We start from the raw sequence: 71,384 nt of genomic DNA on the forward strand, positions 1-71,384 counted from the left end.
TCTTACGCTATACCTAAAAGAGCTAGAAAAAGAAGAACAAAGCCCAAAGACAGTAGAAAGAAAGAAACAATAAAAATCAGAGCAGAACTAAATGAAGTTAAATGAGATTAAAATTAAATTTAAATGAGATTTAAAAACAATAGCAAGGATCAATGAAACTAAGAGCTGGTTCTTTGAAAAGATAAACAAAATTGACAAACCCTTAGCCAGACTCACTAAGAAAAAAAGAGAGAAGAATCAAATAAGTAAAATCAGAAATGAAAGAGGAGAAATTACAGTGGACACCACAGAAATACAAAGAATTACAAGAGAATACTATAAAAAACTATATGCCAACAAACTGGATAACCTAGAAGAAACGGATAAATTCTTGGAATCATACAACCTCCCAAAATGAATCAAGAAGAAATTGGGCCGGCCCCGTGGCTTAGCGGTTAAGTGCGCGCACTCTGCTGCTGGCGGCCCGGGGTTCAGATCCCGGGTGTGCACCGATGCACCACTTCTCCGGCCATGCTGAGGCCACATCCCACGAACAGCAACTAGAAGGATGTGCAACTATGACATACAACTATCTACTGGGGCTTTGGGGGAAAAAATAAAATAAAATTAAGAAGAAATAGAGAATCTGAATAGACCAATCACAAGTAAAGAGATTGAAACAGTAATCAAAAACTTCCCAAAAAACAAAAGCCCAGGATCAGATGGCTTCTCTGGAGAATTCTACCAAACATTCAAAGAAGATTTAATACCTATCCTCCTCAAACTCTTATGAAAAATTGAAGAGGACAGGATGCTTCCTAACTCATTTTACGAGGCTGACATCACCCTGATACCAAAACCAGACAAGGACAACACAAAGAAGGAAAATTACAGGCCAGTATCACTGATGAACACAGTTGCAAAAATCCTCAACAAAATATTAGCGAATCGAATACAAAAATACATTAAAAGGATCTTACACTATGATCAAGTAGGATTTATTCCAAGGATGCAGGGATGGTTCAACATTCACAAATCATTCAGCGTGATACACCACATTAACAAAATGAAAAATAAAAATCACATGATCATCTCAATAGACACAGAGAAAGCATTCGACAAGATCCAACGTCCATTTATGATAAAAAATCTCAATAAAATAAGTCTAGAAGGAAAGTACCTCAACATAATAAAGGCCATATATGGCAAACCCACAGCCAACATCATACTCCACAGTGAAAAACTGAAAACTCTTTCTCTGAGAACAGGAACAAGACAAGGATGCCCACTCTCGCCACTCTTATTCAACATAGTCCTGGAAGTTTTAGCCAGACCAATTAGGCAAGAAAAAAAAATAAAAAGGATCCGAATTGGATCACTATTTGCAGATGACATGATTCTCTATATAGAAAACAAACTGTAAAGAATCCACCAAAAAACTGTAAGAAATAATTGACAAATACAGCAAAGTTGCAGAGTACAAAATCAACATACAAAAATCAGTTGCATGTCTATATGTTAATAATGCACTAGCAGAAAGAGAAGTCAAGAATACAGTCCCATTTACAATCGCAACAAAAAGAATAAAATACCTAGGAATAAACTTAACCAAGGAGGTGAAAGACCTATATATTGAAAACCATAAGACATTATTGAAAGAAGTTGAAGAAGACATAAAGAAATGGAAAGATATTCCATGCTCATGGATTGGAAGAATAAATATAGTGAAAATGTCCATATTACTAAAGCAATGTATAGATTCAATGCAATCCTAATTAGAATCCCAATGACATTCTTCATGGAAATAGAACAAAGAATCCTAAAATTTATGTGGAACAACAAAAGACTCCGGAATAGCCAAAGCAACCCTGAGAAAAAAGAACAAAGTTGGAGGGATCACACTCCCTGAATTCAAAACATACTACAAAGCTATAGTAATCAAAACAGCATGGTACTGGCAGAAAAACAGACACACAGATCAACAGAACAGAACTGAGAGCCCAGAAATAAACCCACACATTTATAGACAGCTAATCTTTGACAAAGGAGCCAAGAACATACAATGGAGTAGGAAAATCTCTTCAATAAAGGGTGTTGGGAAAACTGGATAGCCACATGCAAAAGAATGAAAGTAGACATTATCTTACACCATACACAAAAATTAACTCAAAATGGATTAAAGACTTGAATGTAAGACTTGATACCATAAAACTTCTAGAAGAAAACAGCCAGAACACTCTTTGACATCAGTCTTAGCAGTATCTTTTCAAATACCATGTCTACTCAAGCAAGGGAAACAAAAGAAAAAATAAACAAATGAGACTGCGTCAGACTAAAGAGCTACTGCGAGGCAAAGGAACCAAGAACAAAAGGAAAAGACAACCCACCAACTGGGAGAAAATACTTGCAAATCATGTATTTGACAAGGGGTTAATTTCCAAAATATGTAAAGAACTCACACAACTCAACAACAAAATAATGAACACCCGATCAAAAAATGGGCAGAGGATCTGAACAGATATTTTCTCAAAGAAGATATACAGTTGGCCAACAGGTACATGAAAAGATGTTCAACATCACTAATTATTAGGAAAATGCAAATCAAAACTACAATGAGATATCACCTCACACCTATCAGAATGGCTACAATTAAGCAGACAAGAAATAACAAGTGTTGGAGAGGATGTGGAGAAAAGGGAATCCTCATACACAGCTGGTGGGAATGCAAACTGGTGCAGCCACTATGGAAAACAGTATAGAGATTTCTCAAAAAATTAAAAATAGAAATACCATATGATCCAGCTATTCCACTACTGAGTATTTACCCAAAGAACATAAAATCTATAATTCAAAAAGATATATGCACTCCTATGTTCATCACAGAATTATTCACGATAGCCAAGATGAGGAAGCAACCCAAGTGCTTCATCCATCAACGGATGAATGGATAAAGAAGATGTGGTGCATATACATACAACGGAATACTACTCAACCATAAAAAAGACAAAATCATGCCATTTGCAACAATATGGATAGACCTTGAGGGTCTTATGCTAAGCCAAATAAATCAGACAGAGAAAGACAAATACCATATGATTTCACTCATATGTGGAAGATAAATAAACACATAGATAGGGAGAACAGATTGGTGGTTACCAGAGGGGAAGGGGGTGGGGGGAGGGCAAAAGGGGTAAAGGAGACATATGTTTGGGGGCGGATGGAAACTAGACTTTTGGTGGTGAACATGATGCAGTCTATACAGAAACTGATATATAATAATGTACACCTGAACTTTACACAATGTTATAAGCCAATATGACATCAATAAAAAATTTTTTAAAAAACAATTGTGCTTGGGGCTTTGGGTTGGTTATCTCTTGAGATGACACAACAACCCCATTTCACAGAAGGTGACAGATCTGAACGGCAGTCCCTCCCCCGCTCTACGAAATTACCTCCCTCATGGAGTCATTCCTCTCAGGCACAGGCACACAGTAAAAACACTCAAAAATCTCCATCATGGAAGAACAAACCACTGTCCGTAGTTTCATTCATCCAATCATTTGAAAACATGCCCAATTCTGATTAAATAAGATGGTCCACCCATACAACGGAACACTATGCAGCTACAAAAAGTGAGGCATTTCTTTATGTATTGACATGGAAAGATCTTCAAGAAACATCCTTAAGCAAAAAGACAAACAGACCAAAGTAAAGGGCAGGGGAGAATGTATGTGTAGCTGGCTTCCACTTGGATGCCTGATAGACACCTTAGCTTCAACATATATCCAAAGTGGAGCATAGGCTCTTTCCTAAACCTGCTCCTCCCACAGCCCTCCTGATTCCCAGCCATCCTTCCAGATACTAAGAACAAAAACCTTGGACCAGCCTGGCCTCCTCATTCTCCCACACATCACATCCTGTCCATCAGCAAATCCCCTTGGTTCTACCTTCAAAATGTATCCCAACTCTGATGATTTTCAAGCACAAGTGTATTTAGTTTCCTGGGGCTGCTGTAACAAATTGTCACAAACTTGGGGCTAAAACAACACAAATTTATCCTTTCAGGGTTCTGGAGACTAGAAGTATGAAATCAAGGTGTAGGCAGGGCTGTGTTCCCTCTGAAGGCTCTAGGAGAGAATTTCTTTGCCTCTTCCAGCTTCTGGTGGCACCTGACTTCCCTGGCCTGTGTGTCAGCGTCACTCCAATCTCTGCCTCCATCTTCCCGTGTGTATCCTTCTGTGTCTTCTCTTTACAGGGTTGTCAGTCATTGGGTTTAGGGCCCACCCTAAATCCAGGATGATTTCATCTCAAGATCCTTAACTAAGTACATCTGCAGAGACTCTGTCCAAATAAGGTCACATTCTGAGGTTCCAGGTAGACACAAATTTTGGACGCTATTCAACCCATTATACCCTATTGTAACTGCAGGACCAGTTCAAACTGGCCCCACCATATCAATAACAGAATGTCAAACTTATCTTGTGGGGGCGGCAAGCCAAAACTGCATGTCATATAGCTGGAGCATGCACAGAGGAGAAACTTCTGGCCTGAAGCAACACCCAGAACCAAAGTTTCCCTGCCCACAGAACCGAAGGACCAGGACGCGACCGGAACTCAAAATCTGGAACTTTTCAGAAGTGAGGAGTCTGTTAAAGCCGCTTTTCATACCTTGCCATAAATGGCCTTGTTTAAAGTCCTTCCAATCAAAACCATCCTGCCAGTCCATCTGCACACCAGCCCGCCCTCCCCAATCCCTTGAATTTTACTCAAAACCTTGGATCAAGGAGACAGATTTGAGCCCTGCCTCCTGTGTCCTTGCTGGCTATCTTGAAATAAAGCTTTTTTCTTTTCTCAAAAGCCAGTGCCATAGTATTGGCTTCTATGTATGTCAGGCAGCGAGCCCTTGCTCGGTAACAATGTCGCCATCATTTCTTGTAAACCATTAAAGGCGTCACCCCACTCGGAGCAAAAGGCATAGTCCTCACAGAGGGCATGAAAACCCATAGCCCTCCCCAGTCGCTGCACTCCAGCCTCAGTCTTCTTAGCTGTTCCTTCAATATTTCAGGCATGATCCCCACTCTGGGCCTCTGCACTTGCTGTGTCCTCTTCCTAGACCTCTGGTTCCCCCACAGCCTGATCCCTCACTGTCTCCGTGTCATACTCCCCCAACCACAGAAATGCTCATGTCCTGTCCCTTTTCAATTTTTTTCCAAAGCACTGCTCACCATTGAATACTCAAGGTATTTTACACATCTATTGTGTTCACCGTCTGGGTTCCCTACCAGCATGTACCACCCGAGGGCAGATTTCTTTCTGATGTGTCCCCAGCATCTAGAACAGTGCCTGGCACACACAGACACACCATTGAGTTCAAAGACATGTTGAATGAATAAATTAGGCTAAGAAATAAACTAGAGGGAATCCACAACCTGAAGCCTCACCATTAAAGATAATTGGGGAGAAAGTGAGTATGGTCCATCAACATTTGGTATGTTTTAAAAATATATATTCATTGTAATAATGAGATTTTTTTCCATCAGATTAGCAAAAATTCAGAATATTATACTCCAGTTCGGCAAACAACTGGAGACTCAGCCCTTGTATCATGCTGGTGGGCACGTTTCTTGGTCCATTCTCTCCGGGGGCCAATACGGCAGAGGGCTCCTCCAAGCCTTAGAGATGTGCACACTCTCTTGGGCCAGGAATTGTACTTCCAAGGGCCCTAACTTTCTCTTCACTTTGTCCCTTGGCCGCACAATGACTCCTCCTGGTTGGGTCTTGCTTTTGTCAGCTGTAAACAGGAGGTTGGAAAAACCAGTGCCCTGGGGGGTTCCACTTCCATTTCCCAGAGTCAGAGGAAGGCAGTTGGGACCCCATCTCAGCCAGTGGCATTAACCCCATCTCAGTTAATGACAGAATCTCCCTGGGGGGTTATTTGGAAGATTGAAATGAAATAATGGATGTAAAATATTTGGCCTAGGCCTTAGTGCATAATAAGTGCTCAATAAACGATATCTGTTAGTATTTTAATCCTTTTAAATAGCTATTTAAAGGACATAAAGGTAATTTACCATTTAAACAATTCTTTTCTTCCACATCAGTGGTTTAGCCGATGGCCTCTAAGGTTCCTTCTAGTGCTAACAGTCAATAAAGTTCTAATGAGTCCTACCTTCTCTGATCACATAAGCTTGAGAAATTTTGATTCTGAGCTAGAGAATGCCAGCCCTTGCCAGCATGCCCGTTCCTCCGATCCTCTGTCCTAGTGCATCAGGGTCAAGCTTCAGGACCAATGTGGGGCCCCTCCTAGGCCAGGATATCCGCCTTGGAGCTCCAAGATAGGCCACCCCTAGGAAGGGCCTGCCACAGGGGCCTTGCTGCAGTGACTCGGGGCCCAGATGGAAGGAGCTGAGGGCAGCTTCCACGGGGTTTTCCTTCCCTGTGACTGACTCATGGGTCTTACTTGCACAAAGCTTGTATATTGAGTCTTCCTCGTCTCCGTCAGTTTTGCTGAGGCCCAATCCTGGGAGTTTTACATGACCCCTCCCAACTCTTCACCCCATGCCCAAGCTCCATCCGACTCATCAGCAAGTTCTGCCAGCTCTGCCTTCAAACTGTTTCCCAGACTGTTCTAGCTCTGCTTGTCTCAGCCTCCACCAGCCGGCGAGCCGCCCCATGTCTGCCTCGGCGCCTGCATTGTCCCCTACCCGGGCTCCTGGCTTCCACTCCTACCCACTGTGGTCCCTTCTCCATGTAAAGTGGTTTTTTAACTGTAAATCCAATCACATCTCTCCCTGCTTGTGACCCTCCAGTGGCTTCCCATGGCACCAGGAGAAGCAGCCCAACTCCTTCCCAAGGCCTGTAAGGCCCACAGACCTGGCTTGGCTCTCTGGCTCTCTCTCTCTCCCCAGCCTCGTCTCCTCCAGTCACTCTGGTCCTTCTGCCAGGAGAGCTGTGACCCTGCTTCTGCATTGCTGGCTCCTTTTCATCCATCAGCCCAAATGTCACCTCCTCAGTGGGACTCCCCGAACACCCCATGTAAAGCGCTGCCCCACCGCCCCCACCAGGCCTGTGCATGTAGACTGCAGGGTGTGGATGGGGATGCGCGATGACGGCAACACGGCGGGATCTACCAAAGTCGACGATGCGATTCCCCTTCTAGTAAATACCCGTGTGAAACAACCTGTGAGCAAGCGTGCTCACCACGGCCTTGTTTATAACAGCAGGAGACTGGAAACATCCTAAACCATCAGGAAAAGATGAATTATCTGTACATCACACACAAAAGGACACCTTGCAAAACGAGGCAGCTCTATACAAACTGGTAAGGCACCATCAACGTGAGAAATGAAGTGAAAAGAGGGAGGTGCCAGACTGTATGTGCAAAATGCCACCATTTGGGTTAAAAGAGAAATACATGTAATGTGTGTATGTGCCTAAAATATCTCTTTATGCACACCTAATTGGTAATGAGATTTGTCTCTAGCCACGGAACTGGGTGGCTGGGAGACAGGAGTGGGAGGGAACATGCTCGTCTCTATGTAGCACTGTGCCGTTCGCATTTCCTACTGTGGGCCCCAGTTTACACAAAATAATAATAATGATAATAGATGCCCATGGTCCTGATGTGGCCTTGCTTGTTTATTGCATGTCTCCTCGTTCCAGTGCCTTCTGAGAGCAGGGATCTTGTCTCTGAAGGAGGCACCTTAAGCTGAGTAGTCACAATTTCATGGGTGGCAGAAACACCACCCCAGCACAGGTCAAAAATGAAAATGGAAAAGTATTTCCCCAGCTGCTGCTGAATGCTGGGAACATCACCCTGTAAAGCTTTTCTGTTGCAAAATCTACCAGGGCAGCCACGTTTCCCCTGGCCCCCTGCTGTTTCCGCACACAGAGCGCACCAAGTGGGTAGTTGTATGTGCACATGCTTGTTGGACTGATGTCTGGCTCCCCTAATAGACTGTGGCTCCACAAGGCAGGGCCCCGGGAGCCTTAGCTCACTGGTCTATATCCAGGGGCTAGCACGGTGGGTGGAGGGAAGGACGCATGGGTGGATGGATGGATAGATGGAAGGATGGGTGGATGAATGGAAGGATGGATGGGAGAATGACTTAATTGGCTTGATAGAGATTCACTTCAGCAAGTCCTGATTTTTCAGTATAAATTGATTTATTCATTCATTCAGTGGATGTTTATCGAACATCTACTAAGAGCCAGATTCCCAGCTGCATACTGGGGTAGAGCTATGAACAGACCACAGTGACTTCCTCCACGGCAGGAAGCAGGAGGAGGTGGATGCAACGCTACACAGCCGGCTACCACACAGTGTGACAAGAGAGAACTGAGAGGACACCTAGGCCAGCCTGGGCTTGGAAAGGGTCCAGGAGGAGGTGATGCCCAAGGCGAAACTAGGGCTGAGAACAGGTGAGCAGGTGAGGAGGTGGAGGGAAGGCTTCCAGGTAGAAAGAGGAGCCATGGCAAGAGCCGCAGTGATGGCAAAAGGAGACCTGAACTGAGTCGGCGCCGAGCTGGAGACCGCACAGGGCCGCAAGCTTGTTGGCAGGAGCCCCCACCCAACCCGCCCACTGCTCTGCAAAGAGTGCAAGAGGCCCTGCCCAGCGAGGGGAGGACACCAGCAGGGGCCTCTTGCCTTCCCCTCTCTCCTCTTCCTTCCTTCCTTCCTTTCCTGCTCACCCTCCTCTCTCCTTTCTTCTCTCCTTTTCTTCTTTGTTCTCTCTGGCCAGAGGTTGCTCCGTTCCACCTAGTTCCAAAGAGCTGAAAACTAACTTCCATTGCGGCTTTCTGTGGGCTAGGCACTGGGTCAAGCACTTGGCAAGAGGGAGAGCATTTATCCCTCAGAGTATTTCTATCTTCTATTTCTAGCCCCTTCCTTAAAGCCCAGGAAGCTGGGCCAGGCCCAGCGGCCTAGTGGTTAAGTTCAGCGCACTCTGCTTCAGCGGCCCGAGTTTGGCTCCTGGGCACAGGCCTACACCGCTCTGTTAGCGGCCATGCTGTGCTGGTGGCACACACACTAAAAAAAATAGAAGATTGCCACTGATGTTGGCTCAGGGCGAATCTTCCTCAGCAAAAAAAAAGAAAAAAAACAGCAAGCTGAGGCTCAGAGAGTCCTTCCCAGGAATCTCCCTTGGCCGGCCCGCCTCCAGGACTGGCTTCCTGAGAACAGGACTCTGGAGCCAAGCTCCAGTCTGGGCCCTCCTGTTTACCAAGTGAGGGACCTTGTGCAGGCAACTCTGAGCCTCGGTTTCCCCATCTGTAAAATGGGGGCTATAATACCTACCTCCTGTAGTTATTGGGAGGAGTAAATTAATTTAATATGAAAAGTGTCTAAAACAATGCCTGGAACATACCAAGCGCTCAGTAGTGTGAGTTCTTACCATTTTGGGACCATTAGCACCGAGTCATAGCACCGCCCCTGGGAGCAGTCAGACCGTCTCTGGAAGCTGGCTCTGCTGCTTCCTAGCTGGGTGAGCTTCTGCGACTGTTTGTCTGAGCCTCCAGTGCCTCTGTAAAATGGGCTAAAATAGGGTTATTGGGGAATTAAATAACATAACGCAGGTGTGTATTTGATACCGAACCAAGTGGGCTCACCTCCTGGTGAGTTACATAAGACTCTACACCAGTGGAAGTTGTCTCACAAAGTAAAGTGTATTTGCAGCAAATAGGAGGCCACAAGGAATCATTTCCAAAGTCACGGCATCCCTCAACAAAGAGGGAAGCAGGAACTTTTATTTGGTTGAGGAATGAATATTCAAAAGGGAGAGGCAGGTATTCACTTACACAGGCTTGGTTGGAGAACATGCTTCCACATAATGAGGCCTAAGCTCCTCCTGGAGAGATCTTTGCATTAAACCTAAGGCAAAGGTAATTGGCACAGCTCTTGTGGGGAGGCGTGGTCAGTTTCAGGATGGCTGGTGGTTACATCTTCCTTGAGGGCCCAGCTTGCTCACTGGTGGTTACATCTCCTTAACATACAAAAAGAAAAGAAACAACTTGGGAAAACAGTTAATTGCTTCCAAACCCACCTTTGTTTCTCGAGGCCCCTAGTCGGTGACATTTTCTCTTCTTCTGTAGGTTCTTTGTTTTACAGTAAGCATTTTCTACTTTTCTAGTGTTTTTACTAAATCTAGTGTTTTTCTAGGTATGAGAGCAGGTTTTGTTTGTTTTGACCACATGCAAGTTAAAACACTCAAACTGGACAAAATGACTAGAAGATGGTCTCCCTGCCAGCCCAGCCCTGGGCCCCATCTCCGTGCCTGCCCCTGCCCGGAGCAGCCTCTCCGCGGGCTCTCGTCCGCCCTCCCTCCCAGCGATAGTCTAAGTGTGCACGGGCGTGTAACGCATATTACTTTTGTCAGCAATAGAACAGAAATTGTTTGTGACACTTTAATTCATTCTGTCATCAGCTAGGACTAGTTAGCAACAATGGATGGGGAAAACAACAATTAAAAAGAAATGGCTGAGAAAATTCTGTCTTTCTGAAGATTTTCTTAAACGGTTGGTGCCTTCCACCCCTGAATTTTTTCTGTTCTGTAAGAAAAGAATATTAATGGATGTCAGCGGTGGAACAGCATCTCTGCTCGCAGAAAATCAGTATTCCCGGGCCAGAGAGAAATAGAAACAGTAGGCAAGGAAGCCCCCTGCCTGGGGGGGCGGGGGGGGGAGCGGACTGGGAAGGGCGGCCTCCCATCTTCCTTCCTCTATCCCCAGAAAATGGCTTCAGGTCAGAAACCACAGCACCAAATCTAAAGTTAGGAAACACTTAGGGGGAGGGAGGGGCAGATCTTTCCTCTCTTGGGATCTTTGCACAGGCTTCCTTTATTCATTTATTTATCCACTTAACAGTTATTCACTTACATAAACCTTATGTCAGTTCTTTATTTATGAAAGTGATGCATATTTGTTTTTAAAAATCTTCACCTATAGAGAATCATATCAGGTGAAAAGTGAGATGACAACCCACCGCACAGAAGTAAATTCTGTTAACGGTTTGAGTGATGCTTCCAGATTTTTCCTATGTTTATAGCAGTATTTCTCAACCCCTGGACTACTGACAGCTGGGGTTGGGTCATTCTCTGTTTCAGGGAGCTGTCCTGTGTATTGTAGGATGTTTAGCATCGACCCACTAGATGCCAGTAGCAAACCCCATTCCCCTCAGTTGTGACAACAAGAAGGTTGTGGAGAGACATTGCCCAGTGTCCTCTGGGGGGAAATCGCACCCCCTTCCCAAGCCCTCAGGCCCAAACATGATTCCCTACAGGCTTATGAGAAAGCAACCACTGGGGCAAGCTTGGATGAAACTGAGCCTCACTCTGGGCCATCCCCGCCCACCCTCTGAGGGAGATGGAGGAGAGAGAGGGGGAGGGGCGGGAGGAGAGGCCTGGGGACTGGGACCAGAATAAGGACCAGGTAACTTGTTATTGTCATCTCCACCATCTTGAAAGAAATTCATCTGTCCCCACCCCGTCCTCCAACAAAGTGTTTGTTCATTCAACTGGCTTAAATCTGCAGACCCTTCCTCTGCCATCCCCAGGACCCAGGAGAACTGCTAAATTCCAGAAGCTACTACGTATAATTTACAGTTGCTTGAAAAGTGCTCAAGTTGCTCTCGTGTAGCGGGGCTTCAAGCCCCGTCGGCTTCACCCGGAAAACACGTCGGCCTCTCAGCTCTCTGCCTCCCCTCCGCCACCCAGCCTGCCTCTTGGGGCTCCTGGAATGACTCACAGAGCGCCCTCACTGGCTTCCCTGCCTCCACGCAGCCCCGCCAGTCTAGTCCTCTTACAACACAGGAATCGTCTGCTTAAAAGCTAAGTTAGATTTCCTCTCTCCTTTGCTTCAAATCAAATTGCAATTGAAATAAAATCCAGATCCCTTACCACGGCCGACGAACCCCATGAGTTGACCCTGGCTTCCCCATCACGTCCCCTGGGCCTCCCCAACCTCTCACTCCACGCTGCCACTCCAGCCTTCTCTCCAGCCCCAAGCTCCTTTCCAGCCAGGGCCTCTGTGGTGGGCCCACTCCCACCCTTCAAGGCTCAGCTGAAATGTCCCCTCTTTCAGGAAGCTTTCCCTGACCACCCTAGCTAAGGGACTGCCGGCCATCTCTTCCGCTGCCTCCTCTATCCCCAGTCCGCGTTTTATTTGCATTGTGGCATTTAGCATTCTGGAAACTTCCCTCCTTACTTATGTGTAGGGTCCCCCACTGAGCAGTAAACTCTGAGGGGCTTCATCTGTCTTGTCTGCTGCTTGTCTACTGCTCCACTGCCCAGCCTGGAAGACTGGCTGACTTGAAACAGGCCTTTGTTTATTGATGAAATGAACTAATGAATGCTTAGGAGAAAAATCCGGTATTTGAAAACCTCAGCACCTATAGGATCCCCCACCAAACTGCATCAATTTGGTCTTGTAAAAGGTTATGTAACTTCTAAGAGTTTTCTGTAAGATAATGGGTTCCAACCATGTCACCGTTTGTTTGAGGGGGAGTGTACTCTGCAGGCTGGAATCGACCTCAGTACATCAGAAACTGTAGCCACTGGTAGAGAGGATGCTGGTGACGCCACCTAACCCTAACACCTAACCAGGGGAGAGGCCAGCAGCGGTGCCCAAGGTGTTGGCAGCTGGATACGAGCTAGGCCAGCTCCCAGCCCAAACCTCCGTTGCAGGTTTCCTGGGCCAAGTAGGGTACAGGAGCTCTCCTAATACCTTGCAAATCCTTCTGCCAAAAGAGGGGTTCATAATACCAACAGCTGCTGTTTACCAAGCACTAACCAGGCACCAGGTAGGATGCTGTACCCTGTGGTCCACCATCATCTCATGGGTCTTCCCAACATCCTCATGGGAGGATCACTAAGATCCCTAGTTTAGAAATGAGGTAAAGGAGGCTCAGAGAAGTAAAGAAACTTGCCTAAGGCCACACAGCCAGGAAGTGGCTGAGTCCGACCCCAAACAGGCCTATTTGCCTCAGGAGCGGAGCTTCAGCCTGTCTCAAACCCAGACTAGGTTCTTTGATTCCTAAGTGAAAGTTGCTTCTCATCAACCCCAGTGTGGCTGGGAGTGAGAGCAGGAAGAAGCTGACTCCCAGTACCCAAGAGTGATGTCAAAATCCCCAACATAACAAGATGGGTTTCAGACCCCAAACAAAGGAAGTGGATAGAAAGAGGCACTGCCAACTTGATCCTGATACACAACTTCCCCAAGGGGAACTCACCACCCACGTGTGCTGGCGGAGCAAGAGAGCGGAGGATGAAATCCCTTCTGGTGGGTGGGCTCTGGATGCCCATGTGGCCCTGAGCAATGAGGCTCCAGAGAAGGGCTGTTTGCAGGGCCCACCCCAGAGACCCCACTCCAGCCCAGCTCAGCCCCACTCAACACAGGTATTTATTGAGCAAACACCCCGTGCTGGGCGTTGAGCTAGTTAGCGCCAGTGAGACTCTGGAGAGCAAGATGGACATGGCGCCTGCCCTCATGGGCTTAGACTCTACTGGAGAAGCCAGATGACTGAACCATGAAGTGTCCCAAGGGCTTTGTGGTCACCAGGTGCGGTAGGAGTCTAAGAGCAGGAGCATGTCACCTGGAGAAGATGCTGGGGATGCAGAGCAAGTCACATCCCCTCTCCAGAAGAGAGGTGACTCGATAACATTCTAGAGCAAGGAGATCCTGGCAGGCAGCGTTTCTGACTCAGTTCACCGTCAAGATCACCAAGACGAGTCTGTTTTTAATAAACGACAGCTTCTTAGACCCTAGACCCCGAGTTTCTGACTCAGTCCATCAAAAGCAATGCAAGTTCATCTACATTCAATCCATGAGGCCTCTGATGACCTGCCAGGTTTACCAGCCACTGCTCTCACGGGTCAGTGTTGGGATACTCAGAAGCACCCAGTTAAATTAAACAGGTAGAAGGGAGAAGTGAAATGGGCCTTGAGAGTTTAGGATTTCTTTGGACAGAGATGTTGGGGTGACTTCTGCCCGATAAGCTGAAAGATCAGGTCATTGGCTAATGCAGTTGCCACCAAGAAATAGCACCTCGCATCAGCATAGTTGTTAGGAGCCAGCAGAGAATCCTATTTAACAGAGAGGAGCCTCCACGCAGTTGGATGGACCTGACCCCGTGGTTAGACCAGGGAGGTGAATTTCTCATTCTTTGTGCCGAGATGACACCCACGTTTAGAAAGGAACCCACAGAAAGATCAGTGAGAAGAAAATAACGAAGGAAAAAGTACTTACCTGTTGTGTACGAGTTCCCTGGGGCTGCCATAACAAAGTACCACAAACTAGCCAACTTAAAACAGAAATTTATTGTCTCACAGTTCTGGAGGCTAGAATTCTAAAATCAAAGTGTCAGCAGGGCCGGGCTCCCGCTGAAATCTGCAGGGGAGAATCCTTCCCTGCCTCTTCCAGCTTCTCGTGATAGCCAGCAAGCCTTGGCGTTCCTTGGCTTGTAGATGCATCTCCCCCATCTCTGCCTCTGTGGTCAGGTGGCCATCCTCCCCTCGAGTCTGCGCCTGCCTCTCCTCTTCTCGTAAGGACACAAGCATATTGGATTAAGGCCCACTCTACTCCAGTATGACATCATCTTAATTAATTACCGACTACAACCCTATTTCCAAATAAGGTCACATTCTGAGGTCCTGGGGTTAGACCTTGGACATACCTTTGGGGGACACAATTCAACCCATAACACCCATGAAGTCCCAAAAGCCTTCTCGTCTCAGCAAGGGCCAGATGCCAAGAGACCTCCTTCAACCCATCCAACTCGCATACTCTCCCCTGTGAGGTCATTCCATAAGACCCAGATCTTTCTTTGGAAAATGTTGAGAAGCCACAAGGTGCACTCGATGAGTCATGAAAACACACAGATTTGACCTTGTAAACATTCTTAACACAGCTATTCTTTGAACAGGCCCCTGGAATTATGCCTTTCAACTCAGTTTACACGCGTTTCTTCTACCCATCTCCCCTACCAACATGTTACCCAGAAATTACAGTGTTGATGACGGTGCCAAAAGTAACTGAGTGGGGGCCGGCCGGTGGCGTAGCGGTTAGGAGCGCGTGCTCCGCAGCAGCGGCCCAGGGTTCGCAGGTTCGGGTCCCGGGCGCGCACCAACACACCGCTTGTCAAGCCATGCTGTGGCGGTGTCCTATATAAAGTGGAGGAAGTTAGGCACAGATGTCAGCCCAGGGCCGGTCTTCCTCAGAAAAAAGAGGAGGATCGGTGTCGGATGTTAGCTCAGGGCTGATCTTCCTCACAAAAAAAGTAACTGAGTGTTTCATGAAACTGCAGACTCCAATGTGATAGTAATCTTTAAACATCATGAGGTCAAGCTCCTTTCTGCAGAAGATTATGTTCCATGTGACTAGCGGACAAAGACTTTCAGGGTGTGATATGCCTTGCCTCAGTAGACCTCGTTGCCAACCTGGGTTAGTGAAACCAGGAAGGGGTCGGATTTTGATGGCTCCAAGTGTCACCAAGCAGCCCAGCGTGGCAGGCTGTGGATTTCAGAGAAGCAAACAAAGACTGTCAACTGGACGAGAAATCCAAGGTGTCTGAGAGCTGAGAAAGATAAGTCAACAATGACCACATCTTCCAGGAGCAACAGCTGACCCTGGGAAGAGCACAGCTGTGCACTGCAGCATCGAAATTTCTACAGCAAACCTTCCTTATTTCCAGCTAAGGGGAAAACCTTCACTGCCCACTGAACTGGCGGCTAGAGAGGACATGTGCTAAGGGTCATTGCCTAACCAGGGGTGACAGAAAGCTCCCTCACCTGGAAAACACGCTTAAAGGAACCTCAGACCGTTTTCCCTATGGCCAGTGGTAGCCACTTCCCAGGTAATCCACTTACTTGCAAAGGAAGGCAAATCCACCGGCCACCTCTCCACCCCACTACCTCCCAGCAAAAGGAAGAGACTGGAGAAACACTCACAAGTCCTCGGAAGTAACAGCAACCTCTACAGGAATTCACAACAGCTGGTAACCAACGTCTCCCCCCACAAACTAGGGCAGTGGGCTCCCCAAGCCCCACCACCGTCAAGCCTTGAGAGAAGTTTCTGTCCCTCACCCATCCATCACCCTATCCTGTTTCGTCTGTTTCATTTTTAACGTTCAAATACAGGAACTTTAGGTCTAAGAGCTTACCTTGACACTAGATCCTCCAAACAAAAGAATGATGGCCATTGTTATGGAATCATTTCAAATAAGAAACAGACGAACCCCAAACCTAAATTGTGTGCACATGGGAGATAAGACAACCGTGAAGTGCTATTGAAAACACCCTCTCAGATGGCATGGATGTTAGCTCAGGGCTGATTTTCCTCACACACACAAAAAAACACTCTCTCTCTGACCTTCCAGAGAGCCTCTAAGTGTGCCGCCTGCGAGGCAGGAGGGCATTCTCAAGGTGCCAGGTGCCAGGATGGGCAAGTCTCCAGTCAACAGATGCAGTCCTGCTCAGGAGGCTCTTTCATAAATGGAACTCGAGACCGTGCGTGCCTTCAGACAATGGCGGGTTTTCCTTCAGTGCAACTAGAAAAAAAAGGAAGCATCATTTCTTCTCCCAGAGAGCCAAGACTTCAGCGGCATCCTGTGCCTTCATGAAAAGCAAGCCCAATGTGTCAAACAGCCAGTGTGCAACACTGGCACAGGGCGAAGGGAAAAGGGAGAAAGAAGCATGATCTTCACTAACAGGGGGCTTCAAACAAAAACCACCTTGGCCCACGGGGAACAATGCTCAACCAACCCGATGGCCGTACCTCAGACCAGGGCCACTGGAGTTTCAAGTGCTCAAGTGGCAGGGCGCTTCTCTCTCGTGAATCAAGAGCTTGATGGAAAAGCTGAGGTAGCCAGCGTTCCCGTAGGGACCTCTTGAGGGTGCTTGGTTGTTTTGCGTGGCATCAGCTGGGAGGTGTTGGGAAGAAAAACCTATTATCATGCATTGGACCCAGGGAAGCCAGTGTCTGTCCTGTGGACTTCCAGTGGGAATGAAGAGAAAGACTGAGCATTGAGCCAGGCATAAGCCCTACTTATGACTCACTTCAATCCTTGGTTGACTTTGGGGCATTTCCAGAACATTGTCTGCCTTGCAATTAGGCACAGCTCCTAAAAGCCAGACTCGAGCCCGAAATCAAGATGCTGATAAGAAATAGTCCTTTTTCCTTCAGCCCTTTGCCCTATAACTTCCTTTTCACACCCATGTCTCATGTCTTGATTGAGAAATAACTGCCAACATAAGACCTCTTTTCCCTGCTCTAAAGCAAAGCAATTGTGATCTTGACACATCAACCAGATAAATCCAACTTAATGGGAACGTTGAGCCGCCAAGGACAAGCTGCCAAGAGCAAAGTATTAGGTTGGCAGAGTTTAAATTACTTAATAACATCCAGTGCCAACATTAAGTCAGGAATTGCTGAGCATTTGGTAAAGAGTTATGAATTAAGGATTATGAGCCTGGAGTTGAAGCAACAGCCTCATCCAATGTGGAAAATCCTCCTGCTCCCACTTCCCTTTGAAGCCTGGCCACTCATGCCAAACTATAAACACAGCACTTCCTGGGGGAAACGCCAGGCCACTTCAACTAGAAATCAAGCACCGGCAGTGTGCATCCAAGAGCCTCACAAACATCCAACAAGTACGCAAGCCCTGCCAGACTCTTCTGCTCCCCAAGTGGAGTCCAGAGACCCAACCTCTGATTTACCCGGCAGACAAAATGACTAAGATGCCTTGGATAGAGGTGTGTTATCAGGTTTCCAAAGATGGAGAATTTTAATTGAAACCACTGAGAGCCACACCTCCAATGCTTGCAGCATTTGATTGAATGCCACGTCCTCCTAAGGACTCTCTGCCCAAGGATGACCTGCAATCATTTCATTTCCATTCTCAAAGTTTCGAGGTGGCAACTTGACCATAGAGTACAGTGTTTCTCAACAACATAGCCTTACACCAGAGACACTATTCCAAAACTGTTGGCTCCTCTCATTTATTGTCAATACGCTGCCTCTCACACATTTCCCAACACCCCTTTTTGGGGAGAGGATGGTACTATACGAAGCTGAGTGTAAGACCTGGGGCAGTTCAGCAGTGTTGCAAGGGAGAGAAAACGAAACTTGAGCTTTCCCTTGGCACACAACTGTCCTGCTCGGTCCTATTAACTGAGCGCAGACAAACCAGAAATTAGCTCTCCACTGTTCCACTCACCTTAGAGACCAAAAAAATCAAGTTAGAACCAGACTTTCAGGGCTTCTATCGAGAATACTTTTTATTATACAGGTATCATATACACAACAATATTTTGGGAACGTTTACAGGCACGGAGTTCACTTCCAACTCCATTTCACCCACACACACGGTACCGCACACTCATCTGCAGGTCCAGCCCCACCGGAATGAGACAAAGTTATTGCTTTGTGAACAGAGCTTCAATTAAATAGCATCTTCCGCATCAAGAACAGAACCCAGGATCCTCTTAATTCTTAATACTCTGGTGCACAGAGTATGTGCATACGAAGAAAACCTAAAGATGTGTTTTAGATTACCCCATCACCTTTAAAAGTTAATATTAAAATCGAATCCCATTTCTCAAAAAGTCATAAGAAGTGCACCCGTATTTACAGACCCCATTAAATTATGCATAAATAAAATCTGTACACTCAACGCACTGTTTCTCAAAATACAGAGCCTCCTCTGGGACTTGGGGGTGACAGGCAGCAAAAAAATGCTTCATGCCTATACCCTTTTCAAGTTTACTCAAAACACCAAGATGTGAAATAAATATGCAAATAAAGCTTAGTACCTTAAAGGAACATGTCATTTCAGAGTCTCCCATTTGAAGAGTTAACTTGCAAAGTTTTTTTTTAAAAAAAGAAAAACATAAAATCGTCAGCAGGCTTTGTTTCTCTACAAGTTTCGGAAAACCCAAAGGCCCCCTTTGAACGAGGGGTTTAAAATGTGTCAAATACCACCTTTTAACTAGTTGCTAAGCAGACAGAATCTGTTACATCCTCCCACTGCATGTAGGATTTGATATCTGAAGAAGCTAGATAAATACTTTTTTTTAGATAAATATTTAGTGGACACAAAAGCCAGCCATTACCTTAACACTGAAGATTATTGTTGATCTGAATCACATCAGTGTGACATTTCAACAGCTAAGTGTGTGGGTTTTTCTTCACCCAGGCAATTTATTTTACAGGTTCTAAAACTTGTAGCACCACTTTCAGAGAAAGGAAAAATGGGGTTCAAAAAAATAAAATACAAGCTTAATGAGTAAAGAACCAGTACTTGTCACCTTCTGATAACTTGTCCAGAGTTAAGGAGATACTTCAGCGCTAGAGAAACAACTAACAATCCGGGAGGGCACGCGCGGATCTGGAAATCAGTGGAAGCCTTTTTAATGGGAAGGTGGGTAAAAACTCTGTCCACCAGGCCAGAGGGGTTCCCAGTCTGTCCAGGTCAAGAACGACTTCAGAGGCCTTTTCCTTCAAGACTCTTCGGCCCTTCATTCCCCCTCATTTTACTTCCTATGCTTCTCCATTTTCTCCAGGGTTTTGCCAGAATCAGCTGGACTCTGGTCTCCAGGATTCATATAGGATTTGTCTATGACTATCAGGGCTTCTTTTATGTAGTTCTGCACAGCAGACACGGCGGCACAGATGGCCTGGCTGCCAAACCCGTGGGTAATCAGGCTGAAATGAGACAAGCAGTTCTGTATGTTCGTCTCCAACACCGGGGTGGGCCGGTTGTTCCCGTTGGGTGTTCGGTCTTGATTGAGAAGATCTGTGAATTCTTTACACACTTGCCTGTTAAGACAGTCAACACAGCTGTGAGCTCAGTCTTGCTCTTAACAGGTCAGGAGCACAAGACAAATTACCCTGAGGATGACATCTGCGACGCAATCAATTTTTGGCCTGAGCCAAGGAAGGAGACTTTAAACTAATCTAATAGCCAATTGCTGCACTTAGCACCTATCAATGCTGGGCTCTGAGTGAAACTCTTTGCAGCAATATCTTATTTAATCCTCACTGCAATTAGAAAAGATAACAGGATTAACCCCCACCAACTGACCAAGGTCACCAGGACTGATAAAGTGGTGGGGTCAGCCATGAGGTTAAGGGTTAGCCCATTTATTTGGTGCAGGTTGGTTCCCATGAACCAATTGTGTCAAGAACCCCAAGAATCACGCATTTCTTTTTATACCGGCTGGTTCATGATGCTCCCTTTTTGTGCTATTTCCTGACTTGACGACTTCTGCTTCATTTACCATGACTTTAAAATCAATTTACTATTGGTTTCTATGAGAAATCCCACAGCTGCAGAAGTAGTTTTTGAGACATTTAATTTGCCCACATCTCCACTGAATCCAACCTGATCGTTACACTTAAAAAACAAAAAAGTCTTGTTATCAGGAGGCAGAAGGCACACAATCTTTACTGAATGTGACAACACAAATTGTTTAACACATTTTTGTAAGACATGCAATATGAAAGAGTAGTTTAACTATTTTGAGCTCAATAATTGAGCAGCTCAAAAAACACTCATTACTGAACAATACACTTCCTTTACTTTTCTAAATCCTACCAGAAAACCTTAACATATTTGACTTTGTAAAAGAAACTTCTTTGCCATTTTCTTTTGCTCCACACCCCAACTTTTTTAAGAAGCGTTTCTTTCTTGAGCACCAGGGACTCTGCTGGCCCCTCAACTTCAAGGTCAGATCGTTGAGTCATCAAGTCAGGCCTGGATACTTACTGTGCGGCCAGCAGCATGTTCCTCCTGGTTGCCATCTCATTCCGTCCTCCTAGATGAGGTCTGGTTAAATATTCGGCCACCGATTTACTAGGAAATTCTGCTTCACAAACATATGCGAAGTCCCGAGCCAAATGCACAGCCTCACCTACAACAATCAGCAATGGCGACAGACTTTAGGATGGCTGTGGTCACCACCGGCTAACTGTCCTTGTCTTTCTCTAGCACTAACGGTCTACTGCCCACTTTGCGTTCTAAATGGAACCACATACAATCCAGCTTCTAAATAGAACTTCCCAGGTACTTTCAGAAGATTTTCTCCCCTAGGAATAGAGCCTGAAATCACACAATATGAGGGGAGGAAGGCCCTGAAATTTTTAACTGTACTTGAACAATGTTAGCCAGCCCTCTGCCCAACTTGAGCAGATTATCTCGGCGCGACACACCCATGCTTTCTCTTCATAATAAGAGAGTTAACATTGTGGAAAAGCAGGGAAATTTAAAGGAGATGTGCCTATTTGACAAAAGCAAACTGGTCACTTCTCTTTATGAAACTGTGACTAAGTCTTTGACACAGAACTTTCTTTTTAAACTAGGGTGCCCCACTACTGAAGGGGGCAAGTCACTAGAATGTTTAAGAGAGGGAGGCAGGACTGTGTTTCTTATTGGAATCAAGCTAAGAGCTGAAGGTCCAACTTGGACCACCCACCCACTCTGTCCAAGTTGTTGAGAGAGCAGAGAGAGAGAAAACCCACGGAGTCCTCTCTCACTGGAGGTACCCAGTCCTGGGCTCCACGGTGCAAGGCTGGTAGAGCTTTTCAAAAATCCAGATGGTGACAACCAACACTCCCCTTGCCTTCCTGGACTTAATACACCAGAATCTGAGAACCATTGTTCCTGCACACATGCCTGGCAAGTCAGGAAACCTAGCAGAGCCACATTCATGCGCCACGCACACAGAACCCACCATTCTCCATGCAGGACAGCTGTGCCCCACAGGCAGCTAACAGGCAGCTCCTTTCTCCTTGCCCTGATCTCCAAAGACACTCGTAAAAGGTAGAGCATGGCTCTGCCAGGTCTCTTTTAGCATCGCAGCAGCGCCAGTAGACTCCAGAAAGAAAGTATTCAAAAGAATTGCCTGACTACAGGAGACCACCCCCATTGGCTCCCCAAGCCCTTAGCCAGAGCCCAGAGCGCCGGTGATTGGGCAAGGCGCTAGAGGTTGCTCAAGGCTTCAGGATAAGCCTCTCAGCGTTCCACGCCATTTTCCTGTGTACAGTAACAATGAGCTTGTCTTGTTTTTTTTTTTTTTTGTTTGTTTTTTTGTGAGGAGATCAGCCCTGAGCTAACATCCGCCAATCCTCCTCTTTTTTTGCTGAGGAAGACGGCCCTGGGCTAACATCTGTGCCCATCTTCCTCCACTTTATATGGGACGCCGCCACAGCATGGCTTACCAAGCAGTGCGTCGGTGCGCGCCCGGGATCCGAACCAGCGAACCCCGGGCCGCCGCAGCGGAGCGCGCGCACTTAACCGCTTGCGCCACCGGGCCGGCCCCTTGTCTTGTTTTTTAAAAATTATTATTTCACTTTCCCTCGCCCCCTTTTAAAGGCTGTATTGCATTCCTGGCTACTTTCCAGGGTGGGGGTGCCGGCCCATTTAAGAAACTGAAAGGTCACATCCTACTGTCTCAGGATTGGGGAGAGGGGCTCGTGTGGGCCCCATTACTTTTTTCTTTTCATGGGGAAAATGAACAAAGGAATTGTGAATTGGGCCAGTCCCATTGTATACAAGGGCTTTTCTTTTCACTGACCACAATCCCAATATTCCCCAGCTACGAACACCAGCAACGGTACTTCTGCCCACCAGTAAGGACCAGCTTTTTAAAGGTGTACCAACTGATTCACTGCATCTTTCGAAAACTGGTTCATTTAACAGGAAATGTCTCAATACCCTATAGTGATTTCTTAGGTTAGAAAACCAATTTCTTTTTCACAATGGTTTTCTGGGGAACCCAGAACAGAATACTTAAGCAGCCAGACATTTAAATGTTAACTTACTTGATAAAATTACCGGGACTCATTGTAATGAACTTATGACAAATCGCTTTTATCTCTCTCTACTTGTGAGGGAATGAAAAGTGGTTTTTAAGCTTTTCTTTAGAGAAGTATTAAAGACACAACACAGCACAAAATAAAAACACCACAAAACAACAAAACTCCACTGACCTTCTACTAAGGAAGTCAGGAGCGTTACATGAGCAGCTTTCCGTCTCCCGGCTGGAAGATTCAACCCAATCTTGTCCAACTTCTCCCGCAGGGACCTGCCTCCGTTTTTAGATTTGGCTCTGAGTAAAAGAAAGTGAACTGTGGCTCTTCTTGAGAAACCACACTTAATAATTCTAAATTCCTAAAGTGCTATCAAAACTGAAAATTCATCAAAGACTGTCTACATCATGTGGATCATAATCAAATGGGACACTAATCCTCATTTCATTAATCCCTGCGAAACTCAAAAACCTCTTAGCATCACCAACATTTTTTTTTTTAAATCACAGGACATTGAAAGTTGTACAGAAGCAGATAATTTTCACTTATAAAAACTGCAGCATCCCCCCAAAACTCCCAGGGGGAGCAAACCCCATGGAGCTCCCTTCCCTTAATCCGGAAGCCACCACATCATACAGGGAATCAAATTCTAACCAAATGATAATTTGTTATCTCTGCTTTAGCACTTCCTTCTACATTTGGCACTTTCTAAAAGAGAAGAAGTGTACTAAAACTCTCTGAGCCGATTAGAATTCAGTGTTAGGTGTAAAAGTTACATAAATGTTAAAAATACCTCCCTGATCCCTTTTGATTATTCACCTTCAACCACCCAACCACCATGCCCAGAACGTGTACCCCTGTACCTTCTGAGAACACCTCCCAGTAATGAGGCATTCAGGCACTCAGGCGGGGACAATCGCCTCTGGACTTCAGCAACTGTCACTTTGTATTTAGACGTGGAGCTGAGGAGGGACAATCTTCCAGGGACGGAGCAGAAGACCTCGCTGGGATTCATCACGGCCCCCACCAGCTCCTTCTGACAAGGGAGGCTCAAGGGATTCTTGGTCATTGAAATGGGACCTGTGAATGAAGATCAGAAGTGGCAGTCCAAGGGCTGCATCCGCAAGAGACCTTTGCAAACCACTAACCTATGCTGCACGAGCTCTTTAAACAAATAACATTGCATGCTGGACTATCAATTGCAAGCAGATTTTTTTAAAGCCATATTCTCCAAAGATAATCAAATCTGAAATTCACAAGTTAACACCTTGGGAAGTTAATTAGTCAAGATCCCAAGCAGGGAAAGTTTTCATTTTCTAGCCACCATTAAAATCTGTTTAATTAGAACATTTGTTTTCAAAAGACTGCTTCCATACTAAATAAATGGTGACTTTTTTTCTCACTCAAGGAACAACCAAAATCACAGGACATATTCAGATCTTTTGTCAAAACCTTTCAGTGCAAGTGATCACAGTAAATTTTAAAATACAAACAAACCTGTTCGGTTATAAGTTTACTGGGAATTCAGTTTGAGTTTTTTTCAAAACACATTTTCGCCCATTGATTTCAAGCAGTTTAACTTCAAATAACAGACCATAACTACGTTTAATTTAGAGCTACTACATTTCCCAAAACAGCCAGACTGTTAATCCCATCAGTATGTAACTTAATTTCATGAGCCACTCACTCACCAACTAATCTAATTTTCCAAATCCCCTCTCCCCTTATTCTGGGCAAACCCAACCTGTGACAGATCACCCCGCTGTGGTTTTTTTAAGGCTGTATATTTGGTAGGCCAAACTGTTTCAAAACTTTTTCTTGCAGGTCAGAATTAAAGATCCTTACCACATGCCTATTTGAAATCCAAAGTAAAATCACATCAACTCATTCAACAATTAAAATTGTCACAGAACCAACCACTCAACTAAGATGTGTGGTGTGCTTTTTTCAAATAAAATCACAGCGTGAACTCACTCTGGAAGACTTTCTCTAACATCGTAAAACGCCCTCAAATTCAAGGAGTAACATTCTGCAAGAGAAAACTGCAGAGTTACAAACCCGGGTTTTAAAAAAGAACTCCTAAGAGTTCTACCAGGCAGCGTCCTTTTTCATTTAGGCTGGAAAGAAATCTTCTCACTCCAAAAGCCTCCTTTCCTCGAGGCCCCGTCGGTCCCTTCCACCACCAATGTCCCAAGTGGGCCACCCAATGCCCCATCTTGCCAGTATCACTAGTTAACGTCACAATGCAGGGAAGAACCAGTACAGGTCGTGCATGGCCAGGGAGGAAGAAAGCTCTCGCTCTCTACCTACCTTTGCGAATAACCGTCTGATCGTGCAGAAGCGGGTGCTGGTCGTCGACGTTCTGGGGGAAAAATGATAGTTTCCTTTAAGTTCGGGGGAGCCTGGGCGCGGGGTAGGAGAGGCTGTGGGGCAGACAGGTCTGGGCAGGAGGGAGCAAGAGCTGAGGTGCCCTCACCTGCACCTCCTCCATCTGGTGCGCCATGTCGTGGAGCCCCAGGTTCTCCACCAGGCCCGCGGCGTCCAGGGCGTGCGCGTGCGGCGGCAGCAGCAGGTCCGAGCGGCGGTAGGCATCGCGGCGGGCGCTCATGGTACCCCCGTCCAGCCCGGAGAGGTGGGGGAGCAGGCCGGCCGGGCGCCCGTGGTGCGACGGCAGGCCAGTCCCCTCCTGGCTCTGGCGGCCGGGCCAGGCCTGCTGCTGGCTGCCGGTGGGCGCCGGCTGGTGCAGGGGGTTGATGGCAGCGGCGTAGGCTTCTCCCAGATGCGAGTAGGGGTCGGCTGACTGCGAGTAAGCCAGCTGCTGGTAGGGAGGTGGAAAGTAGGGTGGTGGCTGGTATTCGGCGACTCCAGTATGGGAGAGGGGCGGCGCGGGGCTGTAGAGGTGCTGCCCGGCCGAGGAGAGGTGGGGGAGGCGCGGGTTCCCGTTGCTGCTCGCGTCGTGCCGATCCTGGGAGAGAGAAACCGACACCCGGTTAGAACGAAACCCCGCTACTGCGAACTGGCCGAAGCCGCCGCGCAAAGCTGTGCGCCCCCGGGAACCACCGCACCAGCCCGGACCGACCCGCGGGGCCTGCCCTCGGGCCAAAGGGCACCCAGGAGCAATGTGCCCCGGGGATTTCGTTGTAAACCGCGATTCCGCGAAGGAAAGGGAGATTGGTGAAAGACCTGGGGGAACGCGCCCTCAAAGCCCGGCGGCCAAGGTCTGGGCGCTCCGACGCCCGAGGCGCTCTGAGGTGCCAAGTCCGAACCCCAGGCCTTGGGCTTGGAGAAGCCGGGGCCGGGGCCCGGGGAAGCAGTCGGCACGCGGTGCATACGGTGCAGCGAGCGCTCGCTCACCAGCCCGCACATGTTGGCGCCGCCTGGCAAAAGAAGGTGGGGAAGCGGCGAGCCGCACGGATAATGCGCGCAGCGTGGGAGGTGCGCATCTCCCCCGCCCCAGGGACCCTCCCTTCCGCGCCCTCAGGCCAATGACCTCCGGGAGAGTGACACTCCCTAGCAGGGCCTGCTAGCCGGCGCCGCCCGAGGGACTCGGGAAGGAACGCTCGCAGCCCGGGCTGCCCTCCCTGCTGTGTCCTGAGGAAGCGGAGATAGGACGTGAGACCGCCCTGCCCTGCCCCAGTCAGTGTCCCCCAACTCCGGGCACTGAGAGAGAGTTAAGGACCTCGAAAACTGGGCAACCTTGCCTGGGCACGTCCCCTCGACCCACGGCTCCAACTTAATTCCTCAAGGACGTGTCTCCATGGGTTCCCGGGGTCAAAGAGGTGGCGGGGAACAGGGAGAAACATGGCACTGTCGCCCCCTAGTGGAAGTGTCCGGGCCTGCAAACAGGGGCAGCCCCTTGAAGTCCCGCGGGTGCGGTGCGCTCCCGCATGCCCCCGGCCCGGGCTCTCCTCTCCCTGCGCTCCGGCGCACGCCTCCCGCCGCCTGCGTCTTCTTCCTCTTCCCGCTCGCCGCCTCCCTCCCTCCCACTCTCCGAAACTCTAGCTCAACCTGTCCGACAGGCTGGAGCACTCCCGAGCGCTTACGGCCCCGTCCTGGCCTCAGGCCACCCCCCCAACACTCCCCAGCCCCCACTTCTCTTGAAAGCCAAACTTCTCTTGTTTTCTTGTTTTCCTGAGGAGGTAGCGGGGCAGGTGACAAGCCCGCCTCGGAGAAGACTCCGCAAAGGTGTCGCCGGCACGTCGCCTCGTGTGACCCCTTTGGACAGAGATCTCGTGCGTAAAAGCCACGTCTAAGGGTTGTAGACAGGGCGCTCTTCTGAGAAAACGGGAAGAAGGGCTGTTTTGCTTCGCGTGAAACCGACCGGTAAGCTTTGTGGGTGGGATCTGCCATTCTTTTTCCAGGCCCTGTTCCCGAGGCTGGATATTTAGGAAAAGGCCCGATTCAGAAAAGGAGCCTCGGAGAAACGGACTAGGGGGTGTCCGGAAAAGTGGACCCCGTCCATCGAGGGGCAGCGGCGAGTGCCTGCTCGCAGCTCCTGCGCCCTCGCCCCCGACCTCGGTCCAGCGGCCCCCGCCTGCCTCCCGGACTGTACTCGGGCGGGTCCGGGTTGCGCCCCTGCACCCAGCTCACCTCGCAATCCTCTTCATACTTGACATTATCGGTTATTTTCCACAACATGGCGTCCGGCGTCCCCCAAAACAATCGCCAGTTAGGCTCCCCCCACCCCCCGAGCGGTAAGTCCAAAATTGGGGTCACGGTGGCCAGGCGTCTGCCGCCGCCCCCGCCGCGCGCGGGCCTCGCTGTCCGGGTCACCGGACGCGCATCGGCGGCTCTGCGAGCGTAGATGCCGCCGCCGCGAGTGTAGAGGCCGCTGCCGGGGACCCGGGAAGCCGCGCCCGCACTGCGTGTCCCGGCGATAGCCGGGGGACCCGGGTGCCTTAATGAGAAGAAAATTATCATAACTCCTCCCCCGGGGCCGGCGCGAGGCCCGGGCGCCGGGCGGGGCGGCCCCCAGCCAGTCCCAGCCTAGCTCCGCCCCGCACCCTGGCCGGGCGCCGCGCGGAGACCCGCGCTGCGGGGGGCGAGAAGAGGAGCCCGGGGGGCGGCAGCCGACAGCCGCAGACCTGCGAGGCCGGGGTCCGCCGTCGCGCCTTCCATTCATCACCCCCACCATGCACACGCCTGAGATTGGCAGAGCTGGGGACCGGGATCCAAATACCTAAGAGCCCCCCCTCTTTCGCCTAAAGAGCCTTCCCCCGTCCTCCAAAAGACGTTGTCACGTGGAGTTAGAGACCCCGCGTTCGGGAGGAGGGGCGTGTCTCAATAGCTGGGGTCCCCGTGTCTCCTAAAACGTCCCATCTCACCCGCTCCACTAAGACTTAAGATTTAGGCTGGGATCATGCAGCTGGAGAGCCCCAATCCCTCCGAGAGACAGCCCCCATCCCCCGCGCTCCGTGGGCACAGCGCCGTCCGGTTCCTCCGAGGGGATGGGGGAGGGAAGGCCTTCTGGGGAGTCTGCCCCAAGCGCCACGGGGTGGGCGGGCCGCTCCACCGGCCCCGAAGTCTGGGACTACGGCATCTCGCCGCTGTCGCCCGAAGCTGCGTCTCCGCGGCTGGTTGCGGCCGGGGGCACCCGCGCGCCCTCGCCCAGCCCTGCCCAGCCCAGCCCTGCCCAGCGCCGGCTCGGCACCTGCCTCCAACATGGCCAGACACTCAGAAGCCTCAACTCACCCAAGAAAAGAGGTGCGGAGCAGAATACAACCGCAGCGCTACGGGCGGGGGAAGAGAGGAGGTGGGTGGGAGGGAGGGACCCGAGAGGAGCACCCGCTGGAGAGGTGACCACCCCCCGTTCCGCAGATGCAGGCAGAAAACGAAACTTCCACGTAAACGCTGCCTCTCTCCTCAATGTGTATTTGCTACCCAAACTTAAAAGCAACGCTCAGTATTAAAGAATTTTAAAGAAACGAAATCCAATGGCCCAATTATCTGTAACTGGCCTTTTTCACTGCAAGGGGAAAGTCGCTAATTCCCAGGGGCGAAATTTTCTTGGGACGTCCCAACTGACTCAGGAAGCTGAATTTAAACATTCTGAGGGAATCGGAGAAGAGGGCTATTTCGATTTGATTCGGAATCCGCTTTTGCAATAATCAATACCTATCGGTACTGTTCCCCGGACCTGGAGTGGACGCTCCTCGCCACCCGCAGAACGATTGCTTCCACCGCCTTCCTACTCCTCGGATTTGTTTGAGCTTTAACATTTCTTTAGACCCAGATGGGCCTAAAATAAAATAACTAAAATAAAAATAGGCGTCCTCCAAGCGAATCCTCCTCCCTCGCCTTAGACAGTAGACAAATCCGAGGTGATACTCCGACCAGATGCGAAGACAAAACCTGGAAGTGAAAACCACTGCGAGCTTTTCCAGCATGTCTGAGGGGCTTTGCACTAAGAAGTACAAAGGACAGTGTACACACGACCCCTGACACCTCGCTTCCAAAACACCGGGGCCTGGGGCTAAAGGAAAAACCGGCAGAAGCAGCGCTCCTGGTATTCGGGAGTGGGGGCAGGGGGCACCTGCGCAATGCAGGAATCCGACCTCGGCGCGGCAGGCAGGCTGGCGCCCCGGACGTGAAAGGTTGGGGGTCTCAGGCACTCCGGAGAGGAAGGCTGCGGCGCCTCCTTCGGCTCCCCAGACTCCCAGATGGGTGACGCGGGGGCTCTCCTCCACGCTGGGCCTTCTAGCCTCGGGTTTGACTTCAAGACCCGGCCTGGGGTGTATCTTGGGGTTAAGTTGTCTTAAGAACAAGTTGTCTCGTGCGCGCCGGCAACTTTACCCCGGAACACGTTGGGGTCTGGGCTGGGCAGAAAGGTGCCAACCCCCCACCCCAGGCCCTGGCTGTCCTTCCTTTCCGCAGCAGCGCTCGCCGAAGCCACCCGGAGGGAAAGAGATTCCTTCCAGCCCGGGGACGTCTATGGCGGAGGCAAAGGGAGCCGATGGGCCCTGAGGGTCTACGCGCCCCAGTTCGGGGAGCCCCAGGAATCCAGCGGTTTCGGAACCGCTTGGCAAAGGCCATTCCCAAGGCAGCGCAGCTGCCTGGACCCTGGCGCTGCCCACTCTCCAAAGGGCACGCGCTCAAGCTAGAGCGCGACTTCCGCGCCCTGGATGGGGAAGGCGGCTCAAACGAATCTTCCCGGCCAGAGAGACCCTGCCCGAACACGCACGCCCTCGGCTTCAGGGCCGGAACCCTGGCACGCGCACGCCTTGGTGAGGGCGCCGGAAGCCTCAGCCCTTCCTTGAGCTCAACTTGTCTTCTCTCAGCCGAGAGCAGGGAGCAGACGGCTTCTGCACCCGAGACAGACCTCCCTCCAAAGCCTCCGCCCCTCGCCGCCTGAAGCCACCGAGGCTGCGTGAAGGCACCCCTGGGCAGCCATCGCCCGGGGAAGCATGCCCCCTCTGGACCCTCCGTGGCTTCGCAGCAGCCTAACTGTAAACAGAACGTGGGGATCCGGGGACAAGCCTCCCTGCACGCCTCGCATAATCAGGGATATGGGGGTGGAGAGTCGTCAGCGGCTCCCCTCTGTCGCCCCCTAGGGAGCCTGCACTCACACACACGCTTGAAGCCCTGGACCCAGGCCCCCAGACCGCTCGGATGGCCCAAGAAACTGCAGCTAGGAGGCGACCAGGCGTCTGCAAGGACAGCAGTGCCGGGACTGCGCGCCACCTCCACCTCTGGAAACAGGGCTCCCCGCCCTAGGCGCGAATCCTCCGCCGCCCCCCACCCCCCCGCAAACCCAGGAAGGCGGCGGGGCTGGTAGACCTGGATTGGAGCTGGCCTGCGACTCCTCTTCCCGCCCCAGGGCGGGGGCGTCCTAGCGGCAGGTGGAGGCCCCCGAGTGCAAGGGGTCTGGCCCCTCCGAATAGCGTGAGCTCCGGCGGGGACCGCAGTAAGTGGCGGGGCCCGGCCAAGCAGGGCCGAAAAGCCGGGGCCTGCAGCAATGGGGAAGGAGGGCGCCCATGCACGCGCCCCACCCTCTATCCCCACGCCCTCTCTTCGCGGCCCTGGCACCCACTGAACAGACACTTCGCCTCAAAGGATACTCGAGCTGCCTAAGCCCTCTAAGGTGCGCGCCTTGGGGCGCCACATGCATCAGTTCGCAGCCACTCCAAAATCATAGCGACAATATAGAAATAGCAGGTGGTGTGCACAGCAGCCGCTGCACACACATAGATACTTCTAGTCTTAGCCCGGGGTCCAACTCCGCTCCATTTTACTGCTTGCTTCTAAGGGCTCCGCGCCGGGCCGGGTGCTTGAAGGGCTTCGCAGCCTTTAGCTCTTCGTCGCAAACATCTTTTTACAAATAGGCTAAGAGAGGTGGGGAGTTGAGGCATCTTGTAGAGCCCAGGCTTCTGGGGAGGCCGGGGTCGTCTCTGTCCCGGATCTAGTCGGCTCGGCACGCGCAGAGGTCCTGGGTATAGTCTCTAACTTGACACCCATCGCCCCATTTCTCAGCGGGTGATGGTGAATTTTCAGTCGTCCCACTACCTCAAAGCCACAAACTTGCCTGCTATTCAAGGCCACCTCCTTAGCAGCTCTCCGGGACTTGTTAGAGACAAACCTGGCTCTCGCCTCCCCTGCCCCAGGGGACCCCTGTCCTCCAGAGGCCACGCTTGGCTGCAGAGCGCCTGCCACCTCTCCACTAACATCCCGGGGCCCATCCGTGTGCAGCCTAACCGCTCCGAGCGAAGGCGAGAGCCCAGAGTCCCCAGAGGCCTTCTTGGCTCGGCGTCCTCGGCCACCACACACCTCCAGGCCAGCTAAGCCCGGCGGCCTTAACGCATTTATCTGGTCGCCGCCAGGCGAGGAGGTGGCCCACTGAGGCCAGGCACGGGGCTGCGCCCGGGGGCACCCTGCACCCCCACCGGCGCCTGGCCCACCCAGCAGGCGTCCCCCGTGCGCCTCTCCTCCCTGCCGGCTTCTGGAGTCGCATGCCCTCCGCCCAACACCTCTCCTCTCACCCTTAGGAACTGGAAATTCATGTTGCCAGCTCTTCACCCCTCGGTGAGTTGGGATTTTAAGAATGGGAGCTACGCAGGAAGAGCTCCCCAAGGGCCGAGTTGTGTGCTGTAAAATGCTCCGAGCGTTTATTTAATTAACGGGGGGGGGGGCAATTCACAGCCAAAACGGGCTATCGCGATTGGAAGACACACCTGAGAAGTCCGCGTTACTCCTCCCCTGCCCTCCCCCCCTTGGAAACTGTAAACTCGCCAATTGCAAAGGGTCTTCCCGGCGTCTGAACGATCTTTACGTATGTACATGACACGCAGTAAGGAGGGCTCCTTCCATCCCGAAATTATCTTAAATGTTTTCTACGTCGTGCTGGCAAAGGATATTTTCTTATTTATTTAGTCTCCAAAGCCACATCTATTCTCCTTTCCGTGAATTCTCTGCCGTCATTTCCAACCTTGATCTGACTTCAGGCACCTCACAGGTTTCCAGGTCCAGCTAAAACTGGACCAGGGGCAGTGAATTCCCTGGAGGAGAAGGAGTGGGCCGGTTTGGGGTCTTTCTTAAGTGCGAGAGAGATTTGTACGTGGGTTTCACACACACACACACACACACACACACGCACCCAACAGCTGAGAGCCCAGTAAAAGGCAGTCTTCTTCAGGAAGACTGTGAACATAGAAATAAATGCCATATGTTAACTATGCCACCAATTTAAATACCATGGGACCCACTGTGATCACCCAGGCCAGCTGGAGGAGAAATTAGATTTGGACAGAAGCTGTTCCTCATGACCCGGGTCCTTGATGGTTTTCACGCAGGACCTGCCCAGGGAACCCCAACAGCTTCTTTCCCAGGAGATAAGTTGAAAACATACCCAAGATTCCTCTACATATGCCTTAGAAGAAATAAAGGAAGACTGCAGGCTTCAACCCCACCTACTGGTAAACTCTCCCAGTTTCTCTGTCCCCAATAGTCTTCAAAGGGACAGTTTTTAAAATGCACCAAGAGATTTTTATGATAGAACCATCCATGGAGAGAAATGTACATTTTTACATTTCTCAAACACAAAGTGACGTAAGCACAGGCACAATTTAGTGTAAAGGGGTTTAAACATTCCCTCTTAGCCACCGCTTTGAGCAAAAATAGGCAGAATACAAAACTATAGGGAAAATTAGCTTAGTTGAAGGTGTTACTAGGATTTTGATCACTAATATTCTTCTTTTCTAAGATCAACACATGCTATGCTTTTTGGTCCCACTGTAGGTATAGCTAAAAGGCCACAGGCGGGCCGGCCCCGTGGCTTAGTGGTTAAGTGCGCTCACTCCGCTACTGGTGGTCCGGGTTTGGATCCCTGGCGCGCACCGACGCACCGCTTCTCCGGCCATGCTGAGGTCGCATCCCACATACAGCAACTAGAAGGATGTGCAGCTATGACACACAACTATCTACTGGGGCTTTGGGGGGAAAATAAATAAAAATAAATAAAAAATAAAAGGCCACGGGCGGCATTTTTGGGGTAGCTGCACCCACGCATAGGACGTGGCTGGAGGGAGGGTGTGGAGAGAAAGCTGACTTTTGACTTCCTTATGGTTGGGGTTTTGTTTTCATTTGGGGGGGTTGGAATTAAAGTGTCTTGTTTCAATTATATTTTTTTAATGAACACAGTAATCACTGTTAACATCCTGATTTTATTTCAAAATTTAATCCAGAAGGGAAGATTTTTGTTGTTGTTGTCATGTATTCCTGGTCTTTGTTGTTGCTACTATGGTTGCATCTTACTTTTATAATTAAAAAAAAAAAGATACAATAACCACTGTTAATGCCCAAATGTATCATTTGCCTTCAGAAACTGGAGCACCTTGTACTGTCACAATACATAATTGTGAAAAATTGGCATGCAACCTCCCAGGGTCCCTTTACTCTGGATGACTTCTGCTAGTGGTGTCTGCAGGCACGCTGGAGCAAGACCCCCTCTGGAGAGCTCTCAGCTCCCCAACAGCCACCTGTATCCACTCTCCTTTGCCCACTCTTTTCAGCCCTACAAGCCAGGCTGCAGTATCTTCAGTTAACCCCCAGCATCTTCCTCACGTGGAACCCAAACGTTGGCTTTCCTGGACCTGGTGCCAAGCTCCTGAGTTCTGCATGTAAGAACTCATCTCAGTGGAGCTGTCAGCCGAAAAACAACAACAGCGTTCAAAAAGCCAAAATGACACCATGGCAACCCAGGGATCCAGAGGGAAACCCTAGCCAGCAAAAATCAACACGAAATTAAAGCCAGAACCTAAAAGAAAAAAAACTCTTTTTTTTTTTTTGTGAGGAAGATCGGCCCTGAGCTAACATCTGCCAATCCTCCTCTTTTTGCTGAGGAAGACTGGCCGTGGGCTAACATCCATGCCTATCTTCCTCCACTTTATGTGGGACGCCGCCATATCATGGCTTGACAAGCGGTGCGTCGGGGCGCACCCGGGATCTGAACACGCGAACCCGGGCCGCCGCAGTGGAACGTGGGCACTTAACGGCTTGCGCCACCGGGCTGGCCCACCCCCCCAAAAAAAATATTCTTCAGATCGACTCTATAATATAAAATAAATATCAGTTTCCAAAGCCTTCTTAATCCTAGGCACATCCACAGAAAAAAATTTAAAGACATATATATATTTTTTTCCTCACCTGAACAAAATCTTTACCCTCCAAAACCAAGAATTGGAAATGTCTTGTGCCAATACTTCCTTTTCGTAAGCGGCTTAGATATGCTCAAAGAAGATTCAGAAGACTACCCTGCCCTAATTTATCCTATTAGGCAATAATGGGTTTTCATTTTGTTGAAAGACTTCCTACTGCTGCCTGTGCAGACCTGTTACAACCAAGTCCAATCCCATTTATTGGTCAGTTGACAAGTTATCCATTAGAAGCTCGGACACAGCATAAAGCAGTGATTCCCAAGTGAAGTCCCAGACAAGGAGCCTGGCATCACCTGGGACCCTGTTAGAACTCCCATTCTCAGGTCCCACCCCAGACCCGCTGAATCGAGCTCCGTGGGTGGAGCCAGCAACTCCGGCTTTGACACCCTCCAGGTGACTGGTGCACACTGAAGTTTGAGACCCACAGGCATGAATGATTCCTATGAAAACAAGTATGAAATTATTTCTCCCCTTGTTCCTATGAGAGACTCTGAAACTATGCAGAGTGAATCAAATTTGCATGTTCCCAAATCATAACTGCCTGAGTTAAGAGATTCCTCTATCCCTCTTGTGGTCTAGGTCTCATAAACCTTTTGGTGTTGAAAGGATGTTCTTTAATCTTATCACAAATTGGCCTTTTAAACAACCAATTTACCCTACTCAAAACTACTCATTTAGATTTTGGTTTTGTTTTGTTTTGAAGAAACAGTTTTTCATTCATGTACACAACACGTTATAAAAATTCTATAATTCATATGGATTTGGGGGTAAGAGGAAAGAGGAGGCAAGGAAGTTTATCTTAAGTCAAATATATTTTTTTAAAAAAGAATTTGATTCTTCCTGTCTGTTTCCCCTCATCCACCCAAAGGATTAGATTATAATCCGAGTTTCAATTATATTCAGGAAAACGCTGAGGCTCCAAAATAAGTGATTACCGGAAACCAAGGCTTCCTCAGCCCCATCCCACCCAAACAAGCATGTCACCTATTTCTTCTTTTGGACCCGCATCCCCAGGACAAGTCAGAAACCACAGGTTCCCTCACCTGGACCACCTGCTGCCCCTGTGACTGTTTTTTTTTTCTTTTTGTGAGGAAGATCAGCCCTGAGCTAACGTCCATGCTAATCCTCCTCTTTTTGCTGAGGAAGACCAGCTCTGAGCTAACATCTATTGCCAATCCTCCTCTTTTTTTTCCCCCAAAGCCCCAGTAGATAGTTGTACGTCATAGTTGCACATCCTTCTAGTTGCTGTATGTGGGACGCGGCCTCAGCATGGCCGGAGAAGCGGTGCGTCAGTGCGCGCCCGGGATCTGAACCCGGGCCTCCAGTATCGGAGCGCACGCACTTAACCGCTAAGCCACGGGGTCGGCCCTGCCCTTGTGACTCTTGGTGACCCCGAGGAGAAGGGCAGGTCAGTAACAGGAGGGTACCGACCAGGGCTGCAGTTAGCGTGAGGGCACAAAATTTAAGACATTAAAAACTCAGTAATCAAGACAATATTTTAATGCATTGTTTTTTAAAAATAAAAATGAACACAAAAAATACTTGATGAACAAAATATCAAAATTTTAAATGAAGACAGGCTGTGGTGGTCTGTTTTATGACCCTGTGTTATGGTGCGACAGAAACAGTTATTTCCAATCAGCTCTCTGTCCCGAGCCCCTGTGTCCCCTACCAGGTGGGCTGGTGAGAATCGACAATGGCGAGCAAACAGATAGGGCAAAGGGGGGCTTTGTATAGAACCGTGCTTTTTGATTGTAGACCTTCTATTAACTTTTTCCGATTGAGAGGCTGTTTTATAAATACATCTAGGGGCGCACGATTTCTTTTGCCTCAGGCTGCATCACTGCCTTGCCTTGTCTGGCAGGGCACCGGGGGAGACCAATGCCCCACGGTACTGAACATGAGAAAACAGGGGGTCCAAATGGCTTAGATAGCCTATTGTATTTCAGATATTCACTTGCCCCTGAAGCTGGAAGGCTGGCGATGTCTACATTTCCTAGAAGGCGCCCCACCTTTGTCTCTTACTCCCGCAGTTAAGACCACAGGCTCGTTTCCTCCAAGTCCTGACTCTGCATCCCTTAAGCAAAATACTTCAACCCTCAGTGCCCCAGTGTTCGCATCTGCAAAATGGAGATGACAGTGCTTATCTCATGGAGCTGAGGATTGAATGAGATAATGTATGTACAGTGTTTAAAACAAAGCCCGGCAAATATAAGTGTTACATAGTGTCAGTGACTATGATTATCTTTGCGAGTTTTCTTTACCCTTAGAGCATAGGCCGCTGTCTCTGTGCAAGGCTGAAACCTGTTACTCAGCCTGACCGACTGGCCCACAAACCCCCGCACCCCCAGGGTGAGGTGCCCCACCCTCACGCTCAGCCCCCTCCCTGCACCTCTCATCAGCCCAAGTTCACCTCCCAGGTCCACAGCCAAGGGTGCAGCCCTCAGGTGAATCAGTGAGTGAGAGGTGCTGGGAGACACTCATTCTTGCATCAACTAACAGTTACCAGTGCTTCTGCTAGATTGTCAACAGGTGGGGAACCTGCCCTCTTGTAACTTCCAGTCTGGAAGGGGAGCCACTCATTCCTCCATTCTACAGTGTTTTGAGGGCCTACTACGTGCCAAGCTCTATAGGGTGAGTGGTGGGGATACAGAACATTGACAAAACTGACAAAATCCCCAAAACTCATGAAGCTTATACTGGCCTAGGGAGATAGCATTAAGAAAACTATTACAATGGGAGGAAGGAAGAGAGGAAGGAAGGAAGGGAAGGAGGAAGGAAGGAAAGAAGGAAAGGAAGAAATGCTGACAAATGCTATAACAGAAGCCAGGGTGCCAGGGGGCGGTACAAGCCCGAAAAGGCCTGGGGAGGGGCTGACTGGTCTACAGGTCGGGGCAGGCTGTGCTGAAGGGCAGACTCGAAACAGAGGAGAATGGAAGGAGATGACAAGACAAAGCCAAGGGCAGGAGGATCCAGAAGGTGCTGGGTGTTGGGGCCCAGGGCATGGGGAGCTTGCTTCCTGGAAGGAGCCCCATCGTCTGCAGGAAGTGGGAGCCGAGACTCGCTCATTCACTCAACACGTTGTTCCTATTAGCTACAGAGAATCTGGCCCAGAGTAGATGTTTAGAAAAGAAAATGCTGTTCCACTCTTTGATACTCTCACCAGGCAGTCAGATTTCTTCATTCTCCCAGCAGGCGGCTGGCCAGGGCCTCTCCCGTGCCAGGGGAGAGTGGCGGAAGAGAAGTCGAGTCCCTGTCCTCGAGAAGACGTGACCATCGTGTGGGGCAGCGCTGGAAGAAGGGGCCGGCTGGGGAGCAGTGAGGAAAGAGGGGATCTCATAGAGGCTGCCAGGTAAAGGAAATGACCTTGCAGCAGAGACTGGAAGGATGAGGTGGTTTAAAATGTAAACGCAAAAGGAGGTAAGTAAAATAGTCCCCAATTTTCCCATTCCCAGAGAAAAATACCGTTAAAACAGAAATACAATTCCACACTTTCTCTATTTGTAATCTATATTATATGTATACGATATAGAAGATATAACAAATGTTACATTAAATCTATATATTAAACATAATGAATTTTTAATGACAAGGAGGTCACACGTAGTTTATCTTATGCCATTTGCCTCTTTGTGGTTAACCACAGAGTGGGGACATCTTTGCACACTGATATCTGTAGACGCATTTCTTTCCTTCTTGCTCTCCTTCTGCTTGTTTCCTTTTTTCCATTTTTTTTTCTTTTTTGCTGGTTTAAAGTTTAACTCACGTTTATGACAGCTACCACATTAGGATTTTTTGCTTTTACTTGCCTTTTTCCATCTGCATTCTAGCTAACGTGTATTGGCACTTAACCACGTGTGCCTTACAGGTCCAAAGCTTTGCTTGTGTTATCTCATTTAATCCTCGTAGGAACCCCATGAGGTGGGAACTATTACTATTTCCATTTTGCATTTGTGAGAACCCAGGAACACAGTGGTTTAGTAACTCGCCCTTCAGAGCCAGGCAGGTGGCAGAAATGGGTACATGCATCACGAAGTGCTGACCTGTCTATTGAGGTCTAACTGCACACCCTCGCAAGCTGAGTCAAGTTGTCTTTTAAAAGAGCCTGTAGCACAAACAAACATGGCCACAGGCTTTTTAGGGTCCAGGGGCTGCCAAGGGGAGGTGATGGGAGACTTCGGGGACCTGCGGAAATGAAGATGTACCTTTTCCAGAGGTGACCCTAGAAGTGGAATTTGGGCATCAGAGCCTAGGGGTGCAGCACGATCTACAGTCTCGTGTCCACTCCCATCCGCAGTGTAGAAAAAGTGCCGACTTCCTCACAACCACAACGTGGGGAGAGGGTGTTTTACCAATCCTTAATTTTGGAAATAGTTCATTTGATTTGCATCTTTCAAATATTTGTTGGTCATTTGTGTGACTTCTGCAAACCATCTGTGCTACATGCCCATTTTTCTATCAAGTTATCTTTTCTCTGATGTTTTTTCCACTACTTTCATAAATTTTTGTTAATGTTTAGATCTTTAATGCAGCTAGTTACAGGGAGAGTTAAAAGGAGGAGGATATATTTATGGTCTAAGGTAGACAGACCTAATTGTTGTTTTTCCCAAATGGGGAGATGATAGCCAATTCCCTTCACATTCGGATGGGGCAGACCGAAATGTCACTTGTAATCGTGTAAGTTGACCTCTATGTACATGCGAATTTTTCTGTCCTCTTATCTGTTTCCTTTAATAGTCTCTGCCTGTGCCAACGCCAAACTGCATTTGATTATGGTAGCTTTCGCCCTTGTTTCTATATCTGCCTCATCTCCCTGATTCAAGTCTTCCAGAAAAGTCTTAGAACCGATGTGTTGTGTTGTTTCCCACCCCACCACCCTCCACACACACACAAATCTTGCTTCCATTTTGAGTGGAATTACTCAGAATGTATGGATATAAAGATCCGATATCTTTATACTAATAAGGCTGAGATTAGTTCTCTTTTAAGTCTAGAAGAGACAGGAAAAAGCCAGGCCCGAGGCAGAGCTCTCAATTAAAGCAGTGGCTCTCACGGGGTGATTTTGTCCCCGAGGGGACATTTGGCAATGTCTAGAGGTAGTTCTGGTTTTCACAGCTCAGGGGAGGGTGCTCCTGGCATCTCGTGGGTAGAGGCCAGGGATGCCACTAAACATCCGACAGGACACAAGACAGCCCCCCAGGACAGAGAGTTATCTGGTCCAAAATGTCAACAGCCTCGAGGTTGAGAAACTTTGCGTTATTTTGATTTGTTCATCAAAATCCAGACAGGTGACCCAGAGGATGCCACAAGGGCGTACAGAGAGTGCTCAGTGACTCACCTGCGGCTCTGGCGTGGGGCCTCTTGGGCTTCTGCAGGAGGCAGCTCGGGGTGGGGGAGGCTCCCTGCCCGAGGTGAGGTTGAAGCCGCCCTGGGGTCAGGTGCAGGTCTTCCGAACAGGAGGAACCCCTTTCCTCCGAGGTACCCTTCATTAGGGTGGGAATCACGTGGCTTCTATAAAATTAGCTCTTACCATATGTATTTTTTTCTTTTCTGTCTTAACATTTTAAATTGACTTTATTGAAGTCTAATTTACACACCATAAAATGCACCAATTAAGTGCACAGGTTGGTGAGTTTTGACAAATGTGTACCTCCATGTTCTGACCACTGCAATCAAGATGTGGAATATTTCCATCACCCCAGATAATCTCCTCCTGACCCTTTTCAGTGCCCCCCGATCTCCAGGCCCAGACGGCCATCAATGTACTTCCATCACTATAGATTATTTTAAATTGTTCTCGAATGTCGTAGACATAAAATGTAGATAAGTATGTACCATTTTATGTCTAGCTTCTTTTGCTCAGCATGTTTTTTGAGGTCCTCTGTGCTGCTGGTGTACCAGTGTTTCCTTCCTTTGTATTGCTGAGTAATGTTCCCTTGTATGGACATGCCACAATTTGTTTATTCATTCACCTGTTTGTTGACTGACATTTGGATTGTTTCCAGTTTGGGGCTTTTCTTAGTCAGCTCCAGCTGCTGTAACAAAATACCATAGACTGGGCGGCTTATGAACAACAAACATTTATTTCTCATTGTTCCGGGGGGCTGGGAAGTCCAAGATCAAGGTGCCTGCAAGTTCAGTGTCTACTGAGGGCCTGCTTCCTGGTTCAGAGACACGGCAGAAGGGGTGATGGGGCCCTCGGGGGATCTTATAAAAGAGGGCACTAATTCCATTCATGAGGGCACCACCCTTGTGGCCTAAGCTCTTCCCAAAGGCCCACCTCCAAATACCATCATGTTGGGGATTAGGTTTCAGCATGTGCATTTGAGGGGACGTAAACACTCAGTCCACTGCAGGGCTTTTACAAACAGAGCTGCTGTGTTCTTTTATGTACAAGTCTTTGTGTGGACATATTTTCATTACTCTTGCTTAAATACCTAGGACTGGTATTGCTGGGTTATAAGTGTATGTTAAACGCTATAAACAAAACCAACAGGGCCGGCCTGGTGGCGTAGGGGTTAAGTTCCAGCGTTCTGCTTCAGCAGCGCGGGGTTCCCCTGTTCGGATCCTGGGCTGGGACCTACTCACTGCTCATCAAGCCATGCTGAGGTGGCGTCCCACATGGAAGAACTATAACTTTACAACTATGATACACACCTGTGTACTGGGGCTTTGGGGAGAAAAAAGAAAAAGAGGAAGATTGGCAGCAGACAACGTTAGTGCAGGGCCAATCTTCCTCAAAAAAAAAATCCCCTTTAAAAAACAACAACAACAACAAAACCAACTGCCAGTTTTCCAATGTGGCTGTACCATTTTGCTCGGAATGAATGAGCGTTCCTTTGCTCCACATCCTCACCAACACCTGATATTGTCAGTCTGTTAATTTCAGCCATTCTAGTGGGTGTATTGTAGTATCTCGTTATGGTTTTAATTTGCATTTCTTTAATGGTAAACGATGTTGAGCATTTTTTAATGTGTTTATATTTTCTTTGGCGAAGTGGCTGTTCAAATCTTTTGCCTATTTTTTAACTGTTTTTTTTTTTTTTGCTTATTATTGAGTTGTAGGAGTTCTCTATATATTCTGGACACAAGTCCTTAGTCACCTTTTGATTTTCTTATTGGTGCTTTTTGAATAGCAAAAGTTTTAAATTTTGATGAGGTCCAACTTATTTTTCTTTTATAGTTTGTGCTTTTTTGTGTACTATTTAAGAAATCTTTGCCTAACCCTAGATCGTGAAGAATTTTCTATGTTTTCTTCTAGAAATGTTATAGCTTAGCTCTCGTATTTACTTCTATGATCATTTTGCATTCATTTTTCTATGTGGTTCAGGATCATTCCTTTGCATATGGATAGCCAGTTGTTCTAGCACACTTTGTTGAAAAGACTGTCTTTCCCTCATTGAATCACCTTGACAATCAATTGACCATATATTTGTGGATCTATTACTGGATTCTATATTTTGTTCCATTGATCCATATGTACATCCTTATGCCGATAGCACACTGTCTTGCTTATAATAAGTCTTGAAATCACAGACTTTTTTTTTTTTTTAGTATTTTATTTAATTTATCTTTTTGGTGAGGGAGATTAGCCCTGAGCTAACATCTGTTGCCAATCATCCTCTTTTTGCTGAGGAATACTGGCCCTGGGCTAACATCTGTGCCCATCTTCCTCTGCTTTATGTGTGGGATACCGCCACAACATGGCTTGATGAGCCATGCATCTCTCGGCGCCCAGGATCCAAACCTGTGAACCCCGGGCCGCTGAAGCGGAGTGTGCAAGCTTAACCACTATGCCCCCGGGCCGGCCCCTAAATCATAGAGTATTCTTTAAACTTCGTTGTTCTTTTAAGTTATTTTGGCTATTCTAGACTTTTTGCATTTCCATATAAATTTTAGAATCAGATTATCAATATTTACCAAAAAGATGCCACTGGGTTTTGGCAGGATTGTATGGCATCTAGTGTTCAGTTTGTGGGGAATTGACATCCAAGTGGATCTGAGTCTTCCACTTCACAAGCCTGACCTATCTCTCCATTTATTTGTGTGTTCTTTCATTTCTCTCAGCATTATTTTGTAGTTTTCTATATACAGGTCATTCATGTATTTTGTTAACTCTATCCTTAAGTATTTCAAATTGTTGGATGCTATTGCAAATGGTGTTGTTTTATTTCAATTTCTTATTGTTTGTTGCTAGTATGTAAAGATAGAATTACTTTTTTAAAAGTTTTATATTGACCTTGTATCGTGAGGCCTTGCTGAACTCACTTATTAGTTCAAGTAACTTTCTAGTAGGTTCCTTAGGATTTTCTACATAGACAGCTTCACTCTTGCCTTCCCCATCTGTATGGCCTTTTTTCCCACCTTATTGTACTGCCTCAGACTCAGCCTCGTGTACAGTCTCTGGGGATCGTTCAGCTCACAGCTCTCTGCCTGCGTTGCGCAGTTTTACTCCACACGATTCTACACATATGCGGCTTCATGTCTATTATTAGTCAGGAGTCTCCAGAGAAACAGAACCAATAGCAGATATATATATATATGTATGAAATAGGAGATATATAGATAGATAAAGGAATTGGCTTGTGATATTATGGAGGCTAAGTCCCGAGATCTGCAGTCAGCAACCGCAAACCCAGTAGAGCCAATGGTGTAAGTTCCAGTCTGAAAGCCAGCAGGCTCGAGACCCAAGAAGAGCCAGTGTTTCGGTTCTAGTCCGGAGGCTGGACAAGACCAGCGTCACAGCTGAGCAGAGAGGCAGGAAGAGCTCCCTCTAACTCTGCCTGTTTGTTCCATTTGGGTCTTCACCTGGGCTGGCTGAAGGCCACCCCATTAAGGAGAGCCAGCTTCTTGACTCAGTCTGCTGATTCAAATGCTAATCTCATCCAGAAGCACCCTCACAGACACACCCAGAATCACGTTTGACGAAATGTCTGGGTATCTGGTGGCCCCGTCAAGTTTACACACAAAATTAACCATTATAGCATCCAAACCAAGACTCAAGGGGTCCCTGAAATTTCGAGAGCTCCTTGTCTGAGTTGGTCCCTCTTCTCCAGTTCCTCAAATTCTAACCAACTCAGCCTCCCTGAACTCCAGTCTCTGCCTCCCAGGATTGCCTACAAAATTCACCAGGTCCAGTGCAAAATGAAAGTCCAGGCCGTTGTTCAAAAGTTTAGAATTTCAGGATAGGAGCAGCAGAGTATTAACTCAAGCAGGCCCTTGTAAGCTTGGGACCCTCCACAGCTGCACAGGTCACAAGCCCAAGAAGCCGGTTTGGCTTCATCTGCAGCTTGTCAAAACTACCCTGCCCTGTTTCACTCTCCCTGTGCTGTAGGCCAGAAAGTTCCTCCAGGAGGAGAGCTCCGGTGACCATAGAGCGCATCGCTGCCTTTCTCTCGGGGACCACGGTCCAGTGATGCTGGTTGTCCAGTCTCTGAAAACACTTGTTTCATAATTTTTGCCCAGTTTTCGAGTTCTGAAAATAGTTGTTTTGTATATTTTATTCATTTTTTTAGTTGTTTACAGCAGGAAGGCAAGGCCAGGTGCTTAATCGTGGCTGGAAGTGAAAGTTACCTTTTCATATATTCTTGTGTCTATATTTCATAAACCTGTGCCAGGTACTGTGTTAGGCAATTTAATTCTTTTTAAAATTATATTTCACAAATATGAGTATACTTGTCTTCTAAAAAATTCAAAATATTACAGATATGACTGTAGTCCAGTTCAATCACATTTCCAATTCCAACTCTCTCCTTGCCCTCTGCCTCTCAAGAAGTAGCTAATGCTATCAGCTAGGACTCTAACCTGGATCTAGATTCTTCTCAGCATTTACCTTCATGTCTACGTACCCATAAGAAACTCAGAATTATTAGGCCCACCCTATGACCTAGAAATTCTACACCTGGGTATTTGCCCAAGAGAAATGAAAATATGTGTCCATAAAAAGAGCTGTGCAAGACTCTTAGCAGCTTTATTCATAATAACCACAAACTGAAAACAACCCAAATGTCTATTAATAGGAAGATGAATAAATAAAAGGTGGTATACATAGACAATGGAATTCTACACGCCAATAAAGAGTAAACTACCACTAGATGTGAGAGCACCCATGAACCTCACGGACAGGAAGTTAAAGCAAAAGAAGCCAGACACAACACTATATACTGTGGGGTTAAAGTTCAAGAACGTGTGAAACTAATCCATGGTGGCAGAAGTCAGAACAGTGTTAACTCTTCTGGGTGGGGTGATGGACTGGAAAGGCAGGCGGGGACCTTGAGGGGTAATGGAATGTTCCGGGTCTTCATCTGGGTATCGGTTACAAAAGTGGATTCATTCTGGGTGTTGATTGAACTGTACACTGAAGAGGGGGCACTTTACTGTATGAACATTATGTCTCAATTTTAAAAAGTGAAAACAATAACATAACTGACCCCTAGGAAGAAAGTAATTAAACCAAGTGTGGAATTCATGATGAGAGGAGGTGACTGATGTCTTAGAATAGGTTTAAGTGGAAGTATAATGATAACTTTTGTAATATGTATTTTGTAATAACATTTTACATAACATATTTTGTAAGTCCATTTTAAGTTATTTGAAGTCTTTATATTTGCAATTGATGTTTAGATATAGAAGATAAAAATACATGATTGCTTTAAATTATATCAGGGAAATTAGATTTGTCATTGATATTTAAACATTAGATATTTAAGAGAAAAAATACATGTGTTTGCGTGCTTATAAATATATGGTATAATATATTCCCATATCATTGTGCAACTTACATTTTACACTTAATATATCTTGAAGCTCTAACCATGTTCTAATACTTCATTTTAAAAACCATCGCACACTGGGCCGGCCTGGTGGCGCAAGCGGTTAAGTGCGCGCGCTCCGCTGTGGCGGCCCGGGGTTCACCGGTTCGGATCCTGGGCGCGCACCGACGCACCGCTTGGCAAGCCATGCTGTGGCGGCGTCCCATATAAAGTGGAGGAAGATGGGCACGGATGTTAGTCCAGGGCCAGTCTTCCTCAGCACAAAAAGAGGAGGGTTGGCAGATGTTAGCTCAGGGCAGATCTTCCTCACAAAAGAAATAAATAAATAAAAATAAATAAATAAAAACCATCGCATAGAATTTCATAATATGAACTCTAGTCCTTGACATACGTTACCCAGTGTCGGGCCTGTAGGAGGTACTCAGTAAATATTTGCTTTGTGAATGAAACTCACCTTTTCTCTAAAATGAAGAATCCTTGAGGGCCAAAGAATTGAACTGTTCCATTCCCTGCGTATGGAACCTGCCAGCAGAGAGAAGCTGCATCATAAATTATTAGTTCACTGTAAACTCTCTTTGACTCTACGAAATGCTCCTGTGAGTCAGGTCTCAGTTTCCTCACCTTGACGAGGAGGTGGGTGAGGCTCAGAGGGGCTACACAACTTGCCCAAGGCCCCACACTGAGGAAGAGAGCCACAGGCTTCAGAGTCTGCAAACTCGAGCTTAGCTGAGCCGCTGAGCCTCCAGCGAGGGCTACGCAGCCACACAGAGGAACAGGAAGGGGGCGTTTGGAAAGGAATGTGGGGAGGGATGGAGGGGAACGGAGAGAGGGGCCAGGGGAGGCGGAGGAGGGCACTGCAGGCTGCTTGGTGACCCCCAGCCCATCCTGCCCCCCTGCCCTACTCCCCATCAGCAGACCGGGAGCTCCATGGACCTGTGGCCTGGGCCCAAGCATCCCTTTCGTAGTGGAGTCCATAAGACCCTTTCAGAGGGTCATGAGGTCATGACTGTTTCATAACATAAGATGTTGTTGGCCTCTTTCACTCTGTGCACTGGAATTTTCCAGAGGCCACATGAGGTGTGATATCACAGCAGATCGAAGGCAGAAGCAGAGAGTGGAATCCAGTTGCCTTCTCTGAAGCCAGACATTAAGGAGAGTTGCAAAATGTAAAAAACAATACCACTGTTCTCACTAAATTTTATTTTAGTTTTGGAAAATATAGTTATTTTTTCCATAAAATACATTTTTAGGTTAATATGTGATGGGTGTGTTATTGTTACTTTCAAATAAATAATATGTTTTAAATATCTTAGTAATTTCTGATATAGTAACTATTTGTTTTTGTTTTTTTTCTTTGTGAGGAAGACTAGCCCTGAGCTAACATCTGTTGCCAATCTTCCTCTTTTTGTTGAAGAAGATTGGCCCTGAGCTAACATCCATGCCCATCTTCCTCTACTTTTTTTTGTGTGTGTGTGAGGAAGATCAGCCCTGAGCTAACATCCATGCTAATCCTCCTCTTTTTGCTGAGGAAGACCGGCTCTGAGGCTCTGAGCTAACATCTATTGCCAATCCTCCTCCTTTTTTTTTCCCCCTAAAGCCCCAGGAGATAGTTGTATGTCATAGCTGCACATCCTTCTAGTTGCTGTATGTGGGACGCGGCCTCAGGATGGCCAGAGAAGCGGTGCCTCGGTGCACGCCCGGGATCCCAACCCGGGCAACCAGTAGCGGAGCGCGGGCACTTAACCGCTAAGCCACAGGGCCGGCCCTCTTCCTCTACTTTATATGGGACACTGCCACGGCACGGCTTGACAAGCAGTGCGTGGGTGCACGCCCAGGATCTGAACCCAAGAACCCCGGACCGCTGAAGCAGAGCGCATGCACTTAACCGTCACGCCACCAGGCCAGCCTCCGATATAGTAACTATTGATAACCCACATAATTAAAAGCTTTTTGAGAATCTCAATAATTTTTAAAAAATGTAAAGAGGTCCTTAGACCAAAACTTTGAGAATCTCTGCCCTTTGGTGTCCTTGGTATCTAGCCACCAAGCAGGTGTTCATTTATTGCTGATTAAATGGATACATGGAGAGATAAATGAGTAAGGAAATGAATCAAGAATTATGTTTTTGAGATCTATTCATCCCCATGTTCATCGCAGCATTATTTACAACAGCCAAGATATGGAAACAACCTAAATGTCCATCAACAGATGAATGGACAATTTCTTATTATTCTATATACAATGGAATACTATTCAGCCATTAAAAAGAATGAAATCCTGCCACTTGCGATAACATGGATGGACCCTAAGGGCATTATGCTAAGTGAAATTAGTCAGAGAGAGAAAGACAAATACCCTCTGATCTCAGGTATATGTGGAATCTAAAAAAACAAAACTCAAACTTATACATACAGAGAACAAGATTGGTGGTCACCAGAGGTGGGGGGTGGGAGGGCAAAATTGGTGAAGGGTGTCAAAAGGTACAAACTTCCAGTTGTAAAATAAATAAGTCATGGAGATGTAATGTACAGCATGCTGACTATAGTTAATAATACTGTATTGCATATTTGAAAATGGCTAAGAGAGTAAATCCTAAAAGTTCTCATCATAAGGAAAAAAAATTCTGTAACTACGTGTGGTGATGGATGTTAACTAGACTTATTGTGGTGATCATTTCGCAACACATACAAATATCGAATCGTTACCTTGTACACCTGAAACTGATGTAATGTTGTAAGTCAATTATACTGCAATTAAAATAATTAATTGATTTTTAAAAATTATGTTTTTGGATACATTTAAAGATACAAGATCTACTGCTCTAAACATCCATAGAAGCAGCAGAAGGGGGGAGGAGGGCTTTCTCCCTCTTGATAGCTACAGCTTCCGCCTTTGTAAATGGGACAATAACAGATCTCCTGTAAGAATGTTCTGCTTAGATTCCATCACTAACGGCAGTTAGCAGAGTGCCTGGCTCTGGGGAAGGAAGCACCCACCGGGTTATGAATACAATAGAAACCTTCTGGACTGTTTGTTATTTTGCATCTACTGTGGGTGGGCCTCCCTTGCAGGTTTCCCCGACCAGGTTCTCCCATCCTCTCCCACCTTCCCCCACCACCCACCTCTAGATTTGAGTATCTCCTTCTATTTGACTGAAGGGGAATGGATGGTTCAGGAACAATTGAAAGGAAATCCAGCAAGTTCTGGGGAGACCAAGGGGTCTGCCTCTGCACCTCTCAGAAAGCTGGTCATGGTGGGAGAAGGGAGTGGGTGGGGGGGGTCTGGTTTCCAGTGCCTGGCTGATGGTGGCGGCCAGTGTCCCAGTGTTAATACCCAACACTGCGGAGCACTGACCAGGCTGCCGGGGCCCTGGGCATGTCCTGCATCCTTCAAGGAACTTTGACGATCTCCACCCACCCCACGTCCCAAAAGTTTACCCTGTTGCTAGGGGTGGAGGGCGGTGGGAGGATACTTTCCTCATTTCTAAGTACTGGGAATTGATGGAGCAGGTGAAACCACAGAGGTTTGGTGCCAAGTTCCAGGAAAGTTTTAAACCAGATAACAGAGGAAGGAGGGAGGGTCCTGTGGCAGTGATGAGAGCTGACATCTTCACTGGGTACCATGTGCCGGGCATTCTCAGCCTCTTGTGGTTTGGGGAAAGGAGAAGTGAAAAGTATCTGCAAAGCCCTTGGTGAGCACCGGAAGTGGGAGCCTCAAGCTTAAAAGGTCACTTTCTGGTGTGTCCAGCGTCCATGTGTTTCTGTAGCATCAGCGCCTGAGAAGCCTGACTAACTGGTCCCCTCTGGGACCAGGTGTCAGTCATATGGGTCACCTTCTCAAACTGGCCTTCTCCAATCACCCGGGTCCACAGAGTCCCTCCACCCGGCGATTCCCTGTCTCTGCCCTGAATTGTCCCTTTTGCATCGTTCATTCCACAAATATTTATGGAGCGCCTACAGTGGGCCAGGCCTTGTGCTGGGGGCTCAGAGTCAACAAATTAGTCCTGAGTCCCTGTCTTCAGGGGCTTACCATCCCCGGTAGGAGACAGATCTTGGCAAACGATTACACAACTAACTCAACGTTTACAGAGGCGATGCTGCGAAGAAAGGGAATGCTGTGGATATAAGGTGGCCTGGCCTAGCCTGGGAGTGCGACAGCCTACCAGAGGAGGCAACGCTGAAATTACAAGGGTCTTGAAGGACAGAGAGTGGATCTTCAGAGGAAGCAGAAGGAAGGGGAGGGAGGGCAAGGCCCCGGGGCATCATGAACAGGAGCCCAGCTCCTGAGTTGGAAGCTAAGGTGGGGTCAGGAGCTCAACCATTGGGTGCACAAACATTCATCCTGTTATCTACAATGAGTGTTTGGTAAATAAGATGCTCTTCTTAAGCCGCGTGGGTGGTGGGTGAGGCGGTCCTTCATTCCTGTAGCAGATGCACCCTGAGCGCCTCCAGGGTGTCAGGTCCGGCTAGGGGATGGTGGGGAAGAAAAGCAGCAAAACCCCTGCTCCACAGAGCTTACCAAGGGGGTGGGGGCCAGCTGCACAGCCACCAGCCTGATACCTGGGACAGGCCAGGTGTGACGATGAAGGAGGGGCAAGGGGCCGAAGTGAAGCAGTGTGGGGTCTTGGAGATGATGGGAGGTCCTCTCAGTGGAGGTGACTCCCCACTGCACACCTGAGGGACCCCAGGCTTGCCCTTCAGGGCCAGGCAGGCAGCTCAGGTGGGAGAATCTGACACCAGGTGCCAAACCACTTGTTTTAAGACTAAACCATTACCCTAGCTGATTGAGTCTCCTTTTAATGTAGCTGATGGCCCAAACAAAAGCCACCTACAGGCTGTTTAAAGACTGGGTACCACGAGGATTTGGGGGATGCTATGGGATAGAATGTAATGGATTAACCCCCATGGAATCTATGGGACTTGCAGAATCATACAGGTACATTCTGCAGGGTAAATGCAAGAAGAGAAGGTGTTCTGTAGCTAATGTTACATTTAGCTTCTAAAATGCTGCAACCAATTTAATTAGACACCCCAAGAGTGCAGAGAGGCCCACGTCCTCACAAGGTCACCTACAATGGATGGCCGCATTAATGCTGTATAACGGAGTAGGAATGCCCTAGCTTCTCCCCAGAAGAGACCATGATTAAAAAGTTTGGTTAAGTGCCTTTTGAGTTCTTTTTCTATATATTTAAGTACATACATCTGCACACAGGTTTTATAAAGAAGATCTTATTCTTTGCTATTTTCCGTGAGTTTACCACGTAGCGATATTCTCGGCAATTCTTCTGCATTACTATCTGTAGCTCTGTCTCTGTTAGCATCTGCACCATCTGATGGCAGAGATGGTAGGGTGATCAGCAACTTTTCCCATGTTTACTAAGCACCTGTATTTCTCCTTCAGTGAACCACCTGTTCCTGCTGTTGGGCCACGTTTCCACTGCGCTATCTTTTTACCTGCCTTGTTTCAAGCATTCTCACAGAATTTGTTTTTTAGGTGTGGATCTTGAACTCAAATGGAAATGCGGAATGTGTGTTTGTATGTACTTGAGGTTTGAGGGGGAAGACTCGTGTTACAGTTTCCAAATGGACAGGTCTAGCCGATCGCCCAAATAGCACTTATTTTAAAATCCCTCCCATCTGAAGTGCTGCCTTTGTCATTTCTTAGATTCCCTTACAGGCGTGAGTCTGTCGCTGTGCGCGGCACTGTCCCGATGGGAAATCAGTCTATTCCTGTGCCACGACCGAGACGCAGCCCAAAAGCTTTCAGCCTGTTTCCACATCTGCCTCCTCTGCCTTCATCCCCCACAAGAGCTTTAGAATCTACCTGTTTGTTCTGCAGCCCCCAGCCCTACACTATTCCCTCCTCCCCCTTAAAGATCTTGCTTTAATTTTGAGCAGAATTACTCTGAATGTATAGACACATCTTGAGACATCTGAGATCTTTATCCTGATGAGGCTGAGGTTAGGTCACTTCTGCGTCTAGAAGGAGCGGTCAAAAGGCAGCCTCTGGATGCAGAGCCCTCGGGTTAAAAAAATAAAAATCCAGCCGGGTGACCTGGAGGATGGCCACAAGGGCATAGAGTCCTCGGTGACTCGCCTGCAGCTCTGGCTTCTTCGACTTCCTCGGAAGGACACAGCTCAGGGCGGAGGCGTGGCGGCACCGAGGCTCCCAGCCCTTGGAGGAAGCACCCACTCCAGGGTCAGGTGCAATTTATTTTCAGTTCAGGAGTTGTCTGAATCAGCCTCTTTACTCACAGGAACTCTTCCTGTGGGTAGGAATCAAATAGATTAAAAAAAAAAAAAAAGAGCTGATTCACATATTGATCACTATCAGGTACATTCATTGTTCAAAAAATTTTAGTAGACTTTCATTTAGCAAATGTTTATCCTATGCTTCACATCCTAGCTGGGGAGAAAAGCAGTGAACAAATAAATAAGAAAGGTCCAGGTCCAACATCTGGAGATGAGGGCCGCAGGGCAAAGTGAAGCAAGAAGAGGGACCAGACGCTGGGGTGGTGGGGATGAGGCCTTAGGAGCTGGTGCAATTCTAATACAGCCTCACCCAGCTGATATATGAGCAATCACAATTTGCAGTTATTTTATTTATTTATAAATTTCCTGTCTCTTTCATTAGAGTGAGAGCCTCAGAATGGCAAGGAGCTCATCTGTCCGCAAGAGCCTGGTGCTTGCTGCACGGTGGGCTCTCACTGGTGGTGGAATGACTCAAAGAAGAAGCCTCTCCTAGCCAGCAAGATCCAGATCTTAGGAAAAAAGTGGATTAATCTAGAGTGAACTGGCCACGACATTCTACGCAGTATAGATAGAGAGCCTCAAGCTTTAATCACTGGTGGTTTTCCTTAAGCTGGAGGTTTGATTTCAGTGGCTCTGGGGCAGAGATTTTGCATTTCTCACAAGCTCCCAGGTGACACGGTGGCCCTAACCCACGGATCTCGCTTGTCATTCGTTTAAATGCCTTACGGCATTTGCCAATTTTTCAAAGCTTTTCAGGTCTTCCTCTGGCCTGATTTAAAAACACAAAATTGAAAAGGCACTGATTATTAGATGGTAAGAAATTATTATTAATTTCTGTTGGGAGTGATAATCATGTTGGGATTAGGTGGTTAGAATAACAGCAGGCAAGCAAAAATGTCTTTATCTGTTAGAGACACACATTGAAGTGTTTCCGGGTGAAGTGATACAAAGTCTGGGGTTTGTTTTAAAATATTGGAGTGGGGGAGTGGAGGAGAGGGATGGATGAAAGCAAGTGGCAGAAAGTGGTGGCTGTTGAAACAGCGATGGGTCCAGGGTGAAAGGTGGGTCATTGCACAATGCTACTTTTGGCCGTGTTTGAAACATTCTATAATAATAATAACAAATAAAATGGAAATAAGATGTGAGCCCGATTTTCAAGAGAGAAGGCTCTCTCTGGAAACAGTGTTGAGCACACAAAAGCTGCTAGTATTATTCTAATTAACATCATTGTTATTTAAAAGACTGGTGTCAACGGTTGTGTCTATGCAACATGCAAAGGAGATCAGATTCAGAAAGAGGTGTTCATCTTGTGGGTTCTTTTTTTTTTTTTGTGGGAGGTGTGGTTTAATTCCTTTCTCCTCCTGTGGCCACACCCAGTGCATAACTATCCAACTTTACTGCAGAAAACTTCTATTAACATTTTCTCTTAACACAAATATTTACTTACAAAGGAACGATTACAGATCTAAGGGGCCACTGTTTGTTGTAGCTACCTGGAAGGGAGGGGGGTGGAGAATGGGTGGGACAGGGACTTGCATTTTTCCTACTTTATAACTTTCTGTGGGTTTTGTGTTTTAATGTATTTTTAAAATTACCCAGTAATGCATGAATATATTTTGATTATAAAATATTCTTGAAATATGTGTAAATGTACAGCTTCAGAACATATAAACGTCTGTCCATCTCCCTAGATTTTCCCAGAAGTAAACATTATTTTTATCTGGCTCTTTTCTCTTCCGTGCCCTTCCTATTAGGATGAGTACAAACTCGCTAGCTTCTCCCCGAAAGTAACCACGATTCAGCGGATTGATAGATCCTTAGAGTCCTTTTTCTACATACTGAAGTAGGGATTTCTGCAAACAACTGCTATAAAGAAGATCTTATTCTTTGCTATTTTACACGAATCGATCACCTAGCAATATTCTTGGCCATTCTGCATTATTATCTATCGCTGTATCTCATTTTTTAATATCTATGTAATAGTCCACTTATGGAATTTAAATTAATCAATCAATATAAACGGTAATTTTCTCCTGGGGTAGAGGAACCCTGGAGGGTGACCAGGACGTGAAGAGTTTGTTATTCTAGTAACTGAGAAAATATTCCACAAGAATCTAGAACTCTCATCTTGTCAGGTGGCAGTGAATCTATGAGACAGCCCCTACCCCAGAAATGTGGTGATTAAGGGAGAGCCCATGAGCCTGGACGGCCCCGCCAGGAGACTGGTAACAAGACAGCGTTGGCACATAAACCCCGTCTGAGGGAGCCCAGTGTGTGGGCACAGTTTCTTCCACTTCCCCCACTAGCTGACTGTGAAAGGTGGCTTGTTATCAAAGTTCAGTTAAAAGCAGCCAAAATGATGAGTGCTCTGTTACTCACTGGCTCAGTGTTCCTCACAGAAACAGGATCATCGCACCTACGAAGATGAATGGTAGAAACAGGCTTGTCTGCTACTGAAATGCATGCCATGTTGCTGGAATTTTGGACAGCCTTAGAAGGTTCTGTCCTAGCCACACAGACATTGTGCCTTTTGGTAGATAAAAGCCCTGTCGCATATAATTATTAGCATGTCTCAAGCCTTTCTGGGCACCAGGCAGTAGGATAAGGGGTACCCTGAAAATCCACAAATATCCGTTGAGCAGCTGCTCTGTGCCTCCATGATTATAGGCATTGGGCAAAGAGCAGTGAGCAGAACAGACCTCAGGTCTGCCCCAGGAAGTTTCCGGTCTCCTGGAGGAGACAGCCTCAACCACACATATAGAGCCACAGAGTGTACAGGTGTGATGGAGGAGGGAAGATGTCCAGGCAAAAGAAACAGCACATGTCCAGCTATGCAGCTCTAACTTGAAGAATTTCGTCTACCGACTAGCAGTATGACTTTGGACAGGACGATTAACTGCTTAGGACTTCATTTTTGTCATCTGTAAAGTAATAACAGTCACAGCTCATGTTATTCCGAGCCCCAAAGGTGCACCATTCCAGCGAATGAATGGGGACCAGCGAGGAGCTTGTCGAAAGGGCGGGAACCCCCACTCCTGGTGGAGGGCTGGGCACAGCTGCCTTTGCAATGCGGGCACCCCGGCTGGGGTCCTGTCCCTCATCCTGCTGTGAACCCTAACCCAGAACTTTATCTCTGAGAGGTGGGAAATTACACTCTTTATGTGTTGTTCCATCACGTTTACCATAAACGTGTGTTCTTTTGATAATAATATCAATTTAATTTTTTATTAAATGATCTGGTATTGGTACAAGGGGAATCGAGAAAACTTAATGGAACTGAATAAGGCACCCTATCCACATATATATGGAGATATGGTAAATGGTAAAAGGTATCATTTCACATCAGTGGAGACAGAATAGATTATTCAATAAGTGACACTAAGGAGAACCATTCTCTGTTGGGGGACACTTAACCCCTTATTCCAAAAAAGAGTACACTTTTAGCAAAGTTAAAGGTAGAAAGTGATAAAGAAATAAACAAAATTTAGTAATGGATATGACTTTAACATCAAGAAGTGAAGAAAAAATGTCGACAAAACTTACTACCCAAACATTTCAAATAGGAGATATTTCAGATATTTAAAAACAGAAGGAATAACAGCAAAACCACCTGCATGCTCCCCTCCCAGGGTAGGAGGGAAAACATTGTAACAAGTTACCACCCCAGGCAGACAGAAGTTGGAGGATTTCCTTCTGTGCAGGCTTTTATCCTTTGATTTCCCATGTAGGATCCATGAATCACACGCAGGTACAAAACTGGATATCAATGTTATGCTGTATCCTTCTGTAACCTGCATTTTTCCCCTCAAGAATACGTCTTAGAGATCCTTCTGTGTGGACACAGGTAGCTCTCCTACAGGAAGATGCAAACCGCAGCGTAGCTCACAGAGACCCACTATTCAGTGCCCAGCCCTGTGCTGCGTTCCCTGCCGTGTTACCCTTCGTTCTTGCCTCAACCCAACCATGTAGGGAGTTCAATTTACTTCCCATTTAACAGGTGCGGTAACTGAGGCCAAGGAGAATCCGCTGGTATATCTAGGCAGTGGGACTCTAGAGAACCCACAGTAAGAGGAAAAAGCCAAGACAGGTGCTGGCCCAAATCCTGTCTTCAGCAGGGCTGGCTCCCCAGGTGGGCGAGTGAAAATGCTGATCCCTGTGGGAATCACAGTGGGCAGCATCAGCCCAGGAAAGAGCTGGAATGCAGGCTCTGCCTCCAAAACGGTCCTTCCTCTTCCTGCTGAGATTTAGACCATTCACCCTAATTGGCCATCTTCCTAAAGTCTAGAACAGTGGTTCTCAAAGCATGGTTCCCCCACAGGCAGCATCTGCATGACCCGAGGGAACGTTAGAAATGCAAATTATCGGGTCCCACCCTAGAACTCCTGAGTTGGAAACTGGCGGTGGTGGCCCGTGATCCTCGGAGAGTCTGACACAAGGTCAAGCTCGCAGACCTCTGCTCTGTCTGGAATGTGAGACCTGCAGCTTATCTATCCCCTTGTAGCCCGTGCTCAGCAGCAGGTAGCGTATCACAGGCTCTTTTCACGTCAGTCATCAGATGAACCAGCAGTAGGTGCTCAATAAATGCTGCTAATAATTCCTCAAACAAACATTTCCTACATGCCACCGTGTGCCAGGGTCTTTGCATGGGGCCCCTGCTCCTGCACACCTAGAAGTTGAGTACAGTGGGGAGACTGGTAAGGAACGAAGTCCACTCAGGAGCCCAGCTCTGATGCTGGGACCTTCATCCTAGCCGAGTACAACTGGGATGCAGGGAGCAAGAGGTGAGGTGGGATGTGGAAGTGGGCAGTGGAAGACTTACACTCGGAATTCCCACTGGTCTGAAATGCCTATGCTAATATAGTATCACTTACGCATAATAAGATAACTAGTTTTTAATGATAAAAACAAGACATATGCATGGCTCAGAAAACACATGAGAATAGGACAGAAGGGCAGAAAATAAAAAGTTGACTTTATTCCCCAAGCCATTCACCTCCTAATTTTCACATTTATATATATTTTAATTTTAAGTATTTTATTAATTTGGAAAACAAATGGCCTATTCATTTCCTCTATAGGAAACTTCTTTAATGCAATTAAATGAATCAATATTTTCTCTTATGGTTTTGTTATTTTATCTTGATTAAGAATCCTTCCCCACCCTGATATTATGATGGTATTTCTTGTTTTTTTCTAAAAGTTTTCAGAGCTGCATTTTTATATTTAGTTCTTTAATCCATCTGAAATGTATGTTGTGAATGTTCTAGTAACAGCGATCTAATTTATCTTCTTACGATAGCCAGTTTCCCAGAACTATTTGTCGATTGATCCATCTCTTCCTCCCATGTTGTCAGTTCACCTCCCCATACACACATTCCCATAGAAGTGTGGGTCTCCTCTGAGCTCTGTTCTGGTCCTTAGTCTGAACCACACTGGTTTACTTATCACAGCCTTAGAGGAAGTATTGAAATCTTTAAAGGTATGTCCTCTTTTGTTTTATTTTGCAAAATCCTCTTGGCTCTTCTTGATCCTTTACAAAACGACAAAATTCCCAAGTCTAAAATCCAGACTCCAGATTCTAAAATCCACAGAGAACATATGAATTCTAGAATCACCCTTGCCAGGTTTTTTGACCAATTCATTAGAGTTTTTTTAATTGGCTTCCACTGAATTTAGAGACTAATTTAAGGAAAATTGACCTTTTGTAAAACTCTCTTTTTTAGTTTTTTAGTAAAGCATTATAAATTTCTAGTTCTCGTCTCCTTATGTATAGAAACTCTATTGATTTTTCAATATTAATCTTTTTTCCAGTAATCTTACTGAATTCCTTTATTTGTTGTAATGGTTTGTTGAATCTCTTGGATTTTTGATGTAGTCAGTCATATTATCATTGAATAATGAAATTTTTGTTTCTTTCCTTTTCATCCTTACAATCTTTTCCTTCTTTTTTCTTTTTTTCTCAGCGGTGGGGGGGCTTGGCTTGGAAATGGAGAGTGGGCTGAGCTGAGGCTTAAGCTCAGGCCCTTTCTGTAGGGCTTGTATGGTTTTGCTTGTGTGTTTGGTTACATTTTTAATAAAATAATTGGTTTTTAATTATAAAAATAAGACATGACCATGATCCAAATAAATCAACATGCCAGTCCACAAAATGACAGTCACCGGCCAGACCTCCAGCCTAGTGCTACAGAAATGGGGGGTTTTTGTCTTATTCCTAACTTCAGTGAAACATTTTCACCATTAAGAATGATGTTTTCTATAGCTTTGCGGTGGATACTCTTTATCAGGTTTCATTGCTCTTATAGGAAGAGGTTGTTGATTTGTTTAAACTTGAATGCATATGGAATTTTATCAAATGCTTTTTTCTGTATCCACTGATAAAATCAAGGAGCCTAAAAATATTTGTGGAATGAATTCTATTTTCGTCTTCAAAACAACCCAATGAGTCAGGAATCGGTTTCCTCATCTGCAAAGTGGTCAGATGAGGCTCAGAGAGGCTGTTGAGCTTTCCCAAGGTCTCCCCCCCACCCCTCGCCAGGAGACATGGGTTTCAGAATACTCTTGATCTTAGCCAAAAGGCCAAGAAGCGATCAGTGTCAGAATAGAAAGCGGATGTGTTGGTCTCCAGAGTCCATGATCTTTCTGCTAACCCTCCATGTGGCCCTCATGAAAGTCAACAAAAACCTGGACATTTGTGGGCTCCAAATATGTGCCCAGTGGAGAGAGGAGAACTGAAAGGGGGCTGAGACACCAGGTGGTTGGCTCCTTGGGGGCGAAGGTCGTCTTTGATTTTGCGTTTCCAGTGCCTGACATGGTTGATTCCAAAACCCATAGTTGAGAGATCTGAAAGTCGCCATCATAACCCGGTGATCACATCCACCATCAGTGCTGTGGGACACAGAGAGTCACAATCAAGCACACAGCAGCACTGTGGTTTTCACAGGGTTGCCAGACAAAGTACAGGATGCCCAGTTAGACCAGAATCGCAGACAAACAATTGAGTAATTTTTTAAGTATAAGTAGGTTATACAGCTATTGTCTGGGGCATAACTTATACTAAAAAAAAATTCGTTGTTTATCTGAAATTCAAATTTAGGGCATCCTGTATTTTTATTTGCTGTATCTGTCAAGCATATGAAGAATTCTTAACAAAAAAGATTAGTCTGAATCTAATTAAGCCAGTTTACGGGAAACTCAGGGAGTGAGTTAAAGACACCACTGGGGACCAAGGAGACAAGCTCTGTGTGGCGTTTTGTAAGGGTCACTGGCCAGGTCTGAGGGGCACTGGATGGGACACTCTTCTAGATGAGAGAGACTAAGGGGACGTGACCAGTACATGCAATGCACAAAATCTGATTTGATGCTGGATGGTGTGTGGGGGTGGGGGGACAACTGTGAGATATATTTTTGATGTACTTTCTAGGCCTTGATGGAACATTAGGATACAGCTTTCTAAAGGAGGCCCCCCAGGCACAGGGAGAAAGGATGGTGTACCATCATCTGTTTTGCAATTAACTGCTAATAAAATCCTTGAAAATTTACAAAATTCTAGAAATAAAATCAGGAGGTGAGTGACATGAGGATGGAAGCCTCTACGTTGTATTTTCTCTCTTTCTGTGTTCTTTCACGTTGTTTTATTTGGATCATGGGCACATCCTATTTTTACAGTTAAAAACCAATTATTTCATTAAAAATATGACCAAACACACAAGCAAAGACATAAAAGCCCCACAGAATTGGCCTGAGCACAGCCTCAGCTTGGCCCGCTCCCCACTCCCACCCCAGCCCACCCTTGCCCTCTGCACCCGGGATGCTCAGTCTCGGGCAGGCTACCACTGTCCTGGGAGAAGGGGGCTCACTTGTGCTCCCTTCCTCGTGGGTCTCCCCACTAGAGTCTGGCTTCCCTGACTACAGAGACCGTCTCCCCCTCTTTCTTATCTCCGTAAGGACCTACCACGTGCCAGGTCCTGTGCTCAAAGGGACCTGAGCCTGACGAGGTATAATTGGACAGTATTGGGTAAATGTCCACACAGACTGGGCTCCCAGTTCAGGTAAAGGGCTAATTCCCCTAAGGAGGGCTCTGCCCCGGCCCTTTCCTGGGCTGATGCTGCCCACCGTTGGCCCAGTCCTCCTCCTGGAGACCAGGTCATGCTGAGGACAAGAGGTAGACGAGCATCTGCTGCCCCAAATCTCTGAGGCAAAAAAAACTATGAATGATGAGCCTAAACACAAGTTAAGACACAGTGTTTAGTTTTAATGCACTTTTAAGGAGAAAAACGATTATTAATGAGTGAGTGGCCAAGGCTGCCTCTTAGGAAGGATTCTCCAGATTGGTACCTCGGCCTCAGTCACTTCATCTGTAAGTGGGGAGCACTAGGCACCCAGTGTCATCGAGTTGGTATGACCAGTAAGTGAAATGATCTACGTGGGGAGCATGGCACAGGGCCGGGCGCTGACTGCACAATCCTTGTCAGCTACTATTGAGGCTGGAGGGGAGGAGAAATCTGAGGGTCTCCGACTAGGCCTAGAATTAAATTGACGTTAAGGCAGATTATCAGGAGGAAACCATACAAGTTTTATTAAATTTTTACATGTACACAGGAGCCTTCATCAGAGAACGAAGACCCAAAGAAGTGACCAGAGCAGAGAGCTTTTATCCCTTTTAGATAAAGAAACGATAAATTTGTGAAGACATGACGAGACAAAGGGGTTTGAACGAGTAAATTGTAGAGAAGTGACTAGGAGATAAATGGGGGGCAGGGGCTGGTGGAAGATCAGGGTTATTTTAGTAGGTTTGTGTGTACAGATCCATTTCAGCCTTGAGTCCCAGTTTCTAGAATGTTCTTCTCTTCCTGGTACAGGGAGGGCACTTTTCTTTCTTTTTTTTTTTTTTGTGAGGAAGATCAGCCCTGAGCTAACATCCATGCCAATCTTCCTCTTTTTGCTGAGGAAGACTGGCCCTGGGCTAACATCTGTGCCCATCTTCCTCCACTTTATGTGGGACACCGCCACAGCATGGCCTGATAAGCAGTGCATGGGTGGGTGCTCGGGATCCGAACCCAGGCCGCCATCAGCAGAGCGCTCACACTTAGCCGCTACGCCACAGGGCTGGCCCCAGGACACCTTTCTCATGGGAAATTTTATGGCCTGTTTTTAGGTAGAAAGTGGGGGTCAGAGAGCCTGTCCTGAAACTGCTGTTTCTCAAGTGCCTTCAGCTCAAAATAATCCTGTGCCAAAGCGGCATATTTTGGGGTGGCGTGCTCTGAACTCCTTCAAGGCTGCATGTGTTTCTGTGGTAAAGCTACACGTACTAACACAGATATTGTTAAGGAAAATCACTGCTAAGAAAAAGTTTTCAAAACTTTTCACACATCCACTAGGATGGCTATAATTTAAAAAATGGAAAATAACAAGTATTGGCAAGAATGGGGGTCAGTTGGAACCCTTGTACATTGCTGCTGGGAATGCAAAATGGCACAGGTGCTGTGAAAAACAGTTTGGAGGTTCCTCAAAAAGTTAAACATAGAATTACCACGTGACCCAGCAATTCCACTCCAACGTATACACCCAAAAGAAGTGAAAACAGACATTCCAACAAAAACTTGTACATAAGTGTTCGTAGCAGCATTATGCACAATAGCCAAACGAGGGAAACAACACCAATATCCATCAACTAATGGATAAACAAAAGTGGTATATCCATATAATGGAATATTATTCGGCCATAAAAAGGAATGAAGTTTGGATCCATGCTGCAATATGGATGGATCTCAAAAACATCATGTTAAGTGAAAGAAGCCAGTCACAAAAGAGCACATGTTATATGATTCCATTTATATGAAATATCCAGAATAGGCAAATCCAGAGTGACTTGCTTAATGGGTATGAGGTTTCCTTTCCGGGTGATGAAAATGTTTCAAATTAGAGCTGATGGTCGCAGCACATTGTGAATGTACTAAATGCCATTGAATTACACACTTTAAAATGGTTAAAATGGTGAATTTTACGTTATGTGAATTTTACCTCAATTTGAAAGTAGTATATAGATATGATACCGTTTATATCAATTTTAAAACCAACAGAAGAGGTGTCAATACCTCTGTGGGAAATAAAAGAACGAAAACTCTAAATTCGAGACAGTTACCATTTGGGGAGGCTGGGGGGATGTTCAGTTTCTTGGGGTCTCTATATCTGCCCCAGTTCCCCCTTGTCCGAGCTCGGAGCCGAGCACGCAGGAGGTCATAGGGTTTGTTATTCCCTCTTCGTGCTTCGTGCTGGCAATATTTCACATCTGAAATTCTCATGTAGTGAAATGTGTCAGCCTTTTTCTTCAGACCCCCAGTGTTTGTATCATCACTTCTATTTTCCTTCTTCTATTTTTCTACTGTGGTTTCACTTTATACATTTCCTTCTTGGCTACATCTATCCTTCCTTTGGGATATCCTTCCTTTGGGACTAACGAATGAGGCGTCATTTTTTTTCAATGTCTCTGATTAATGTTATTTTTGAATAATCAGTTCTTTCTCCACTGATGTGAAATGACACCTTTTGCCATTTACCAAACCCCCGCTGAGTTGTCTGCTTTTCCTTTTACTAGTACCAGATTATTTTACTTTCTGATCAAAAATTGGAATAATCAGTATTATTACAAGAAGGAGATATGTTTGTGGTAAACAAGTTGAAACAACAGATAAAGGGTGCAATCGCCCACTCCCTGTCTAATCCCACCTCCCGAGGGTCTGAGCCAGGGCTCACAGCAGGATTAGGGAGCCAGAGGCTCGCTGGAGCGCCAGCATTTCACAGGCGGGTGCCCAGCCTGAGTGCCAGCAATTCCGTGGAGCTTCTGGGTGGTCCCGACCTTTCACTTGAGACGAAGACCTCCCAGAGGGCTGTGTCCCCCAATGTGAAGGCCACATCTCCTCCTTCCTTCACCTGATCTCTGAGCACACTCCACTCTGCCAGGCCAGGGGCTCGGTCACCGTCAGAGCCAGTGAGAGGCTGAGCGAGACCTGGCCTGGACCAGGCAGCTGGCCCGGACGCCCCTGGGGCTGTTCACGTGCGCGGGGGCGCGGGGTCCCACAGCCCGTCTTCATCCTCACTAGCAAGTTTCCTAACCTCTCCGTGCCTCAGTTCCCACACATCTAAAACAGAAATGACGTTCCCAACCTCCTGGGGTTTAGGGGAGGGAGAAGTGAAGAGCAACGTCTGTGGAGCCCTTGGTGAGCGTCCCAAGTGGGCGCTTTGACCTTAAAAAGGGTCGAATTTTGTGGTGTGTTCAGCGTCCACACATTTTTGTGGCATCTGCACCCGAGAAGGCCTAACTGGTCCCCTCTCCTACGTGTTGGGTTCTATGTGTCACCTTCTCAAACTGGCCTTCCCAGTCACCTGAGTCCACAAGGTCCCTCCACCCGATTCCTTGTCTCTGCCCTGAACTGTCTCTTTGCATCATTCACTCCACAAATATTTATGGAGCTTGTACTATGTGCCCAGAGCTACTCTGGGCATCAGGGATACAGCAGAGAACAAAACAGACTAATATCCTGTCCCCCTGGAGCTTCTACTCCATTGCAAGGACCTAATAAACATACGAGTCAAATACAGGAGGGCCAGAAGACGCCGAGGACCCGGGAGAAGAACGAGGCAGGAGAGAGGCTCAGGGAGTCGTGAGCTGGAGCGTTTCAACAGGTGGTCAGGGAGGACCACCCAAGGGCTACTTGAGTTATCACAATGCGCAGTGTTTCGTTTATTTGTCAGTTTTCTTCTTTATTGCCTGCTGGTCAATGTCAACTCCCCCCCCCCGCCCTCCCTACAGGCTAAGAGCCCCAGGAGGTGGGAGCCCTGGGCGCTGGTTCACTGCTGTATCCCTCCGGAGGACCCCCATCCCTGAAACATCCAGTCCCTCAATATTTATTCCGAGGATGGCAAGGCAAACCCCCACTCTCTAGCATGCTCAGATCTCGAAAAAAAAAAGTCTGTTAAAGTGGGAAACTCTAGAACTGGCTGGTATCCTCTGAGAACTTCGTCCAAACACCTGAGCATTTGTCCATTTCCCACAGCTTCCCAGTTTTACTTTGGCCTGAAGGGAAAGCTGAAAAACACAGGCGGACCATGGAAATAAGGATGATGGTGCCCTGATTTCAGGAAAAGTGGCAATTTAGCTAAAGATGCGTCTGATTGAGGCTCCCAGTGTTAGTTGTTACTGGTATTAATATCTTCATCACCCAAGGGGTCTGGATGCCAAACACCGGGAGGATGATGCCACGAGCATTTTTCTGGGGAGAAGGGTCAGAGCCAGGGTCATCATGTGATGTATCAGACAGGGCATTTTGGCGAGTGAGAGGGGGTGACGTTAGTAATTTCCCCAGCTCATGAGATGCCACCAGGAGGATCCCAAGGAAACCTGTCAAAGATCACCCTAGTCCAGTGGTTCTCAGCCAGGGGGTGGGGCTGGGGGCGATTTTGCCCCAGGGGACATGTGGCAATGTCTGGAGACATGTTTGGTTGTCACAACTGGTGGTGGTGGGGTGCTGCAGGCATGTAGCGGGTAGAGTCCAGGGACGCTGCCAAACATCCTACGGTGCAGAGAGTGGCCCCCACGCCCAAGAGTCATCCAGACCCAAGTGTCAGCAGTGCGGAGGCTGGGAAACTCTGACCTGGTTAGACACTTCATCTGTTGCAGAATGGGGTTAGGGCTGACTTTTCAGGCTTTTTTGGAGGGGTCTGGGTGAAATTTAATTTTAATTTCCTTCTCCTGCTGCCCAGTCCTGGCAAAACAATCTAACTTGACGCAGGAAGCATCTGAGCTATTAGCACCAGCATCTGCCTACAATGGAATTGTGCAGGGATGAAACCATCTTCAGGTGGTTACCTTCTGGTTTGTTTTAATGCTGTGGATAATACCTGAATACAATCTTTTTTCAATACTGAAGAGGTAACAGACTAGAATAATTTGCAAGTCTAGGCCCTCATTTAGGCAGTTAGGTGAATATCAATGGGCAAACGCTTGCTTTGTTCTCCTCCGGCTGGACCCTGGTTGTCATCTTCAGCTCTGCCTGGCTATTTTTAGCGCCAGGAGGCATTCCATTGTATGGATTTACCCTGATGTGTGCGTCATTAACCCCTTCCCCCGATGGACCCTTAGGTCGTTCCAGTTTTTCCTGTTATTACAAAGACAGATAAGAGAAGCATCGACTGCACACCTGTTGGTCTCAAGTGTTTTTGAAGATGAGGTTCCAGGAATCGAAACTGCTGAGTCATGGGGTCTGCTGAGATTTTGATTCTTGTTAAAAACTCTGCTAGCAAATAGATTAGTGGTTACCAGAGGGGAAAAGGGTGGGGAGGCGGGCGAAAGGGGTAAAGGGGCACGTATATTTGGTGACTGATAAAAACTCGGCTATTGGGCGTGAGCAAGATGCAGTCTATACAGAAACCGATATATAATAATGTACACCTGGAATTACACAATGATATAAACCAATATGACCCCAATAAAATAATTAAAAAACCAAAAAACTCTCCTAGAGTGGTTGAAGTTTTAATACTGGGCCTGTATATTACCTTAATCTAAATAAAGACATATATATGTTAATTTCCTCCTGGGAGTAAAAGGCCCTTGTAGAGAAGATCTAGCCATAAAGCATTCCTTAACATCTGTTACTATTAAGAGGAGACGCTATTTTATCAGAGCCAAGAAATCCCATCAGATTGAATGGCGATAACTTTGTGAGGGCCAAGCCCAAAGTATGGTAATTACAGGAAAAAATCTTGTTTGCTGGGGACATTTGGAGTCAGGCCCCAGCCCAGCATGTAAGCCATACCTGAGATAGCCCAGTGCGTGGGCACAGTTTCTCCCACCACCTGTGTCTACCCAACCGTGGAAGGCGGATGGTTATCAAGCCGTTTTAGGTGGAAGTATGGAAAAAATGATGACTGCTCTGTTACTCATCAATTCCTGCATATTTACAGGGAGGCCCCTGATGAACCGTGGAAACAGTTCTTGTCTGTTACAAGGGGTTTCCTTCTGGCCGGGGTGGGTGAGGGACCCTCCCAGAACTTTGGGACAGCGCTTTTGAGGCTGGGTCTCAGGAAGGAAAAGCTGCCTTGCATGCAGTCACGCCCTTTCTTGAACACCTACAAGACAGCAGGCTAAGCATTTGCATGTAAATGACACACACACCATGGGTCCCTGCGGTTCTAGGCACCGCTTCACTGTCCTGAATGAGACAGACCAGGCTTGGGCTCCTGATCTAATAGGGGAGACGGATTTAATCAAAACAATCACACAGATACAGAGTTACAAAGGGTGGCATTGTGGTGGGGGTGGGGGTGGGGGACTGCCTTGGCCAGAAGGAATAGTATTTGGCCTGCTCCGTACCTTTAACTTGGAGAATTCTGCCCACTCAGCACTGTGGCCTTGAGTGGTTCACCTAACCTCTGCACCACCCCCTTTCACCTATGGAGTAGAAATAATAACTGTAGCTTCACTGTACTGAACTGTGCCCACATAATTCATCATCCAAAGAAGGGCGCTTTTGAGAACAATAAACGGGCACTATAATAATGACGCCGGGAGGGTGGGCATGAACCAGGTCTACTGCAGGAAAATGGGGATGCTGGCCCCTACTCGTGTGGGCACAGAGTATGTACCCACTGGAGCCCCTGAAGACACGCCTTCACCCTCGGAGTCGGAAGTATTATCCTGATTTTACAGATGAAGAAAAGGGGCCTCCCTGGAGAATTTACCTGCCCATATTCACCCAGGGAGTAAGCGGAGGAGCCGGAAGTTTTGTGTAGGACTTTTTGACTCCCAGATCCCAGAGGGGGATTATTATGCGCTACTGAGATGGAGTTGAAATAGCTGCCTTTAGGGTTGTTGTAATCGCCAAAATGCATTCACCTTGTCTGGCCTGTGGGAGGCGCTTTAAAAAATGGGAACTATTATTATTGTAACTAGTGAGAACTAAAACCAAGTAAACCCTGTGTTAAGCAACACTGGGATCAGGCAAAAGTCACTTTGCTGCTTGTTCCAGGAAATACCCGCCCCTGGAAGATAGGATTATGCTTGGGCTCTCACTTCCAAACCCCACTTCCCTGAGCCCACCATTCCAAAGCGCTTATGTCAGAAACGCTGCCCAATCCCGACCAGTCCCTTGCCTTGCAAGACTTGCTTTAAAATCACCCCGCCAGGGCCCTAAAAGCCTATAAATACCATTCCCTAATTTCCCTAATTTGAGGCTGTTGAAGCGGTGTTGTCCTTTACCGCAGGAGGTCTAATCAACCTGGCTTTGCATGATCTACAGGTTTTTCTGGTGGAATTAAACCAATGGATAAAGGTCTAGGAAGACATTCAAAAATACTTTTGGTTATCATTCTACAAAATGGAAATAACCAAATGGAGTAGACACAATAATGGCCTCCAAAAGATGTCCACGTCCAAATCTCTGAAACCTGTGAATATGTCACCTTACATGGCTAAAGAGACTTTACAGATGGGATTAAGTGAAGGATCTCGAGATGGGAGATAATCCTGGATTATCCCGGTGGGCCCAATGTAATCACAAGGGTCCTTATAAGGGGGAGACAGGAGATCCGAGTCTGTGGTAGGAGGTGTGATGATAGAAGCAGAGGTTGGAGTGATGGCTTTAAAGATGGAGGACGGGACCCTGAGCCAAGGAACGCAGCAACCTCTAGAAGCCGGAAATGGCAAAGAATGGATTTTCCTCTAAAGCCTCCAGAAGGAACACAGCTCTGCCAACCCATTTTAGACTTCTGCCTTCCAGAACTTTAGGAGAATAAATCTGTGTGGAGTCACTGAGTTTGTGGTAATTTGTCACAGCAGCCATAGGAAGCAAATACACCAAACATTCAAGAGAGAGAAACTATGTCACAGTCTTCAGCAGAGAACAGCAGTGAAGCGCACAGTCTCGAGCTAGACTTCCTGGGTTCAATCCCTCCCCTGCCACTTCCAGGCTGGGCGACGTTGGCTGATTACTAACTCTCTGAGCTTTAGTCTTTCTGTTTATAAACCAAGGATGATACAAGGAACTGCCTGGAAAGTTATGGTGGTGATGAGATGAGGGCTAACGGATAATGATCCTAGTGCAGAGCCTGGCAGATAGCAGATGCTCCAGAGGTCTCAGCGCTGAGGCTGGAGATGGAGGCATCGCTCCTCGTTCATTTTCTCAGGAGAGAGTAGAGGAGAGAGCACAAGTCATCAGGACAACCAGACGAATCTCAGGGATGCTGGTGCTGTACGTCACCTGTATGTAACTCGTCCTTCTGACATTTCATTTCTTAATTCACACAACCAGTTGCATGTCCTGCAAAAATGATTGCCATGGATACACTGCATGTTTGTCTAAGTGGCTATATATATGGTATGTGCTTTGCATGAGCATGAAGCAAGGTTCAGAAGGACACAGGCCAGGCAGTGGGTAAGAGAAGAGTGGTTAATTTTCCTTTTCCCCTCCCCTCTCCCTCCCCCTCCCCCCTCCCCCTCCTTCTTTTGCATTGTTCCACAGACTGCATAAAATACTTAGGAGAAGGAGAAAGACAGGAATGGCATCTCCAGATAGCAGCAGGAACAACATGAAAGTTTGTGGGGGTGGAAAGAGGGCAGATAGTGCGAGAGGCTTGAAACCCAAGTTCCAAAGCAAAGACTTAACAGAAAAAGAAGGATTCCTAATTCTATAAAGTAGGTCCTCTGCATGTGAAAGTCTCAAGTAAGTTAGACTGCATCTCTCCTGTCTCTGTCTCCCTCACGCGTGCACACACACACACGCACACGCACACACAGCCCTGTGTCTAGATAAGATTTCTAAACCTAGATCCAGTGGAAAATGGGCTTCAGGAAGCTTCGGAGGCTGCGACAAGGTAGACAAAACCTGGAGTTCCTTTTCCCCGGAGAAGGGAGCTGCATTTTCCTCAGCTCCTCCTCAGGAGTTCCCCGGAAGTTCTGAGCCTCTGACCCGGAGGTCTGAGGCAGCTGAAGCCCCAGGGGCCCGACCTTCATCTCCAACTCTCGCTATTCCCTCTTGGGCTCTGGACATGGCCTCCTGCTCAGTCCAGGTGTCACCGCTGCTTCCTACAATGGGGATCAGGAACCTTCCCAGGCCCGTGGAGGCGGATCCTGCAGTGTGTGCGGCCACTGAGCTGGTGCATGGAGCACGCACCAGCACGTCGAGGGACTGGTGGAGGAAGGCGGTGCTGCTTCATATCTGCTCCCAAATTACCAGGGGGACCCAACCTCCCCAGGAGAGGGTCAGGACCACCCAGAAGCTCGGGGAAAAGATGCAAACCTCCCCACTCCTGGTCCCTGGGCTGGCCATGACTGCCTTTGAAATGCTGGCACCTCCACTGGGCCCTTGCTCCCTAACCCTGCTGCGAACCCTAGCCCAGACCTCTGCCTTGGGGACCCATGATTGGGTGGGCGGAGGGACGGGAAATTACCGTGTATTGTTTCAAGGTTGTTGAATGCTTCTGAAATAATGATACTGGAGCCGGCCTCGTGGCTTAGCGGTTAAGTGTGCGCGCTCCGCTGCTGGCGGCCTGGGGTTCAGATCCCGGGCGCGCACCGACGTACCGCTTCTCCCACCATGCTGAGGCCGCGTCCCACATACAGCAACTAGAAGGATGTGCAGCTATGACATACAACTATCTCCTGGGGCTTTGGGGGGAAAAAATTAAAAAAATTAAAAAAATTAAAAATAATAATAAAATTTAAAAAAATGAAATAATGATACTTATTTTTAACAGTATTCTGAAAACACTTTTTTTTCTGAAAACCACTAAATATGGTCCTAATTAAAGGACAAACAAAAAATTAGATGAGAGGAGTGAACGCTTAAATATACATGAGTTTGGTATATGATAAAAGGTATCCTTTTCCTATCAGTGAGAGAAGAAATGGTTACCCAATAAATCACATGAAGTGCCATTTGGAAAAATAAAAATAAATCAATACAGCAGAGGGGCCAGCTGGTGGCGCAAGCGGTTGAGTGCGCGTGCTCCGCTGCGGCAGCCCGGGGTTCGCTGGTTTGGGTCCCGGGTGCGCACCGATGCACCGCTTGTCAAGCCGTGCTGTGGTGGCGTCCCATATAAAGTGGAGGAGGATGGGCATGGATGTTAGCCCAGGGCCAGTCTTCCTCAGCAAAAAGAGGAGGATTGGCAGATGTTAGCTCAGGGCCGATCTTCCTCACACACACACACAAAAAAAGATAAAAAAAAAATCAATACAGCAGAGATCTATAATGGGAAAATCTGACTTGAGCCTTAAGGGACCGTCAACTGGGCCAGCTCCCCAGGTGGGCGATTGAAAATGCTGATCCCCTGTGGGAATAACAATGGGCAGCATCAGCCCAGGAAAGAGCTGGAATTCCGCCTGGGCCTCAGAAAAGGTTCTTCCTTCTTCCTGCTGAGAATTAACCCATTTGCCCAATTGGCGTCTTCCAAAACTCTAGAACAGTGATTCTCAAATGTTTATGTTAAAAGATTGTCAACTGCTGGATTGCTAGGCACAACCCCCAGAGTTTCTGATTCACGAGGTCTGGGGTGGGGTCTAGGAGTTTGGTGAGCTGCTGGTCTAGGGGCCACACTTTGAGAACCACTGGTCTAGAAAGGAGGATCTGCAGGCTTAGGGCTCCGTGAGCCAGAACTCAGCGCGGTGCCTGACACGGCCGTCATAAACGGAGCCAACACTGGGTGCTCAGTTACTATGTGTGTGTACCTCCTCAACCGACAATCCTAAAGACCCACTGTGGGCCAGCGTCTTTGCCCAGCACTGGGGGCTCTGCTGCTGAACATCTGGAGGAAATCGGAGGAGAAAGTCTCTGTTCTCTGGAAAGTCAAGACACCAGGGAGGGAGGACCTGTGAGCAAAGAAGCCCGCACATGGGCCCAGCTTAGCAGGAGGTGGTCCCTGGCTGAGTGCAACGGGGGTATGCCAGCGGGTCAGTGACAAGGTGCACGCGAGCTATAGGAGCACCTGGTGATGCTGGCTGGACCTTACAAGCATAAACAGCCATAAGGCTACTGCTTCGCTTCCAACCTCCAAACCTCCAACCAGAATCTCTTGGGCCGTCCTAACCACAAACATTCAGGGAAGGGAACTGTGGGAAACGAAGTCCACTCCAGCAAGTTAACTCATTACAAAGCCACCACAATCATGATGTTTTCCCATGTATTTAAGTATAGTTTGGTGCCCCTTGGTCAAATTTTATACTTTTCTTTATAAAAATTTGACATATCTTTTACTAGATTTAGTCTAAGTACCTCATAGTTTTTGTGGCTATTGTATCTTTAATTACAGTTTCTAATTCCTCATTTCTAATTGTTAGAACTCTATTGATTATTCTTTCCTATTGAACTTGTATCCAACAGAATACAAGGGATGAACCTGATGAACTTTCTTGTTGGTTCTATTAGCTTTTTGTACATTCTCTTGAATTTTCTACCTAGAAAGACATATCATCTGAGAACAAAAATGTGTTGTTTCTTACTTTATAGTCTTTAAACCTTCTTTTTCTTATTGTGCTGCCCAGGACCACCCGCGTCATGGTGAATAGCAGCCGTGATGGAGGGCAGCCCCGTCCTGGTTTTACAGGGAACACTGCTACCGGTTCATTATTAGGAATAACGGCTGCAGGAAAAAGGAGCAGAGGATCACCACAGCAAAGCAAGCAGCCAAACCTAGAACGTGGGGCATTCTGTGGAAAAAAATGGCCCAATTTCTCTTAAAAACAGCAACAACAATGGCATGAACCAAATAGGTGAGGGGTTGAGGAGGGGAGGGAACAGTTATAAAAAAAAAAGATACAAGAAACATAACAACCAAATGCCATGTGTGTTTTGGGTTTGGGTTCTGATTTGGGCAGAACAAGTATAAAAAAAAATCTTTGAGATAAATCAGGAAAGTCTGAAAATATGCTAAGTATTACATGA

General features: G+C 47.3%; 1 protein-coding gene and 1 long non-coding RNA gene across 6 annotated transcripts; one reads left to right on the forward strand and one right to left on the reverse strand.

The window, feature by feature from the left end:
• Window positions 1–19,138: 19,138 nt before the first annotated feature.
• On the reverse strand, window positions 19,139–31,821 carry TFAP2C (transcription factor AP-2 gamma). Of its 5 annotated transcripts, XM_058562427.1 has the most exons (9): window positions 27,370–27,641; window positions 27,101–27,155; window positions 25,963–26,156; window positions 25,256–25,744; window positions 25,090–25,141; window positions 23,643–23,859; window positions 22,960–23,078; window positions 20,738–20,882; window positions 19,139–19,788 (listed from the first exon to the last, which is right to left on the reverse strand). In XM_058562427.1, exons 1-9 carry the CDS (start codon window positions 27,415–27,417, stop codon window positions 19,503–19,505), a joined length of 1,605 nt encoding a protein of 534 aa, XP_058418410.1. In that variant the 5' UTR covers window positions 27,418–27,641; the 3' UTR covers window positions 19,139–19,502. The 5 variants fall into 5 exon arrangements, with proteins under 5 accessions (XP_058418410.1, XP_058418413.1, XP_058418412.1 ...); XM_058562430.1 differs by lacking the exon at window positions 25,963–26,156 and having other exon boundaries at window positions 27,370–27,465; XM_058562429.1 differs by lacking the exon at window positions 25,963–26,156 and having other exon boundaries at window positions 26,872–27,155; window positions 27,370–27,436.
• Window positions 31,822–32,383: 562 nt separating this feature from the next.
• LOC131418314 (uncharacterized) lies at window positions 32,384–54,661 on the forward strand. The gene is made up of 4 exons (XR_009222876.1): window positions 32,384–32,687; window positions 37,620–37,847; window positions 51,833–52,263; window positions 53,205–54,661. It is a non-coding gene; the product is annotated as an uncharacterized LOC131418314 (long non-coding RNA).
• The last annotated feature ends 16,723 nt before the right edge of the window (window positions 54,662–71,384 follow it).

The sequence above is a fragment of the Diceros bicornis genome, chromosome 19 (assembly GCF_020826845.1).
Source record: "Diceros bicornis minor isolate mBicDic1 chromosome 19, mDicBic1.mat.cur, whole genome shotgun sequence".
Taxonomy (NCBI): Eukaryota; Metazoa; Chordata; class Mammalia; order Perissodactyla; family Rhinocerotidae; genus Diceros; species Diceros bicornis.

Bases quoted from the DNA above. Each gene is read 5' to 3' on its own strand.
- TFAP2C (XM_058562427.1), bottom strand. From the start codon at position 27,417: ATGTTGTGGAAAATAACCGATAATGTCAAGTATGAAGAGGATTGCGAG. The intron at 26,157-27,100 runs GTCGGTTTCACG...TTCTTTTGCCAG, and splicing joins CCCACCCACAAAGCTTACCG to GCGGCGCCAACATGTGCGGG. The intron at 23,860-25,089 runs GTAGGTAGAGAG...CTTCATTCACAG, and splicing joins TCAGACGGTTATTCGCAAAG to GTCCCATTTCAATGACCAAG.